Below are 72089 nucleotides of genomic sequence, written 5' to 3' on the forward strand. Positions count from 1 at the left end.
AAAAAATACCTTTTTGATTGTTTCATATAATGTCTCTCCTATCATAATTATGAAAATACCTCTCATATTATATTTAACTTAAATTACTATGATACCCTTTAACCATAATTACAAAAAATACCCTTTTAATTGTTTCATATAATGCCTCTCCTATTATAATTATGAAAATACCCCTATATTATAATTGGCCATTATTTTTTAAGCATAATTACTAAAATACCTTTTTGATTGCTTAATAATTATGCATTAAATTTTAACATTCGTAAAATAATATGAAATTAATCCCCATATAAATAATCATAATGCCTTTTTTAATTACTTGACAATTGAATTACATGAATTCAAATCCACTGTAATGCTCCTTTTTCTATGATTAACTAAAATTACTATAATACCCGTCTTAACATATTTATTAAAATACTTTTCTTACCATAATTGACCAAAGTTAATATAATGCCCCTACAACCATATGTAGACACCCAATTTTATTTAGGAGTTTTTCTCAATATTCAATGGGCTTCAATTTTATTTTGATAATCTGTTGCAAAATTGCTTAATCGAGCTTTTAATTTATGAAGTTAGATTTTAAACCCAAATTTAAAGGCCCCAAAGTGTTTTTTTATTCTTATTTAAATTTTTTTATTTGATAAAAAAATAAATAAATTTTGATTGTTTTTAAAGATTGTAGTTTTATTTAGATTTGAAATTTAAAGGTTGAGTTTGATTTTGATAATTCTTGGGAATCAAGTTTCCACAAGAAGAAAAAGAAATTTTGGCAAGATCTTGATAGATTCAATTGATTTTAAAATTTTTCAAATTGAAAAAGGATTCAATCCTTATACTAAAAGTTCAATTCCAAGCTCAAAATAACAAGAAGCAACATAATCAACAATCATTAAGCAACACAAAATTTTGAGTTTTGAGGAAGAAGTTTTCGGGTAAAGAGAAAAGGAAAATCAATAAGCAACTGAAAGGGAAGATTACAAGAGTAATCGACAATTTAGCAAGACAATAAGCAATTGAGCAATTAATAACAATAAAGAATAATCACAAAGAAAGAGAAAAAAACATGTAATATTAAAGCAAACAAAGTCAAGCTAAAAATTTTTGTGTAACTAGGCTTTATTTCGAGTTTGTCTAAAACTATTGATTCTTTTATTTTATTTATTATGATGTTAAATTTATTTGTCTAATGTGGTTTGGGGTAATATTTGTGATAATAATAATAATAATTCTTTTATGAAATTATTTTTTAATTTTTTAATTATTTTTATATTTATTTATTCATTATTTGTTTTTTTACCTATGTATTTATTTAATTAATGAAAATAATAATTGAATTAAATTTTTTAGAAAAGTGTAAATATATTATTTTATAATTAGAAAGTTATAAATATGATTGCATCATTATTTGTAAAATAATGTTTGTAACTAAATAAAGGGATGTAAATAAATTTATTTTTCATAAAATATTTAATAAATCTAATAATAGAGTCTCTTCAAGTAAACAATGAGTTTATCTTGAATACTCTTTAGGCAAGAAAAATTTTTTTTGATTAAAACCTAAAGACTTTTTTCCAACATTTAAATATATAAATTAATAAAAATAAATAATAAAGACCATTCTAATTAAGGCTTAGATAAAATAGCGTAAGATGCTAAAATCTTCTCTACATGTAATTGACTTTTGAACGTAGTTCTATTGATATAGATCATAACTTATTTTTTTTAGGGACACTTAGTCAAGTTTAGGTAACCTTAAAAATGATAAATTCGCATAGGTGGCCATCACATCTAGATAAAAAAAAATTAGTCTAATGGACAAGTTCTTAGACTTAAACGTTATGACATTATAATTATGAAAATACCTTCTAACCATCATTTGTCAAAAATTACTATAATATCCCTCCAACCATAATTATAAGAATGCCTCTCATATTATAATTTATCAAAACTACTATAATACGCTCTTGTCATAATTACGAAAATATATTTTTTATTGCTTCATAATTACGTATTAAAATTTAACATCTACATAATTATGTGAAAGTGATCCTTTGAAAATTATCATAATGCCTTTCTAATTGCTTGATAATTGAATGACATACATCCAAATCAACTATAATGCCCTCCTTCTATAACTAACTAAAATTACTATAATACCCTTTTTGACATAATTACTAAAATACCTCTTTTACCATGATTGGCCAAAATTACTATAATACTATCGCAACCATAATTATAAAAATACCCTTCTACTATCATTGATCAAAATTACTATAATGCCCTTCCTACCATATTAAAATTATTAGTTTTTTTTCTTAAAAAGTTAAGTTGAACAAGTGATGATATTAGTAGGTTTTGATTCCATAGATAAATGGGTTTGAATTTGATAATTGATTAATGTTTGTAATAGGTAAATATTGTATTGGTAAGTTGAATTGTCAAGCATTTATTTTTAAGTTTTGATTTAATTTATATAATTTTTTTTCAAAGTAGTCTCCTTTATTTAAAATAGAAGCCAATACTTGTCCAATTATGATTGAATAACACAATTCGAGTATCAATTCTTTTTTCAAAAGATTATAATTTCCAAAAAAAATAAAAATACAAAATACAAAAAAATATTTATGTTTTATTATTAACTAAAAAATTATATAATTTATATTTCATCAAAATAAAAAAAAATTTGTAACCTGAGCATAGCTAGGTAGTTCTTCTAGTTCACTATTATTTCCTTTCTTACAATTGTTGTCAAACTTTGAAGTACATTATTCTTTAAAATAAAACCAAAAACATTGAAGTATATTAATTAATTTGCTTAAGAGATTAAATGGTTAGTCATAAGAGCAGATATACCTTTGAGGAGGGGTGTCCATGACTAAAAACTAAAAAAATTTGAAGTAAATTTTGTCTAGACTCATCTAAAATTTTCTTATAAACATTTTTTTTATCGATAAAATTGATAAACTTGTTAATAATTTTTTTTAAATATATTATAAGTAGATAGTTTTGAAAAAAATTAGTAATTCCATCACTAGTCATTAGTCAAAAAAAATTTTTATAAAAGAAGAAGAGAATCAATAAATTCACCTAACCCATTTATATTATATTAAAAAGGATGAACATCAAAAGTACAAATAGTGAACGATATATATATATATAAAATATTGACAATTTATGAAATTAAATAATTATTATTAGATTAGAATAATGATTAATTTTCTTTGTTTTCCTATTAACAATTAAATCTTTATATTTATTTATTATATTATTTATGTGCAATATATGTGTAGTATAAACTAGTATAATGAAAATGATCTAATTAAGCTTTGACATCGGTCAAATGAGAAGGGAGATCTTTTTGATTCTTTCAACACTGTTATACAAAATTATTGATGTCGAGCTATCTTGACAAGGACAAGAGACTGAAATCACAAAGTGAAAGGTTGGCTAATAGTAAAGGTCGAAAGTTTTTTTTTACGTTTATGCTCTAACACTTAAGTTAGTATTTGATAAGAGAAAGAACAAAAGAAATTTTGGACGTAGATATAAAAGAATTAAATTTTTAGTACTTAAGGGAAATGGGCTATTTATTCCTGTAAAGTGAGAGTGTTGAAATTAGGTGGCCCAAGCTTTAGGTGGCAATGCTAAAGCTAAAGTTGCTGGCACAATCTGATATGGCAATCAACAACCTAATTGGGAGGTGACAAGTCAACATTCCATGTGCTTTCAGGTAACGAGTTGAGGTAGGTCTTAAAGCCTCAGCTTTGCCTACACGTTAGCTCTAATTGAAATGACCAAATTATGTCTATCTGGTTAATGACTCACATTTTAGGAAAAAATATCTATTTTGCCCCTTGGACCATAAAATGCCCCTGACAAACTTATTACCAAATATTGAAAATTCAACATATAATCTTAATAATTATGCATTTTAACATTCGTACAATAATATGAAATTAATTCCCTTAGAAATAATCATAATGCCCTTTTTAATTACTTGACAATTGAATTACATGCATCCAAATTGATTGTAATGCTTCTTTTTTTATGATTAACTAAAATTACTATAATACCTCTTTTAACATATTTATTAAAATACCTCTTTTAACATAATTGGCCAAAGTTAATATAATGCCCCTACAACCATATGTAGACACCCAATTTTATTCATGAGTTTTTCTCAATATTCAATGGGCTTCAAATTTTATTTTGACAATATGTTGTGAAATTGCTCAATCGAGTTTTTAATTTATGAAATTAGAATTTAAATCCAAATTTAAAAGCCTGAAATTATTTTTTATTCTTATTTAAATTTTGTTATTTGGTAAAAAGAAAAACATAAATTTTGATTGTTTTCAAAGATTGTAATTTTATTTAAATTTGAAATTTAAAGGTTGAGTTTGATTTTGATAATTCTTGGGAATCAAGTTTCTACAAGAAGGAAAAAAAATTTGGCAAGATTTTAATAGATTCAGTTGATTTTTAAACTTTTCGAATTGAAAAGGGATTCAATCTCCATATTAAAAGTTCAATTCCAAGCTCAAAATAACAAGAAGCAACATAATCAACAATCATTAAGCAACACAAAGTTTTGAGTTTTGAGGAAGAAGTTTTCGGGTAAAAAGAGAAGGAAAATCAATAAGCAGCTAAAAAGGAAGATTACAAGAGTAATCGACAATTGAGCAAGGCAATAAGCAATTGAGCAATTAATAACAATCAGGAAGAATCACAAAGAAAGAGACATACATGTAATATTAAAGCAAACAAAGTCAAGCAAAACTTTTTTGGCAAGTAGGCTTTAATTTGAGTTCATCTAAAAGTATTGATTAAGTATACTTTCTTTTATTTTTATTTATTATGCTGTTATATTTATTTGTCTAATGTGGTTTGGGATAATATTTGTGATAATAATTTTTTTATAAAATTATTTTTTAATTTTTTTATATTTATTTATTCATTATTTGTTTTTTTACCTATTGATTTATTTAATTGATTAAAATAAAAATTAAATTAAATTTTTTAGAAAAGTGTAAATATATTATTTTATAATTAGAAAGTTATAAATATGATTGCATCATTATTTGTAAATAATGTTTGTAAATAAATAAAGGGATGTAAATAAATTTATTTTTCATAAAATATTTAATAAATTTGATAGCAGAGCTTCTTCAAGTAAACAACGAATTTATCTTGAATACTTTTTAGATGAGAAAATTTTTTTTTGATGAAAACCTAAAGACTTTTTTCCAATATTTAAATATCTAAATTAATAAAAATAAATAATAAAGACCATTTTAATTAAGGCTTCGATAAAATAACATAAGATTAATTTGGTACAAATTTTGAGTATTATAAGGATGCTAAAACCTTTTCTGCACATAACCGACTTTTCAAATTTAATTCTATTGATATAGATCATAACTTATTCATTTTGAGGACATTTAATCGAGTTAGGATAACCTTAAAAATGATAAATTTGCATAGGTGATCAATCACATCTAGATAAAAAAAATTAGTCTAATGAACAAGTTCTCAAACTTAAATATTATGACTATAATTATGAAAATACCTTTTAACCATCATTTGTAAAAAATTACTATAATATCCTTCAAACCATAATTATGGAAATGCCTCTCATATTATAATTTGTCAAAACTACTATAATACCCTCTTGTCATAATTATGAAAATATATTTTTTATTGCTTCATAATTACGTATTAAATTTTAACATCCATATTATTATATGAAAGTGATCCCTTGAAAATTATCATAATGTCCTTCTAATTGCTTGATAATTAAATGACATACATCCAAATCAATTATAATGCCTTCATTCTATAATTAACTAAAATTACTATAATGTCTTTTTAGACATAATTACTAAAATACCTCTTTTACCATGATTGGCCAAAGTTATTAGAATACTCTCACAACCATAATTATAGAAATGCCCTTCTACCATCATTGACCAAAATTACTATAATGCCCTTCCTACATATTAAAATTATTTTTTTCTTAAAAAATTAAGTTGAACGAGTGATAAATAGGTTTTAAATTTGATAATTGATCGATGTTGGTAATAGGTAAATATTGTATCGGTTTGTTGAATTGGCAAGTATTTATTTTTGAGGTTTAATTTAATTTATATAATTTTTTCAAAATAGTCTCCCTTATTTAAATTAGAAGCCAATACTTGTCTAATTATAATTGAGTAACACAATTTGAGTATCATTTTTTTTTCAAAAGATTATATTTTCCAAAAAAATAAAAATAGAACAAAATACCAAAAAAATTTATTTTTTATTATTAACTAAAAAAATTATATAATTTATATTTCATCAAAATAAAAAAAATTTGTAACTCGAGCATAGCTAGGTCATTCTTCTAGTTCACTATTATTTCCTCTCCCATAATTGTTGTCTAACTTTGAAGTACATTATTCTTCAAAAAAAAAAAAAAAACCAAAAACACTGAAGTATATTAATTAATTTGCTTAAGAGATTAAGTAGTTAGTCATAGGAGTAGATATACCTTTGAAGAGGGGTGTCCATGACTAAAAACTAGGAAAATTTAAAGGAAAATTTTGTCTAAACTCATCTAAAATTTTCTTATGAACACTTTTTTATCGATAAAATTGATAAACTTGTTAATAATTTTTTAAAAATATATTATAATTAGATACTTTCGAAAAAAAAATAGTGAATCCATCACTAGTCATTAGTCAAAATTTTTTTTTTTTTTATAAAAGAAGAAAAAACTCTTGGATAATAAATTCACCTAACAATCTATTTTATATTAAAAAGGATGAACATCAAAAGTACAAATAATGAACGATATATATAATATTGACAATTTATGAAATTAATTAATTTTTATTAGATTAGAATAATGATTCATTTTCTTTATTTTCCTATTAACACTTAAATCTTTATATTTATTTATTACATTATTTATGTGCAATACATGTGTATAATGAAAATGATCTAATTAAGATTTGACATCGGTCAAACTAAAAGGGAGAGCCTGTTGATTCTTTCAACATTGTTATACAAACATTATTGATGTCGAGCTATCTTGACAAGGGCAAGAAACTGAAATCACAAAGTGAAAGGTTAGCTAATAGTAAAGGTCAGAAGTTTTTTTAATGTTTGTGTTCCAATGCTTAAGTTAGTATTAGGGAAGAGAAAGAACAAAAGAAAATTTAGAAGTAGATAAAAAGAATTGAATTTTTAGTACTTGAGGGAAAAATGGCTATTTATTCTTGTAGAGTGAAAGTGTCGAAATTGGGTGGCCTAAGCTATAGGTGGCAAGGCTAGGGCTAAACCTGCTATCACAATTTGATTTGACAGTCAACAACCCAATTGAAAGGTGACAAGTCAACAATTCAATGTGCTTTCAAGTAACGAGTTAAGGTGGCTGAATTGAGGTAGGTCCTAAGGCCTCAAGTAAGTCAAACATGTTAGCCCTAATTGAAATGACCAAATTACACTCATCTGGTTAATGACTCACACTTTGGGGTAAAATGTCTAGTTTGCCCCTTAGACCATAAAATGCCCCTAACAAACTTATTACCAAATATTGAAAATTCAACATGTAATCTTAAAACACAGTATGACTACCAAGTCCCATGGTATTTTTTTTCTAAGCCAAATAAACTTTATTAAGCAATCAAATATTTACAAAGCTATAACTAGCTAGCAGCAATATCAACAAAAGACAAATCTTTCTATTAAGGTATTTTATGGATATTAAGGCATTATGGATTTTTTTTTTAAAGATGACTCATCAACAAAGGAAAGGAAATTTAGTTATTCTGACCCAAGCTAAGTGGTGGGCCAACTTGAAATCTAAGGATCAACGTCGACTTGGCCAGCTCAACCTTTCACCTAAAGGCACATAAGAATCCTGACTTGTTATCTTTCAATTGGATCTTCACCTACCAGGTTAGGTTGGGTCAGCGTTGTTAGTCTTAAGCTCGATTTTTAGAGCTCGGGCCTTAAGTTTGGGAGGACTTGGACAAGAATTTTGAGCTTGTTAAATGGGCTTAGGTTTAAAAAATCTTATTTAAAAAATGGGCTAGGCCTTGTACATAAAATTTAAGGCTCGGGTCTGGTTCAAATAACTATTATATATTTTATTTATATTTATATTATATGAAATTAAATAGATAATTAAATAATATATATACAATAATATTTGATGTCTATATATATAATAATCACATTTAAACATCGAATTAAATTAATAAAATATTTTATGCTTTACTTTATCAATTATTTACTTTAGTATAGATAATATTTATTATAAAAATTATTTTTATTTTAATTTAAAAAATTAAAAAATGGGCGGGCTTGGATTGGCGTAATAGAGTGTTTTAAAAATGGATAAGATTTGAGCAATAAAATAAACCCCATATTTCGAATCAGGCTTGAGCAAGCTTGAAGATTATTAATATTGTATTTAGGCCAAACCTATGGATAGGTATACTTTACCTCTTTCCTCTCTCTCCCGAACTTATTTTTTTTTCTCTTTTCTTTTCAATTTTAATTTGTTTTTAATTTAAAAATTAAATATTTGTTGATATTTTTAAAAATAAAATTTTAACATAAAATAGATTTTTTTTTTAATTTTAAATTTTTATCAAAAATAAAAAAATTTAAAAAGAATTAACGTAACACTTTTACTCATTAGAATTTCACAATATTTTAAAATCACATCAACTTAATTTGATATTTGACAAATTTTTTATGATTTATGCTGTGTGTACATGATGATGTGTACACATGACATCTAACTGTACAAGATAATGTCATTTAATGGCTGTTAATTCATTTTGAACTTTCTTTTTATTTTTGATATATTAAGGTTATAATCACACAAAAATAAATTTTTCTGAATTAATTTATATGAAATAAAAAAGTTAAGGGCTTAAAGCCATTTTATACTAAAGTTGATATACATATTTGATAAGTATTGAGCCAATTTCCACCTTTACGAATTCCTCCAAACTCAATTAATACTTCCTATGCATTAAAGACTATATATAAGTTTTATTAAAAAAAAAAAAAGACTATGTATAAGTTGGTTGCACATAATAAATCTAACACTTGTAGTCAATAATTGGATGATTGTTTTTTTTTTTTAATATTTGAGAATATAAAGTATAAAAAAATTGGTCAAATCTAAATTAACTACATTTAGGGGGAATCTATATATTCAAATAGAAACAAAATACAAACATCTCTCGCTTTTAAAATTAAAAGTTACTTTATAAACATTAATCAACTGTATGTATATGATACGTTGCGTCAACATTTTTAATTAGTCGTGCCATTTTTTTTTTATTATCACGTCAAGGAGGATCAACTTGTTAAGTCAAAGGTCAATTTTGCTTATCAAATAAAACCAATTCTAGCTGATAAGAATATAACTTTATTAAAATGAAATTTAACTCAATCAATTTGTTTGATTATTTTTTAAAAAATATTTATTAAATTTAAAAAATTTCAACATTTAAAAACAATCCAAAAAGTATATGACTAATTCAATTCAAAGCTAATCTTCTTTTTTGTCTTCTTCTTACGGATTTTTTTTTATTTTATCAATTATGGATTTTAATTTACAAACATTAAGAATAGACTTTTCTTCAACTACTTGCATATTCTGGGCTTTTACAATTAAAATAAAGAACCATGAACTAGTTTTCTCTGTAACATCAATTTCATCTTCCTAATTTATAAAAAAATTAGAGGATTGTTTGAATATTTGGGTTATTTTAATTGGAAAATCTGAAAAAAATAAATATAATTTTAAAAAAATTCTACCATTTTATTAATAATTATCAAAATCACAATTATTCATAATTTAAATTGATAATTTATATATTTATATTTTTTTGTATTAAATATATATAAATATAAAATTATCATATAATAATTTATATTGACATATCAAATACGAAATATATATTTTTTATTTTAATCAAATTTAGATATAATTTTTTGTTAAAATGTAGTGTCTAAAATTTTTAAGATCTAACATAATTTTAAAAGTTATGAAAATTTTTCAACTGAAGAAATATTCTTAAACTTTTTGTTTGATTTGATAATATAAATCGCTTTCCCTTGTATATGAATTTTCTAAAAGTAACATCAATAAGTCAGCCGATGCAGACTTTTTTCCAGTTTTCATACGGTACGTACTAAGATACAAAACAATACTAGTATTAATTATATTATTCAAAAGAATTCTAGAATTGTAAGTCATCTAAACACGTGACTTAGAATTTTAAAAGCCTACTTTGCTTTCCGTTGGTGTTTGAACAAAATTCAAAGTCCTCAGTCAAGGCTTATGGAATGCATATTTCTATAGTTTTGAAATGGAATCCATATTTTTATAGTTTCGAACCTTCTCTATTTCTTTATTTAGAGAGGCCTTAACATTATTTTTTTTTTAAAGTAGAAAAAATTTTAAAATATAATCTTTCAATTTTAATTTATAATTTGTATAAAAACTTAAAACTGCTGTTTGTATAAATAAAAAAATTAAAAAATTTTAAAACCAAATAATTAAATTTTTATATAAATAAAATTATAATTTAGAGATAAAAAAATTGTAGGTTAAAATATAAATTTTAAATTTATCGAATATTACTTTTAAAAAGTGATTATAAAATTAATTGAATTAAGTTTTGAATTCAAATAATTAATTTTTGATTTTATAATAAATAATTTTTTTTAATAAACTGAATCCAACACTTATAATAGTTAAAATAATATATTTAGTTTTTATTTTTAAATTTATATCCTTCTTTAAATGAATTGTCATTAACTTTTATCTCTCTTTTCAGAATTTCCAATAATTTAACCCCACCATTGCAAAATGGTGAGAAAATCCCATTAAATAGAAAGAAAAAAAAATTGAAATAGCAATTGGACCGCCTATTTTCTAGCCATTCAATAAGTTCAGCTTTTATATTCTATCAATTGGAGGTCGTTTTCGAGATTACAACCCGCTCATTACTTTCACTTTTACGGTGTCCTGTAAGGTTTGACGAATATGGTCCCTAGAAAATCAATAATTACCATCCTTTTGGAGTTAAGGATTTGAATGATTTTTATATTATAATAAACTATTTAATATGATATTTAAATTTTAAAATTTTTAGACTAAATTATATAATTAATTTCTGTACCATATATAAAACTTGAATCTAATTCCTATATAATAATTTTAATATTAAAAATATTTCTACATTTTATAATTCGAAAATTTTGTCTCATTTGTCATGGTTTATTTATTCCATTAAATTGATGATATGGCTTGTTGATTAAGTGATGTGTCGTTGATTCGATGACATAGATTAGAAGATTGGATGAGTATGCATGTTATTGCAGACATGAACTTTCCATGTAGTCATAAAAATTAAGAAAACCCAAATTTTCTTTAATCATTTTTTCTTTTTATTCCCTTTTCTCATACATCCTTCAAATTTTGAAATCATTTTCATTGAAAAAAATTCTTTCACCTTAAACCTATATTACTTAAACCATAATCATTGAATTCAAAGACAAACAAGGTTTAGGATTTTCAAGATCAAGAGAAAGAAGCAAAAAGGCTACAATGATTTCAAGATCAAGTTCAACTAGTTTTAGGCAATTAGGGTCATACAGTTACAAAAGTTGTAATAAGTCACCATCGCATAGAAAAATCTCATAACTTTTAATCTTTTTGATAACTTCTTGGTTTTTTTATATAATATATAAACATTTTGATGAATGTCCATTTGATTGTTGATCACATTTGGGTTTAGGATTTGGGTTTGTTAAATACATTTCAACAATATACTATTGATATTTATATGTATATATTTGTTGATAAATTATTTTAGATAAAATGTTGAAACTTTTTAGAAAGTAAATGCAAAAAATGAAATGAACTTTGTTTCATCTAGAAAATATGTGTATAGGTTACGCATTGTTCATCTATGTTTATAAAGGTGATCCAATATACTGTTATTGTGGAGTGAAAGTTCATTTAGTTGCATCAACAAGTGATGATGATCTTGAAAGAAGATTTTTTGGATGAAGTACCTATAAGGTATGAAATTATATAATGGCTTAAGGAATTTATATGCAAATTTAGAGTTTTATGAAGAAATTGATTATTGTTGTTTTTGTTGTTTATGATAAAATTTACAAGTTAAGAGATGTAGGTTTTTATTTGGCATGATTCGCCAATAGATGATAACTATATAAAAAAAAGTGATTATTAACTTAAGGGATGCTAATAAAAATTTGGAAAAAAAAAATTGATCTTGAAAGAGGAAAATAGAGCATTGACAAGAATCATAACTAAGTTTAAAAAAGAAAGATGTCTTCTAAAATCATCAATAATGTTTTATATGATGAAGTGGCTTTATTGAAGGCCAAGATTGAGGTGCTAAAGATAAAATTTAAGACTTCTATTATAAACTCAGGAAGACAATCAAGAGAGAAAAATATACACAAATTGGTTTTCATAGTTACTTGGTTAATTTTATTGTATTTCATAATAGGACATGGTAATGATGATGTAGGGGGTGATTTTCTAACTTTTTTATAATGCTTGGCTAAGTTGATAAAATAAGTATGATAATTATGTTTTTTGCTGTAGTTGAACATATTTTAGTCACTCTGTTTATACGTGGTTTATGAGTTATGAGTAATGTCAAAACTTTGTTCCTTATGATTAATTTTGTTTGTCATTTATAGTTTAATTTGACAAAGCTGCCATATACATAAAATTTAAAATTGACAAAATATACATGAAATAGTAAGGTTTTTTTCATTTCAAGCATAAAATGTAACAAAATTCTATCCATGAATAAAGAACAATTTCTAAATTCAATAATATGTTTTGCTATATAGCAACAATCTATCATATTCAACCTAATGGTATGGTTTTGCTTGCTATCATATAAACCCCAATGGTATGATAGGATTAGGTTATACAAAAAAATAACTCTTTGAATCATAAAAGTATTTTAAACTTTACAAAAATATCATAGATTATATAGTTCATTTGCAAAAGTCTAACGTAACCATTAAAAGCAAACAAAAAGACAAAAAGTTACAAAAAACATCTTTTTTTTAGGTGTCAAGCTTTTTTCTTTCCACTTTTTAATATACTTTGTTGAGTTAGGATTGGTGTGGAATCCTCAATTATTACCTTTGGTTTCCTCGCAAGGATGTTGTTCATTTGTGCCTATTGTAAAAAACAAAAAAAGAATTACATGTGAAATAAGGATTTTGACCTTTTTGCTTAATTCGAATATGTCGATATAGTTTGAAAAAAATTAGGTGTAAGAGTTACTGGTAATTGATTTCTAGTAATATAAAATTCAAGCATTATACCTCCCATGTTTATGATCGTGTCACCAAATCTCCCAAGGTTTTTTATTTCAATATAAAAAGGTAATGTCGAAAATAATTTGTCACAAAACATGTTTTATTTATAGAATGTGCAACATAAATATTTATATTTAATGTTGAGAATTCACTATCAAGGTCTTGATATGAACCTCTCCCTTCTTTACATGGCCATAGTTTCTTTTTCTTCCTTCTTTATGTTGAGGTGTCACAATTTTTGTTTATTGCCAAAGTATAATATCTCAACAATCATATAGATAAAACATAGATTCAACTGAAATTAAACATATAAGTTTTCTAATTACCTTATGCATAATAGATTAGAGGATCTTTGAGCATTACAAGTTTTCTTAATAGGTCTTGTGCTTAATTCTTGAAAATTATCCTACATGAAATATCAAACATATAAGCTTATGAATAAATGTTTGACTTTTTATATTTTATAGTTTACAAATATTTATACACCTTTCAATGAAATCGATTGGTTGCATCAATGGACATGTCTTTTGGCATATTTTTCTTTATTTCTTTTTTTGTTCACTTTAAGGTTTTGATATTTCAACTCATTTTGCCTACATATTTAAAATAACATGTCTTAATTAGTTCAAAACATCTTTAAAATAAATAATTATGTGACAGGTTAAAATACTTAAGAAAAAAAAATCAAGAGTACAACCTTTACAAATTCAGATCTCTTTAGACAGCTTTGCTTGTCGTGACCCTTTTCATGATAGAAATCACATGTCATAGGCTTTCCAACTCTCGAAAGTTTACTTCTATTGTTTCTTGCAAGTGCTTTCCTTCCTTCTTTTCATGGTCAGTCTGTTAAATATTTTTCTAACCAAAGATGGCAAGACTAGGCTATTTGTACTTTTTAGCTAAAATAATTAACCTTTGAAAGGATTCAACATAAAATGATAGACATCGAAATAGGTTTCCTTATTGAACCATGAAGATAAATAATGAATAGGATCTAACCCTTAATACGTAATGGCAAATATTGCATGTTGATAAGAAACCTCACTAATGTCCCTTTTTTTACAACTACATGAATATTGCTACAACGTCACAATGTAACTCTCTTTTATCTATTTTTTTACATCATCTTAAAAAACTTCATGTCTAGTATCTCCATTCCATTCTATTTCCCACTTACCATAAATTCTCCTAGACTTGTAGATTTTCAAGTTTTTCAAGTATCTTAAGTCCATAATTAGTCTTCCACTTATTCATGTATTCTTTTTTTTTTAACCATCCTCTTCATCACATACATTCTAATGTCCTCAAGTATGATAATTATAAACTTGCACCTAGCTTTTAAGATGATCCTATTAAATGTTTCACACATGTTATTATCAATAAAATTAGTTGTAATTATTTCAGAAAAAAAAGCTTGACATAAATCCTGGGCAGGTCATTTTTCTAATAAATCATCTTTTGCATTTATCCCTTCCTCAATGCTTGCCATGATATTTAATTATTTTTTCAACTTTGGTTAGTTTAGAGATCTAGCACAAATCTAAAACTATAGTTGTAAGTCTTTACCTCTATTCTGCTTTTCCTATTTGACATAAATATGTTTAGCATACATTCTTTGACCAACTAATGAAAACAATTCTCTAATAGATTTTACAAGACCCTAACACATAAATAAATAAATATAGATTAATTTGAATCCTAAACAAGTATTTTCTAAATTCCATGGAACATAAAAACTATTAAAATATTTAAATAATAATAAATAAAAAAAAAACCTTTCGCATGTCACTAATGATTGACCATCCAAACCCATCACCAATATTCCAATTTTGACATTCTTGGTCTACAAATCAAGATCAAGTTTCAAAAATCTCCTTTTCCACTATAGCCCATGCAATTTGGGACATTTGATTGTTCATATCCTTCTCAATAGCCACAATCAATTGTATTTTGACCAACCCTTTAAAAAAGCATTCATTTAGTCCAATAATGCATCTACACCCTTCTAGAAAACCTTGTTGCAAGTTTTTAAAATAGATATACATATTTTTAAAGATAGGGTCTAGTTCAGGTGTTGCCCTATGGGTTTTTACATATACAGTGCTTTCAGGATTAGTTGTTTTCAGTTCCTCACCATAGTTATTCAAGGCTTCAAATTCTTTTTTATACTTTTCTTTCATTTTTTGAATTACCTCACCTTTAGTTCCATACACAAAGTAGATGGTACAATGACACCTAAATCTTTTTTCACTAACACTTTTAGGTATTTAAGTTTAATAAAGGACATAATAGTAATCTCTTCACCATTTTTTTTCACCTTTTTATTTTTTGTGGTAAGTAGGCATGGGTGCTCTCTCTAATATATTTTCACCACAAATGTCTTGCAAATGCTACACTATGAGCAAAGAACAATCCACTTGCAATCATTGGCAGTACATACAACTTTAACCTTGATTTAATCATTCTTCATTTACTTAAATTCAAATATTTCCTTTGTTGAAAAGTTTGTAAGTACATTTTTTAAAAATTTAGATCATCAAACCTAAGTCCAAGCACAAATTCAATGAAGGGCAATTATATATTATAGTGCCTATTGCTAAACTGTACTCTTTATACACATCATTTAAAGATCCATTTGTGTTTTTAAAACTACTAGGGTCTAGTGAATCGAAATACTCATTTTTATACCCTTCAACGTTGTCAAAATCCAGATTAAGCCTAAAACATTGACCACTACATCTTGTATTCTGAATTGAGACACTAACAAGATCATCATCATCATTTTTCTCACCATCAGAATTTTTAAGACATCTATTTTTTTTCTTTTCAATGTACTCCTTTAACTTCTGCCTTGTAACTTCAAACTCATCACTACATTTGAATCAATAGTCACATCGACCAGCCACTCTTCTTTAACACTTAAATCACTTTTATTCTCATCCATATGCCCCTTAGTGTCATCACCTATATCTTTCCCCTTATCCTTTGCCTACTCCTTTAGAGCTTCAATAGCATTAACCCTTTGATCTGTTAAATGTTCCTTTTGATCTCTAGTTAGATTAAACATTTTATCCCCTATATATACCTTCTTATCCCCCACATGTCCTTTATATCTCCACTAACAATTAGTCTTTCATCTTCTATATGTTCCCTTTCAATCCTTGTATGTTCCATTATATCTCCACTAACAATCAGCCTTTTATTCCTTATATGTTCCCTTTCAACCTTTTCATGTTCCTCTGCATCTCCAATAAAAATCAGTTTGATCCATTGTATTCACCCTTTAATGTTCAATCATAATACACTTTTAATCCCTTGCATTATTTATTTTTATGTCATTATAAAAATCCTTTAACCTAGGTGTAGGAGGTCTAGAAAGTAAATGACATGTGCCATCATTAATTGCATCACCAATCATAACCACAACTTTGTTACTTGATTCACTAACCTCAACAACTTCAATTGGTTCAATTAATGCACCTAGCACCACTTTATCCTTAATGTTTTTGTTTAACTGTTCATATATATCCATAATTTGATTCTTCCTTAATCAGTCAGCCATTTTTATTACACTCCTATCATCACATAGCAACTTTAACCCATTATCAAATGTCTTTCTCGCCTCAACATAATAAGCTTTCATCAAATTTGATAAATTATAACTTAAGAACTTGATTGTACTTAATATAGTTGAATAACAAATATGGTCAGAATCTTCATTATATTTTACTACTGACCCATTTAAATATCGAACTCTTCTTTGGGTTCTTAAAAATTTTCCTCTGTGGTGATATTTTTCTCTACCCTGTCAAATCTCATACTATAAAATAAAAAGAATAAAAAATATCAAACCCATTAAACATATCAATTTTACTAAGATAATCATGCAACATAAGGTGTAAATATTTAAAACATTTTAGAATTGATTTACATATGCGTAAACTTTTCTAACTATAATAAACCATCTAAACCATGCAAGCATAGATACTAGTATGTCTTGTTCTCTGCTTAATGTTATTTTTTCCCAAATTTCTACAAAAGTGGCAAACAAAACAAAATAACACATAAGACCACATGTTTTTCAAAAATAAAACCGATATAATTAATCTAAAAAAACCCTAAATCTTCAAATATTTGCTTTTCTTGAAATGCACTTACTTTTTTTTTTTTGTACGTTTCTTCACTTTATCTAACTTTTTTATTGTCTAAACAATTTTTTCTTTTGTCTCTTCTTCTTCGATATAATGGTTTAGGGTTTAAACATTCCCTTTCTCTTACTTCATGATAAGATTTTTTCCTGTAATTCTTCAATCAAAACTTGTTTCAAATCTTCTTATAAATCTTTCACAAACTCTTTTTTAATTAAATCTTAAGAAAATTTTTAGGTTTTTCAAATCGATCTAAGTTTTAGCAAATTTTATGAGTTTCGATGTTTGAGTTGGAGAGATTTTGATTTTTAGAGGAAATTTTAAAGTTTGGTTTCTCAAAAAACTTAGGTTAGTTGATTGATTTAGAGTTTCAAAAAAGGTAGGAAGGGATTTAAAATGTTTTTATGAGTAAAAAACAGGTTTTTTCAATTTTTATGCTTACATGAAAAGTCCATGTTAGTAAAAACATGCCCAATCACCCAAACTTTTAATCCATGTCATTAGGTCAACAACACCTCACTTGGTCAACGAGTCACATCATTGATTTAACGGAATAAATAAACCACTATTATAGATTGGACGAAAATTTCAAATTACGAAAAGTACAAATACTTCCAATATTAAAAGTATTGTCTGGGGACTAAATTCAAATTTTATGTACAGTACAACGAGTAATAGCAAATTTGACTAATTTTTAATGTAATACTTAAATTATGAATTTATTAATTAATGTGATATTTATTTTTAACGTAACTAATTTTAAATAATGATCTATGATAGATAAATAGTTTTTTTAATATCACATTAGTTAACAGATTTAATAATTCAATTATTATATTAAAGACTTTTAATATTAAAGTAACACATTAAACATTTCATTTTATTATAATTTAAAAATCATTAATAATATTAACTCTTCTTTTTATTATAATTGTGTGGGATTTTAGTTTATGTAATTAAGTCACTTTAATTATTTTGTTTTGGACGTGAAATTTTGGAAGCATTATAGAACTTGTTATTGTATTTCTGTTTTCTTTCAAAGAATTTATGAACAAATCTTAGTACTTAACGGTGCACTAATTAAATTGTTTCTTTGATTTTTTTTTATAGATTATAATATTAAAAAACCTTTTAATTTTGTTTTTTTTTTATTTTTTTACTTTAATTTGTATCAAAATAAATTTTTATTTTTTAATTTATACTCAAATAAACTCTTATTTTAAATGGATTGAGGGATAGGATAGCGACTGAAATGGAACTGAGTTGAAGGATAGGAAGTGAGAATAGAGAGAAGAGGACAGAGAAAGGAAAATTAATTTAAAAAAGCTTTTAATTTTTAATTTTAAAATTTTTTCTTTTAACTGCGTCCTCAAATCAAGTCAGCTTTCATGTGGGAGAAAATTAATTGAGGTTGATTGTATAACTTTTCATTTAAAATAAATATATAAATTAAAGAATAAAAATTTATTTGAACATAATAGAAAATATAAATTTTAATTAAAAAAGTAAAATAATTCAAAGTTTTTTTAATATTTTAATCTTTTAAAAATATAAATACTATGACTGGAATTTAAAATTTTCTCAATGCTCTCATTTCACCTTTATCATTTGAGATTGGATGAAGTGGCATGCACGTCAACTTTGTATGATACTGCCCATTGTATCTTTGCACGTCAACTCTGTGTATTTTTTTTTAATTTTTTATTTTGAACAAATGAAAATTCTCTTTTAAGTCATTTAAACTACACAGCAGTTAATAAAATGAACACTTTTTTTTTTGTTATTTTTTGGTACAATGATGAATACTAATTCAGATGTAATTATTATATTTAGAACGATAGTTTTTTTAAAGAATAAATTGAAATCATAAAAGCTATTGTAATTATTATTTATTAATTTTCACTTTTTAATTTTAAAATTATAATTTAATTTAAAATTTTAAATATTTTGACATGAGTACTGGGTAATTACAAAATAATTAAGTTTACAATATCTAAAAGTTAGTAAATTTTGAAACATTTTCTTCCTAAATAACCAATCATTTTCTAATATTATTCAATTACACAAAATTTCTCTCTCTCTCTCTCTCTCTCTATATATATATATATATATATATATATACTTAAAAAAATTCTAGTTCCTTCATAATATTAAAATACTTAAATGTATGCGTGTATATGTATAACTGCATGTATGTATATACTATTAGGAATAGTGACTCAAATTTCATAATAGATTTTATTTGAGATTGGTTAGATATTGTTTGATAGACAAAGAGACTTAAAAAAAGAATTTTAAGAGAAAAATGATTTTTAATAGGCAAGTTTATATATTTATAAATAGGTAAAGTTTTTATAAGGTTAGATATAAGAAAAAAATATAAGAGAGTTGTAAGATTTTATGAGATAGACTACTAAAGATTTATGTCTTATGGGTGTATATATTTGAATGTTTATGAGTAAATTAAAGGAGACTGAGAATGTCTATATAGGAATAATGCATGGGTGTATATGGGTATATGTTTGTTTGGTTGAGAATACTTCATAGAACTAGAGGAGATTGAGAAGACTTATTAGTATTAATTATTGAGTGAGATTAATTTTATATATGTTTGTAATTCTCTACAATTAATATATTTTTTTTCTCATTTGTGGATATATATCGATTATATCTAATTATATTAAAATATTGTCTCTTATGTGATTGATCGATTATTTAATTTTGCTTTCGCTGATTTGATTTGGAAGTTTGTTACCTAACATATACTTCATATGAGCTTTAAAAAAATTCTTCTGAAAATAACAATGAAGGTGAAGAAGAAGCAGAAGAAGACAATAAGCCACTTTTCTGCTGATTCCTTGGGTTCAACACTTCAACTAAAAACACACCAAAATGGAAAAAGAAAGAAAAGTTTGGTGCCTGATGGTCATGGAGAAGAGAGAAAGTGAATAAAAAACGATTAAGTTGCCTAACTGTAGGGCTGGGTCCTCAAACTGCTTGGTCTCATGATCTGCTCAAATATCCCTAACTTTACTTATTTTTATTATTATTATTTTCCTTTGAAAAATTGGCATGGGATAGATATAAGCTCAGTCAACTAATAAACAATTTAACATTTGACATTAATGCAATAAATACCCTAAAACTCCTACGAAATCTTAACGGAACATTTAAGAAAAGAAATACTTAATGAAATTTGAACTTAATTCAACTAATTCATGTAGATACCTTTAAAATGTGACATCCAATGAATCTAAGATTTAAATTCTAATTCTTATAAATTTTTTTATTCTCAAATTATAATTTTTTTGTAAAAAAAAATCATGAACGTAAAATCACAAAAAACCTTTGTCACAATTATTTACAGACACTATCATTATTCTACGCTCTTAATCTACCTTCTTAATGTGCAGTTCAGACTATTATATCAAGTACATAACCCTTGCCTAATAGCCTTAATTTTTAAAAAATTATCACTTAATTAATCCTCAAACTCTAAGCTAAAATAGTAATTATGTTAGCATGACATTTAAGAAAAGAAATATTTAATTGAATTCGAAACTTAATTTATCTGGTCACTTTTAAAATATAATATCCAATTAATTGAAAATTTGACTCTTAATTTTTACAATATTTTCTTTTATTTTTAAATTATAATTTTTTATATAAAAAAACTAACTCATGTGCGTAAAATCACAAAAAACCTTTGTCACAATTATTTACGGATATTATCATTATTTTTACCTTCTTAAAGTGCATTTCTGATCATTAAATCAAGTACACAACCCTTGCCTAATAGCCTTAATTTAAAAGAAAAAAAAAAACCATCACTTAATTAGTCTAAGCTAAAATAGTGATCATAGACATTTAACCCCCAACAGAGTAAAATATGGAGGATGGCCGGCAAGCCAAGTCTCTCGACAAATATTTTATAGGCGCCGCATCTTACTTCGTCAGCGGTACTTGGACAATTCTTTCCCTTATATCTGGGAACTTGGTTTATGTTTTTTTAATTTATTTTATTCCTCTGATAAAAGGTCAAATATGGTGCACTATTCTTCTAGAAGAAGCTTTTCACTTTCATTTGGTAAGCACTCTATTCATGTATAAATTAATTACAAGGGTTAATATTCTTTTCAAACGCAGATTTATCAAACAATGACTATCATGGAAGAAATTTTTAAAAAATAAATAAATAATGGATAAATTTCATTTAGGATCTTTAACATTTTATTTTGATTTCACTTTAATCACCAATTTCTTAATCGTTTTTAACTTTTTAATTAGCAATTGTAAAAAGATATCCGCGTTGTATATCATGAGAATGCCCGTGCATGTGTTGCGCCATGTAATATGCAAAGTGGATGTTACGTTTGTGTTAATGGAATTTTTTTACTCAAGGACCAAAATAAAATCATTTAAAAAGATTATACACCTAACGGAGCAATTTAAAAGTTAGAGATTAAAGTAAAATTCGAATAAAATTGTTAGGGACTTCAAATAAAATTTACCTAAAAATAATAGACGAAATAAGACATGCTACCATTTTTGTTCCATGGCACTTTCATGATCACAAGTGAGAATATTTACTTCGTTTAGTAATTCTTTATTTGACAACACAGTGAATTTTGTTTTCATGCTTTAGACATTCTGCTAATGGTTGGCATCCCTTAAAAACAAAATGAAAATCACAATGATAGTTATGGCCAACCCTGGAATTCAAGATCGTGCAAAGTGCATATTCATGTTCATTTGATGTTACCATATTGCTTTGATTTAGGGATGATAAAGTCAATAATTAATGAATCCAAAATTTGATTTAATCGGTTCATTCAATCACCCTGAGAGGTAGCATTCATATGGGGTCCAAATTTTAATATTTACAATTTTCTTCCTTATTCCCGGACAATCTTTTATATAAAAAAAAAAAGTCAATAATTAATTTCCTAAAAAAATCTAACATTGTTTTTCAAAACCAAGCCTACATAATTGAAGATTGCAGAAAGATTTGCTCCAATTTCTTTTCAAAATGTCAAAATGGCCCCTTAAATGCGAAAACAACGACACAATGACCTTTAAAAGGTCCCTTAAGCCATTTTTGAACATAACATGTACTTTTTCATGTCCCATACTTATGACTTAATTTTCTTCTTTAATTCTTTTTCTATGCGTGGAGCCTCCTCATTTCACTGCATTTTGAATGGTCAAAAACAGATCTTTTGTTTGACATTCGATTACCCAAAATTACTAACCTTATCACCACCAAGTTGTAACACTTACGTATGGTTTTCAGACAGCTTTACTAATTTTACAATTAAGTTACATTCCACATTACCAAGGAATATATAAAATATTTCCTTCCTGAGTTTGAAAGATAACTTGAAGAATTATGTTGTTGTTGGTTAGATTAATTTCCCAGTTTTAAATTCATTGTCAAAGTTTGGGTTTGGTTCTACTATCACAATTTTCAAAAATATTAGTTCTTCTATCCCACTTTCAATAAATTTAGTCCATCTACTTTTATTAAAAGTTGATTTAAGAACAATAAATAACAATATTAAAATTTTGCCTTTAATTTGGATCACTGAGATTTAGTGACTTGAAATGTTGAGAAGGATTATTGTTTGGCCGCGTGGCACATATCAATCTACAAAATATCATATTTTATTTTAATTAAATAATAATTAATGTTTCTTTAAAATTCTAGAGAACAATCTAATATTTTTATTAAAAATAAAGTTTTTTTATACTAATATATTGCAAAATTCTAATGTTGTTATCAATTATCCTTTAATATATTTTTAATAAAAATTTAAGGATTAAATTTATTAAAATTAAAGTAAAAAGATTAAAACAATAAAACTGAAATAATATAGGGACTAAATTTAAACTTTAACCTTACTCTTTTGTACATGTGATATGGATTACACAATTGGAAATAGTCCTTTTAATTTTATTTTCATATATTTTCTTCTCATAATAATTAATTCTTTAATGAGAAGTCCAATACATATTTCTATGTTGGAGTCTTAGGATTTAAACCTAGGGTGTCTTATCGTATATAAAATAAGAATTTATATTTGATATTAATTTTATTAATATGTAAATTTTATATAATGTTAATGAATAGTACAATGATATCTTTTAAAAAATTAATTTTAAAATTTTGAGGTCCTAAAAGGAAAATATATTTAATCCTGGAAATATATTTACAATTAATTTTTTATAAGTTGTTATTTTGTAGTTTATTGATAATGTATAAGATTTATTATAAAGTAATAATTCATTAAGTATAAATTCATAAAATAATTCTAATTAATAAATTACCTTTTCCTTTTTTTTTTTAATTTTTGGTAAAATGAAGTGATAAAGATATTTGAAACTAGAAAGAAAGACTCTTTCTAAGCTGATTGGGCTCTTTTGGCAAAGAGTCAATAATTTTGACTTGACCTGAACCACCAGCTATCGCATGACTCCAAAAACACATTATTTAAGTAAGGTCCGGTATTGTTCAGAGCATGCCGTGTATGATTGATGATTCATGCACTACGCACTGAAATTGAAAAATCAAAACCTTTGGTTCTTTTACTCCACATAGCCAGCTGCAGGGGATAAAGATTAAAGAAGATGAACGTAGTCCAAGGTAATAGTGATAACAAGGATGAAGATGGTCCACTTCCAGGATTTCGATTTCATCCAACTGATGAAGAGCTCGTGGGGTTTTATCTTCGACGAAAAGTTGACAAGAAACCCCTCAGAATCGAGCTCATCAAACAGATTGATATCTACAAACATGAGCCATGGGATCTCCCAAGTATGTTATACCTATATCTTTTTTGATTATTGGTTTGGCTTGAAAATATGTCCTAGCTTTTCAATAAGGGAAAAGGGTTCAGGTTTGCTTTGAAAGATTCAAAAGTTTTAACCAGGAGCTTAAATCAAGCATCTTTTGAGAAAATGAAACAGCTGTTTTTCTTACTTCACCACTGCGCCTTAAAAATGTTTGTTCCAGATTGCAGACCCTCACTTCCTTTTGGTTTTGAATATATTTGAAGTATTTCGTTTTAATAGGCAACATAAGTATTGTAAAAACATTATACAGTTGAAAATAATAAGCTTTATCGATTTATGCAATCATTTTTAAAGATTTTCATCCAACGGTTTTAGTATTCAAATCTCAACATCTGTAATTTTTCCTACCTCCTTTATACCAAAAAATAATAACAAGCCTTTTGTTTTGTAACAAATTAAAGGTCATGACAAAAATTTTTGTTTTTGTAGTAGGGAGAAAACACCCTACCTGATAATTGAAACGCAACTTTATTAATTCAGCATTTTATCATACCCAAATTTCTGCATAATATATGGAAATTAAGCTTTTTTAAATAAAAATAAAGGTGGTAGGGGGTGATCTCTGACTAATAGTAATGGATTTCGTGATCAATGAAGCAGAAACTAGCGTTGTGGGAGATAGTGAATCATATTTCTTCTGCAGACGAGGAAGAAAGTACAGAAACAGCGTTAGACCCAACAGAGTGACAGGGTCTGGATTTTGGAAAGCTACCGGCATTGACAAGCCTGTTTATTCACATGGAGGAGAAGGCCATGCCTGCATTGGTCTAAAGAAAACGTTAGTATACTATCGTGGAAGTGCAGGCAAAGGAACCAAAACGGATTGGATGATGCATGAGTTTCGCCTTCCCAGCAGTGACAGTAACACTAACACCTGCCTTTCCAATCCCAAATCTATCGCACAAGAAGCTGTAAGTAAACGCGTTAAGCTTCCGTTTGATTGATGTTTTTGTTATCTGCTTTTTCACTTTCAAAAGCAAGAAAAAATGCAACAAATGTGTTTGGATACAAAAGCAAAATTTTCTTTTTGAAGGATCATATACAAATTATATTTATTTTTGTTGATAAAAAAGTACGTGATTCTATTATTATATAGATTAATTTTGTTATTACTGATGTTACATTTTAATTACTTGTCCATTTCAAATAAATTATGATGGTAATTTTTTTTTAATGATAATTTTTGGAAAAACACAAAGCATATTGTCTAAAAGCAAGTAGCAAAAGCATCAATCAAACCAAGCATTTTTCATGGGAATAAGTTATCAATGTTTAGTACTTTTTGGGGATTGCAGGAAGTATGGACTATATGTCGAATTTTCAAGCGGAACGTATCGCACAGAAAATACTCAGCAGATTGGAGAGAAGTCCCAGCTAAACGTCTTTCAACTGCCACACCTAGCTCTCAAACATGCAGTGTGGAATCCAATAATCATGAAAATTACATTACATTCGGTTCTCCAAATGTTCAAAATTATGATCAGAAGCCATTTGTGAATCCCATCAATGGAAGAAGTCAATGGCATGGAGAGCAATTAAGTAGCATAGCTCAACCTTCATCAATGGCATCATCTTCAAGCTTTTCAAATTGTCCAGATAATGATTTCTTCACACATGCAAATTGGGATGAGCTCAAATCGGTTGTAGATTTTGCTTATCTTGATCCCTTTTTTATGTAAATGCTTAATGAATTTATAGGTTTCAGTTGAATTAATTTTAATGAGACTGTATTAGTTGATAATTTTGAAAACTATAGAACATCGATACACATCCACACTTGGCTTAGGCCAGTTTGTTGTTCCTCCTTAGGAGTATTAACGTCCAAGGTCTCGTTCCCTTCTTGCTCTTGGATTTCTTTGTATGTGCAAAAAAACATAATCAAACTTCGCTTTTCCTTTTTTTTTTTTTTTCCCTTTTGGCTTTTCTTGGATGAATACAATAAAAAAATTCATTTTTATATACACATAAATAGTAATTCAAATTCATAAAAGATTTATTTGAAATTGACTAGATATTATTTAATGAATAAAAAAAATTTTTAAAAAAAATTTTTAGAAAGAAAAAGATTCTTCGTAGACATATTACTATGCTTATAATAGGTGAAGTGCTTAAGTATGAAAAAAAAAAGATGTAACAAAGATATAAGATTTTATTGGGATAAACATTACATAAGATTAGAGGAGATCGAGAAGATTTTTGTGGTTGTATATGTTTGAGTGAAAGTTTTTATGAATGTGTATATTTAAGTGGGTTAGAGGAAAACAAGAGGGTTTATATAAGTATGACACATGAATGTAGGCTAATAAATCTTTTTTCTCATTTGTAGGTGTAGGCTGATCAGATTGAATTATATTAAATTATTATTTTTTATATGATTGATTAATCATTTAATTTTGCTATTGTTGACTTGAATACTTAATTGATTGAAGGCTTTTGGTCTAACAATAAAAAGAATCATTAATTAAAGCAATAAGTCTCTTTCTATTTATACTTTTTTTTTTTGTTGAAATAAGTTTATACTAAATAAGAAACAAAAATGAAAAATTGCATGACTCTATACAAGAAATTATCATTCATAGTGCCATTAAATATCTTGTGCAAAGTTTTCAAGAACTGAATTTTTTTTTAATGAACACCAATATTTTATAATGAAATATCATGGTATATATATATAATATATATACTCACACGTACAGTATACTCACACGTACAGTTAAATTAACATGGTCATTTTAAGATAAAAGAGGATGCAAGTGATTAAAACTTAAAATTTCATCTTAAAAATCTAGGATTCGAGTCTTGAAATAAAGGAGATGGGATTTATGAGATGTGCGAAGGTTTTTTCTCATTTTATAGTCCAAGATAACATGAACACTTACTACTGAACCAAAAGTTCAATTATATATTTGATATATATATATATATATAATGTTATAATTTTGTATACCCATTAACAAAGATTTCAAGAATTTGTAATAAGGTAGTTTAATTTTGATAATTGAATATATTACTTGATATAAATTCATGATTACATTTTTTTTCTCATGTAAAGTAAATGAAAGCCCCTCCAATTCATCTTTGACACAACTCTATTCACTTGAAAATCTTGTTACTCAAAACCCAAAGAGTCAAAGTAAATCAAAGTTTGATTCCCATATTTGAGCCTTCGAGTTAAATGAAATCAAACTTTCTTTTTAGAAAGACTAATTACGATGTGGAAGTAGTGGCAATGGTAAAAAGGCAACCTAGTAAACATGACGACCAGATCCATATCTATGCTCTTTCGAAGTGGCTATACCCATAGATTGCGCCAGTTTGTCATTTTTTGGTGCAAGAATCAACCAACTAAAGACTACGAACCGAAGACTTTTAGTCAAAAAAATGGTTTTAATGAATTTTCTTGTACACCTTGTTTTGTTGACCAAAGATTCCACATTTTTAGTCAAAATTAATATATGACCACTTTAAGTTCGATGGAACATATTGGAATCTTGAAATAACAAATTGATCATATAATATTAATTAGTTTTTTTTTAATTTTTTAAATCATACATTTGCATGCATACACATATATACGTATAAATTATTCAAGTTATTTTAAATTTAAAATACTTAAATTAATTAAGACTGGGAGCCATAATGATTTTTTTTTCTTTGTATTCGAGATTATTGAGAATAGAACTTTAACTATTGAAATTAAAAATACAACAATCTATCAATAAATTACAAGACTATTGGCAGCCATAATTATTTGATAAAACGAAATATTGAAAGAGGAATCAGAAAACCAACATCTCTCACATTTTCTTAACAAATTAAACATCATTATATCTAGTTACTTACTTAGGCATATATGGTCATCACAAATAAAGTCAAATTTCAAAAAAGAAAAAAAAAGAGTCAAATATGAATTATGCAATAGCTAGCTAGTAATGAAACAAATCTCTGGGGGAAAAGATTGTGGCTGATTCAGTTCATATATAAATCTTCTTATTTATCCACTTTCTTTATGTTTTTTCTTATTTTTTTACCAAGTGCTCATGCTTGAGCCTTTTAAAAAATCAAACGACAAGCAAGACATCCCAACAATTGAAGATTCAAGTTTATGAAAGTTTTGAGTTGAAATCTAAATAATTGACAATATGAGATTTATTAAATGAACGAAAGTTACCTGCCTTATAACGACGGGATGAAATGAGAGTATGACAAGTAAAACTGTGAATGGATGGATCGTGTTGACCAAGTTTGATCGAGTATACGCATGATAGAGGGAGGAATTTGCGGTGCGGTACTTCAGTCTTTATTCAAATAAAAGAAACATCCCATTTAATACCAATGTGATACAAGAGGCGACTATGAGTCGAACGAATACTAGTCACTGGTTTTTATTTGTTATATTATTATATTAATATAAAGAATAAATATTTTATTATATATTAAATATATTAATATAATAATTATTAACTGGGGTTGGATTCAATTTATATTTAGCTCTTAATTATTAGAGTCGACGCTTGGTCCAACTTTTGATCAAGTCTTTTTTGTTTTTATCTAAATTCGTTCAATAACCTAAAAGATATGCTTAAACCCTCCCAAAAATTAAATGAGCTTTCGGATTTGAATGAATAATTTAATTTTTAAACAAATTTGTAATAGCATTACGGTAACCATAGCACTTGAGGAGTTTTGTCATTTTTTGTTGAAATAATGTTTCATTTAAATGGTCTGTAAGGATGAAAATTTTTATTGCGTTACCATGTTGTTTTATTATTGAATTTTTAGAGATTCAATTAATAAAACCATCCAAATGAAACTCAAAAAAATTAGAAGACTTTTATTTTTTGGAGTGAATTATTATGATCGTCGATATTAAATTCCATTGCATAGCAGCTAGCCAACCTTTATATGCACCAATGCATAAATTTGACGTTAAAATTTAAGACGTAAAAATGAAATTTAATTTAATTTTTTCTATCGAGAATAGTGATTTAAATCTTATAAAAGATTTGTTAAATATTATTTGATTGACAAAAAAACTTACAAGAGAAGAATTTTAATAGCAAATGGATTTTTGATATACAAGTTTATATATTTATAAATATATATAATCTCCATAAGGCTAGGTATAAGAAAAAATATAAGAGGGATGTAACATTTTATGAGATAAATATCCCATAAGACTATTATAGATTAATGTTTTTATAGATATGTATATTTGAATGTTTGTGAGTGGACTAAAAAAGATTGAGATGATTTATATAAGTATAATAGTTGTTTTGTTTGGGTGAATTAGATGAGATTGAAATAGTTCACATAAATATAAGTATAAAGGGGCATAGGTTTGATTAAGTTGAGAATATTTCATAAGATTATAATAAATTAAAATGGTTTGTATGTATTAATTGTAAGTGTTTGATTTGATGTAAATTTGTTTTTTTTTTACTATTGAATATAGGTCGATTGGATCGAATCATATTAAATTACTGTTTATTGTGTAGTTGATTGATTGTTTAGCTTTATTTATGTTGATTTGAATTGTTTAATTGATTAGTTCTTTTTTTTTTTTTAACAAATGTATTAGAGTTGTCACGTTCCTAACATTTAGCTATGTAAAAATCTTTTGTTTTTCTTTTCCAGGAAAAAAATCTTTTGTATACTAAGATATATATCCTAGATTGACTGCACGAAAGATTATTAGTACGTGTTTGTTCAACTATTAATCTTTTAAAACTACACGAAAAATTTTCAATATATTAGAAACCACGTGGCCATCAAAACTAACCAAAATTTAACAATTATTCCTCCTTGATTTGCACTGTCGATCTAATCCTTTACTTCTGATTAAGACAGCAAATAAAAATGAAAAAAAAAGAAAAGAAAATATGACAGCAACAAATCTTGGTTATATCATTTGTGATAATGTTTAATTTCTAAGTTATAATTTATCATCACATTAATATTTTACTGCTATTGTTTTTTTTAATTAGAGAAAAGGATTATATTTAATTATTCTTTTTTTAAATTACATTTATAATCAAACTCATTATCAAGTATTATATTCATATAATCAATTATTATATTATTAAATAATTAATTAATAAATTATAATTTAACTAAACAATCAAATCCGTACATTGTGAGACTTGAACTTAGAAAGTTCTAGGACCTCCCCTTGCATTAAGCTAAAACCTCATTGGCATTATATTTAATTATTCTAAATCACATATATATTTGCGAAAATTATAAGATTAATGTTGTAATCAAAGAAAAAATAAGAAAAAATTTAAAATTGTAAGTTGTCATCCAAACCCTAAATATTTGAGAAAATTATAAGATTGAAGTTTTAATCAAAGGGAATAAAAAAGAAGAAATCTAAAATTACAACTAGTCATCCAAACTCGTGCTTCAAAATTTGAATCTTGTAATTAGGGTTTGAAGAAGAAGAGATTTATTTAATTTAGTCATATTACAAAACAAAAAAATTTAGACTCTTTGTCTCTCAGACTTTTGAGGGTGATCTAAAATGGCAGCAAGAAAGGAAAAGAACAGGGAGGAAAAGGCAAAGTCAAAGTCTTCAGTCATGAACCACGCATCGGGATATAAATGTACTTGCAAATCCATAGCTAGAACATTCTTTTAGACCTTCAAACCTCTTTCTGTATATGAAATAAATTAATCCAAGGTGGCCTTGGTAATTCAACTTTTGCCTTTTTTTTTTTAATTGAAGTTTGACAATTCATAAGAGAAAATCTTTTTAAGCAAACAGTGATATGGTTTATTAATAAAATATTAAATTTTTATTTTTAATTATTATAATTCAATATCCTTAATAACTTCAAATTAAAAAAATAATGCAGTACATGATATGTCTTCATTTTTAATAAAAAGATAACAGTCGTTAAATCAAATAATAAAGAGAATGAGATATGAAAGTAACTTGCTATTAGTCTTAAAAAAATAAAAAGATAATTTTTCGAAAATGAGTTATCTATAAGTAAAATTATTTATCAATATGTTTTAATATAGTTTTATTTAAATCAGACCTTATACATAATTTTTTTAAACTCAAACTTAATTTGATCGAATTAAAAATATTATTATATTAATAAATAATATTTTTATTTAATTTTACTTAAAAAATTAAAAAATTAATATTAAAAATATTTTAATTTTTTTATTTCAAATATTTTTATAGTTTTACTCAAATAAAACTTTGAATATTTAAAATATTATTAAAAGGTAAACCCTGGTGCATAAGACTACCTACTTTTTGAGGGTTGGGTGAGACTTCATAGTGCGCAACCTTCCTTTTATATTTTTTAATCCATAACCTTTTGGTTATAAAAAAAACAACCTCACTGTTGCTCCAAGGCTCACCCCTTTTTATTATATTAATAAAAATATTTATTTAATTTTAATTAAAAAACAAAATACTAATATTAAAAGTCTTTTAATATTTCAATTTTAAATATTTTTATTATTTATATTATTAAACATAAATATTTTAATATTTCAATAATAAATACCATTTTATTATTATTTTAATAACAAATAATAACATATATGATAATATTTTATTATTTTAATAATTAATGTTAAATAATATAATAATGTTATTTCTTAATATGAAGATTTTTAATAATTTGCTATTATTTTTTAGTTTAAAATATATAATTTTATATATTTATTTATTAAGGTATTTATATTACTATTTTAATAATAAATATAAATAAAAAGATTTTTGTTATGATTTAATAATAGATACTTTCAATATAAAATATAAATATTTTAATAGTACAAATATTTTAATAATAAATAATATTATTCTAATATTAATAAAAATAATATTTTAAGAATAGCAATACTATTTTTAATATTTTAAAATATTAATATAAAAAATAATAAATAGTTTTATTTTAAGTATTTTATATTAATATAATATTTTAATATTAATATTATTTTTAAAATATAATTATTCTTGAATATTAATAATTTTAATAATAAATAATTTCAATATACTTTAATAATAAATAATTTTTAATATTTGAATAGTTATATTAATATTATTAAAAAATAAAAAAAAATTTCAAAAACCGATCAAACAACAAAAAATATTTTTTATTAGCTCATCTAAATAATAGAAAATATCTATTTTTTTAAAAAAATGTAAATATTTTTCAAAAACCATTTTTTGACAGTCAATTTCAGCAAAATAAAATGTGCCTTCTAATATAGCTAAATTTCAACTTAACCTGTTGAAACTTGAAGCTTGGAATTTGGATTATGAGAAAGATGCCACTTATATACATTTTCTTTTGCAAAAAAAATTATAATTTGAAGATAAAGGAAGAAATTATATATATTAAAATTTGAATTTTAAGTTTATTAGAAGTTATTTTTTTAAAAATAATTTTATAAATAATCTGAATTAAGTTTACAGTTCTAATATACATTTAATCATAGTTCTTTCTTAAGTTTCGTTAGATAAAATTTTTTTTATCTGTTTTTAATTTTTCATTTATTTTAATGAAAAAAACAATAAGTAAAAGCAAGAAAGCGAGCTATACTTACTTGAGTTAATGGTCAAGTGATCGTGACCCAGCTTAATTCTTATGCTCATTATAATAATGATAAAAGACAATATTCTTAATTCAATTACTATAATTTAATCTTTATAGTTTTAAATATACATATATATATATATATAATAGGAATTGCTGATGATGGACATAATTGAGACTATCCACCTACTAAAAGATTTTCTCTGAAATGGACCACCGGATTGATAAAAAAATTTGTGGTCGAAACTAAGTCAAACGGAATAAATGGAGCTGAAAGGGTCAATTTTGTCCTACAATCATGATTCTCATTCTCTTGATATCTAGGTTCTTTTCAAGCATTGAAATTGTAGCCACATCTAGAGTCATGACATTGAAAATTTCAGGGACTTGACTCTATCAAAAGATCTAATGGTTATGCAAGAGTTTATATTTAATGTATTATAAATTTATAAATATATAAAATTTATATATTATTAATAAAATAAATAATATTATTTTATCAATAAATAAATATAAATTTTATAGATTTTTAAAATAAATATTTATAAATTTGATTAAAAATAATTTGATTAATATTTTTTATTATTTGATTTGTTAATAATAAATAAAATTTATATATTCATAATGTATTAAATATATAAATTTACAATTAAATAATAATATAAATTATGCTTTTATTGAAGGAATCATTTTCCTCTCTTTTTGTCGGGACAATAGATAAAATTCACTCGACTCAGGTGATGTGTAGACCTAGTCATGGGCTTAGTCATCTATCAAGCTCACGAGTCAAGCCCAATTTTGGCTGAGTTTTGAACTAAAATTTTTAAGCTCGGCTTAATTCAGTCCAGCTTGAAAATATTATTTAATTAAATAAAAAGAATTTTACTTAATTCTAACTTTAAAATATATTTAAAATATTAAAATAATAATATAAAAGTTTTTAAAATAGTAGTGGATCTAAGCTTAGCATTTATAGGTGTTAATTGGGCTGGCCCCTACAAAAGATGTAATTGTCATTTTCGGCCGAAACTTGTGATTCATTAGTTTGACGTCCAGTGGTCCAACTAAAAACTAGAAACTAGAATTTGCACCCTTGGGCTACACTCAACCGGGTTGGATTGGCTTGAACATCAGCCTTTTAAGAATATATTTTTTTTAGTTTATATTTTTTAGATATGATAATTTAAAATATAATATAATGATATGATATAAAAATAATATAAATAAAATATATAAAAACAATATGATTTAAATTTTTTTAAAAAAATTAATAAAACTAATAAATTATATTTTATATTTTTATATTGACATGAACTTTGATATTTAATTTTTATGTAAAATATTATATAAATATAATATTTTACATAATATAATGATATAAATTTTCAAGTCTAATATTTTCCAAGCATAATTAATTGATCATAAAAAGTGCTATATTTTATTTACAAAGAAGTCCAAGGTTTAAGAGTAATTAGAGAAAAAGAATTTGAAAATATTAGGATCAAATCCCAACCTTACAAAATCACCTCAAAAAAAAAAAAAAAAATCGATGAATCATTTGATTTAAATCTCACATTTTTTTTTTATAATTTTTCAGCACAAATCCATCGAGTACGATAAAATTTAAGATTTTTTTATTTTTATAACAGATATTTTGTATTTCTTTTGGAAAGAGTACTTAAATTTAATTAGTCCAAGTTTATTCTATTGGTGTTACTCCTTAAAAGAATTGCATAAATTATCCCCAAAAAATAGAGGATTGTCTAAAACCCAAACATCCCAATAGTACTGTATTAGACCATAAGTCTCATATGTACCCAAAAAAAAGGGGGGAAAACATGTTTTAATCCAGTACATTATTCTTACCATCAAGTTGAACAGAAAGTAATCCGTGGAAAAGTGCCACTGAAATTTGCAGAATATTTCTTATGATCATTTCATAACCATTAATTGATAATTTTAGTGGGTTTCCTTCTGTATCAAGCAAAAGACAACATGCTTGGGTTCTAGTCTTCTAGATGGAAAAAAGATTAAAAATAATATATTTTCAAGTTTGGGTACGTATAGATAAACAATTCAGAAGGATGCGAGGCTTATTGTACGAAATGATGTGGATGAAATATTTATATTTTATAATAAATATATCAATAATCATTTAAATTTATTAAAGTTTCTGTTTTCATCATCCTTATTCTAAAAAAAAAAAAACTTTTTGGTCACCAAATATAAACAATTATCATGATCACCCACAGATAACGATCATGACAAACATGAGTCTTTGTTTACCAATTAAGCAATTTTTTTCTTACATGATAATTGATGTGGACAAAAAAAAAAGGGATGAAAATCATTTGACAATTAAAAAAAAAAAAACTTAAATTTGAGTTCTTTTTACAATAGAAAAAGGTGATTATCATTAACACCTTTATCTATGAGAAAATTGAGCTAATGCATAATTGCATATATTCTCGAGCTCAGCAACGACTTGGGTTAAAATCTCCCATTTCCTAAAAATAAAAAAGCTTTTTATTTTCTTATCTTTTATATGGAACTATAAAGTAGATATCTCCACTAGTCAAATCTTGAATATAAAATTTGGAATCTAAATCCGATTTGATTCAAAAATTTTATTTTATTAATACAACTGATTTTTATTTAATTTTAATTTTATATTCTTAATATTATTAAAATTTTAATAATTTTAAATTTTAAAAAATTTTAGATATTTATATTTGTAAGCTTCAAGCCTTTTGCCTCATAAATTGAGGAAAAGTAATGAAGCAAGCTGCCGAATCTCTTAGATATCTTTTCACTTGACCTTGAAGCTTCACGGGAAGCTTGTTTTTGTGCCCCCACAACTGCGAATATTACAATCTTGCAAGACTGGATATACTCATGCTTCTTTGTGAAACATTCCACAACTTTTATCAAGTCATTTTCAAACAATTTTCGCTTTCTCTCATATTCATTCTACAAGCTTTAATTAATTCAATTATGCCTCCAACAAGTTTCATCTTGTAAATACATATTGAATTTGATTTCTACATTATTTCACTTGGAACAAAATTTGAAATCTCTAAAATTTTAGGATTCAATTGTATAAAACACTTTCTAATGTGATGAAAGTAATGCAATGGGTGTTAGGGATATTTGATGGTAAAAAAGGTATAATGATATTTTTTCTTCTTAAAGCATTCAGTAGATAATCAGGGGTATCTTTATTATTTATGTCAACATGACATAGTCGGTGTCACCTTAACTTGGCTTTGTCCTAATTGTCTTTATATAGTCCCTCTCAGCTTACCTATAAATATGAAGACTCAGACATTATAAAGGCATGTTCATCCCATTCACTTCTCTTTTTTTCCTACTTTCTTGCCGACTTAATTTTTATTGACTTGCGCATTGGAGTACAAAAGTAGGAAACACCTTTTGACTTTACTTCTAACTGTCTTTCTCTTCTGCATTTACAAGAACATTCTCAGGTTAGAGCTCATCACCAATATTTAAAGCGTTAGGTAAGGGACATCTCATATTAGTTGAGCACAAAACAATGCCACCAAGAAAGAAAACCTAAGAGGAAAGAGAGGGAGTCGCCCCAGCTGGAATAGAAACTCACCTTAGCTAGCATTTTGTCCACCTAACTTAACCACAGGCAGGACTAACCATGAAACAATTTCAAGCCCTGACAGAACAAATATTAGCTCTTAACTAGATGCTACAAACTATAATCTCACCATAAGTTTCAAAAGTGCTAGACTTAATCACACCTAGCCAAGAAGTTCTTGTCAGACAACTGAGCTACGAAGAGGCAGAGGCTTCCTCGGCCTTCAAAAAAGAAAATACACAAACCCAAGTCATCACCTCCCCAGCCACAATTCAACACATGCCACAACCCAAAAATCCAAACAAACAGACCATGAATTTTAATTGAACAGAGATTTGGAAGCTTGAATGCAAGTCATGAAAAAAGAGCTAAAAATGAAAGTAGTGGCATTTAAGGATGAGCTCAAGTTTTTGGAGACCTTACCTTTCATTAAAGAAATTGATAGAGCCATGCCTTCCAAAGGATTTTAAAATGCCAACCTTGGAGACATACAATGGTGCTTCCGACCCCTTTGATAATTTGAAATTTTATAGAACTAACATGATGATGCATGAGGCAGATGAGGCTTTAATGTGCAAAGATCTAGCCACTACATTAAGAGGCACAACTCAATCTTAGTATAGTAGTCTGGAGCTGAGGTCAATCATTATATTCAAAGAGCTTAACCACTTATTCTTATTTAGATTTGTGAGTAGCCAGAGAGTAAAGAAAATGATCTTAAGGTTGATGTCAATTCACCAAGGGTGAAATGAAACTTTGAAAGGCTATGTCATACATTTTAATGTAAAAGCTCTACAGGTTAAAGACTTGGAACAGATGATCACTGTTGTCTCACTGACAAGTGGACTTAACAATAAGGAGTACCATTTAAAGCTGACATTGTCGCTAAACCACTTAAAACTCTGGCTGACGTCCTGCTAATAGTAGAGAAATACATTAATGTAGAAGCTACAATGAAAACTAACCAAAGTGAGAGAGACTCATCCCCTTTCCTCGATCATAAAAAAGGTAAGGATTTCTACAATCCTCTACCAAGAGGGAGACAACATAAGGCTAGAAGCCCTAGAGGAGAAAGAATCTAAACTGCACTAAATAATTTTCGTGAGAGGATTTTGATGTAACTTGAAAGAAATTTTGACCTTAAATGGCCTAAGCCATTGAGACAGAATGCAAAGAGAGATTCAACAAAAAAATTACCTTTCATAAGGACATCAACCATAATACTGAAGATTATGTCGACCTAAAAAATAATATTGAAGCTTTGATAAAACAAGGTCAGTTAAAGAGATTTATAGGACACAAAAGACAAGACCAACTTAGAATCAACTACAGATAAGACCATAAAAAGCCCACCCAAGGTAAAGAGGGAAGAGCAGAGCAAGAAATAAGAGATGCCTAAAGAGAAAGGCCAAGCTAACAATAGTAAGCCAATTGCTGGGGTGATTAACATGATCACAAGAGGTAGCTCTACCTCGACGAAAAAGAAGTTTGACCTAATCATGGTAATGATAGTAGACACATCGGCTAAAAAAGAAAAAGACTGGAGAAATAAGCCGATCTCATTTAGCTTAAAAGATCTTGAGGGAATCCAACACCCACACAACAATACCATAGTGATCACAGTCTTGGTGTATAATTATGTGGTCAAAAAAATCCTATTTGATAATGAAAGTTTAACCGATGTCATGTACTATGGCTATTTAAAGAAAATAGAGATTGGCAAAGATCAGCTAAAGTTGATCACCACCCATTAGTAGGGTTTGGGAATGAGCAGGTGCCTATAAGAGGAATTATCAAGCTCCTGATCTCCTTAGGGATTGAATCAAAGATAATTACCTCAGTCGTAGAATTTATAATAGTAAATGTTCCATCTACCTATAACATGATATTAGGTCGACCTAGCCAGTTTGTTATGCAGCTTATAGGCTCAGCTCTCTATTTTAAAGTGAAATTTCAAATACCTGAAAGGGTTAAAAAAGTTTAAAGAGACTAGTCTACGGTACGATAATGTTATGTTACAACAATTAAAGTTAGGATTGGGAAGCAAATAAGCAGCTCGGCCGATATTGAGGTTAAAAGCAAAAAAGAGCCAACATAGAGAACTGATAAGAAGTAAAAAATCACCAATAAAAACATAAAATGTAAGATCAACTTGGGAGAAGTGCGCTCTTAAGTCGCTCTGAGCTCTTAAGCTTTGAAAAACTTTAATTTTGTTCCATTTTTTGAATTTTTTTAGACAACATTAAAAACAACCAAGCTCCTAAGTCAATGCAAACAATTTGATGTTACTTGGATCGAGCTAACATGTTGGCCAAAATACAGCATGAAATAAAGAATACACTTCACTTTTACTAATACATTCAGCAAGTTCTTCAATATACTAGTCATCATGTTGGGATTTATTTTTATAGAAAATGATCCTGACTTGATTGAACAAAAAGAGATAATTGATTAAAGATTGGACTCAGACATAAACTGACCTGAGCCAACTGAGGACCTCATGATAATCCTGTTTTAGAACAACATTCCTTAAAAATATATACAGATCAAAGCCAAGCTCCAACATAAAGATAAACTTATTCAACTTATAAAAGATAATGCCAACCTATTTGCTTGGACATTGTCTAACATGCTCGAAATTGATACTAAAGTGATGGTCCACATACTGTACACTAATCTCAAGGTAAAATCAGTTTGGTAAAAAAAAAGAACTTTTATCCCTTAAAGATAATAGAATATTGAGAAAAAAGGTAACAAATTATTACGAGCTGACTTTATAAGGGAGGTCTACTACCTTGAGTAAATAGCCAATGTGGTCATGGTTAAAAAACACAATGAAAAACAAAGAATATATGTGAATTTTACTGACCTAAATAAAGCTTACTGTAGACATCAAATTTGTCTGACCTTGATCAAATTTGCTATTAAATAATAAATATTAATAAGATAATAATAATATTATTAAATATAATAATAATATAAAATTATTAAAAAAAAACAAAAGCTAAAAAACAAAAGAGCCAGTGGCAGTAGGTGCCGCGCACAACACCACTGCCACCTCCCTATCCACCCCTGTTCAGTTTTGTCACCCTTAAACCACCACTGTTAACACCCCATTCCATGCCAAAAGCCCCATGCCCTATCAATTCCACATGTCTACAAAACTAGACCTCTCCTACCACATAGAAAAAGGAGGGATTCCTTGGAGCTTTTTTGTTCTACCCCCAAACATCGATCTTCATTTTCCTCAACTCTTGCACAGAAACACCGACGACCCCCGCACTTGAGAACCAAAGCTTTTCACCCTTACACAAACACCTAAGCCAGAAAAAAAATAAAACAAGGCAAAAAAACAAAAACCAAACACGCAGTTTTCATTGAATCGACGAGGAACCTAGCACCAAATAGGTGTCTACAAAAGAAAAAAAATACATTGGTTTTAGTTTTTTTTAAAAAAAAAGGAAAAAGGAGGAGATTGAAAGCTTCAAACCCCGATATATGTCGATCGGGGCTATTTCTGACAAAACGAACATCGAATTTGAAAAGATCGCGTTGAGTAGAGCTTTTGAAAGTCTTTTTGTCATTTTTTGGTCATCAGTGACCATCAACGATAATCGAAGAAGGTGGCTGAAGCGTCGGTCGGTAACCGTCTGATAGGTTTAGAGAGAGAAGCTCTGAGAAAAGGGAAGAGCTAAAGAGAAAGATGAGAGAAAAATGGGACAAACAAAAAAATATTTGCTTTTATAGAAGGCTAAAACTCGAAACGATGTCGTTTAGAAAAACGCCTGAAACGATACTGTTTTAGCTAAGGAGATTCATGCGTGGACCCAGATCTGACCCGCGATCCGCACAACCTATTCCAACGACCCGCTTCTGCCTCAGACCAGATCGATTTAACTGAGCCACCATTGGATCGTTGGTCCGTCCGAACCGTCGAACCAAACCATTGCTAACTGACTGGCCCAACAGGCGTTGATTGGACCGTTGATCGGTTCGGTTCAGGTAAAAAAAATTTTTTTTGAATTTTTTATATATTATTTTTATAATATTTATGCATACTAAAATATTTAAATTTGTTAGAATAATTTTTTATGTAGTTAGAATTTTTTTAATTTTGTTAATTTTAAAATAAACTTTAAAAAATAATAATAAAACAAAAAATAATAAAAATGAACTTTCTAATAATAATACGTAATTAAAAAAATGTATGAAAAAGGAATTTTTATCCGATGATGAGATTCAAACGTAATCCGAGCTAGGTGAAAAGATTTTTTTAAATACTACCAGTATATTAGAGTATTTATAAAAAATTTTTCAATACAATAAAATTTTTTTGTTATAAAAGAGTAAATAAAAATTAATTAATAAATTAAGAATAAGTAATAAAAAATGAAGAAAAAAGAAATTTTATCTAATGATGGGATTCTAAAAGTATTTCGAGTAGTAATACTTTACGAAATTCCTAAGTAAGAAAATTTTTTAAAAAATTACCAGTGTATTAGAATATTTATAGAAAAACTTCAATATAATAAAAATTATTTTTTTCTTCAAAAAATTAAATTAAAAATAAAAATTCAAATAAAACAATTAGTAAAATTTCTAAATAAAAAAATACAATGTGTGCATTTGCATTGCATTGCATAGCATAATTTTTACGAAAAGTAAATTTGAGCCTCCAAGGATGAGATTCTAAGGTATTCCGAGAAGCCATGCTTAAGAAATCTCTAAGTGAGAAAAAGTTCTTCTAATATTACCAACGTATTGGAACATTTTAAGAATTATTTCAATAAAAAGGTCTTAATTTATTTTTTTCGAATAAAAATGAAACAATAATTAATAAATTAAAAAAAATAATTTCTAATAAATAAATCAAGAAAATTATTTTTCAAACACAAAAAATGGGACTGTTTTTATCAAAATCAAAGGATAACACAGTTAATTGGTACCGTTTTAAACGAGCGTTGTGAGAGTATTAATCCTTCCTCACAAGTAATCGATTCCCGAACCCAGACTGTTTCGTAGACCCTAAAATTATCCTTTTAATAAATTTTAATTAATTTTAAGATTTCATTAAAATGATATGTTTTAATAAGTAGCCAATCGCACTTAGCCAAAAAAGATTGGTGGTGATTCCGTTTTTCGTTCTTTTATTTTCGTTTTCAAATTCGTCGAGTGGACACAAAACCATTATGACACCTACCCGAAAGACAACTTCTCTTTCCCTAGTATAGATCGGTTAGTAGATAATAGTACCGAGCATGACCTCCTTAGCTTCATGGATGCCTATTCTGGCTATAATCATATTAAAATGTTAAAAGAAGATGGGGATAAAATGACTTTTATTGTTGCAAGATCATTCCTTTCGAATTACAGAATGTAAGGTTGACCTACCAAAGATTAGTGAACAAGGTGTTTAAAGACTAGATTGGATGCAATATGGAGGTCTATGTAGATGACATGATAGTCAAGAGCAAGAGTTTGATCGAATATCTAGAAGACTTCAGAGAAACCTTTAACACTTTGAGAAAGTATAATATGAGACTTAACTCGAGCAAATACACTTTTAAGGTTACATCAAGCAAGTTTCTTGATTACATGAACAGCCAAAGGGGAATAGAAGTGAACTCCAAAAAGGTTCAGGTGATCCTAGAAATAAAGGTGCCAACCTCAATAAAAGAAGTATAGAGGTTAACCAATAGAATAGCCGCACTTAGTCGATTCATGTCCTGATCGACAGAATGATGTCTACCATTCTTCAAAATTTTCAAAAATATTTTTGATTTCAAGTGAACTCCTTAATGCGAAAAAGCTTTCGATGAACTTAAAGAGTTTTTATCCTCCCCTCTTATCTTGTCTAAATTGAGGACTACTGAAACACTGTACTTATACTTAGCTAGCACAGATTAGACTGTTAGCTCAGTCTTAGCTTGAGAAAAAGAAAGGAAACAATGATCGATTTATTTTATAAGCAAAATATTGACAGGGCCTAAAGTTAACTATAGCGGCATAGAAAAATTAGGCTACACCATTGTCACCTTAGTCAAAAAACTCATATTGTACTTTCAAGCTCACACGATCAACGTCCTGACTAATTAGCCATTGAGATAAATTTTACAAAAGCCTAAAATGTTGGGAAGGCTAATCAAATGGGTAGTAGAGCTCAATGAATTTAACCTACACATCTTACCCAAATCGATATTAAAATCACAGATGTTGGTAGATTTCATCATAGAACGCACCTCGATACAATTGAAAAGACAATCTGAGAAAAATGAGGAAACCTTATATAAGAATGATTAGAAGCACTATGACAACAAATCAGCTACAAGCCAAAGTGGAGAAAACAGCTTTATTCTGATTAGCCAAAAAGTGCTACAGTCTCCATACGCTTTGAGATTCAAGTTTAGGGCATTTAACAATAAATTGAAATATGAGGCATTGATTATTGGCCTAAGGTTGGCAGCCAAGCTAAATGTTCAACACATAACTGCTTATAGTGACTCTCAACTGGTGGTTGATCAAATAAATGAAAATTTTGAAGCTTAAAAAGATGGAATTTGAAAGTATCTTGACAAAGCACTAACCTTAGTAGTTGGCTTCAAAAAAGCCAAAGTGAAAAAGATACCAAGGTTAAAAAATTCAATAGTAGACTCCTTATCTAAGTTGACTTTAGAAGCAGCAATGAGAAGTCTGGAACTAGTTTTAGTAGAAGAACTAGCATATAACAGCACCGAAGATAAGTTTATAAGACAGGTCACAGAAAAAAAAAAACCTAGACGATGTTAATAAAGCATACCTAACCATGAAAGTGTTATCCAACAAAAGAGTTTGGACTAAGGCATTGATAAGAAAAGCCTCTCGATATACAATGATTGAAAGAAAATTATACAAGAGATCCTTTAGCCTACCCTATTTAAAATGTGTTGACGAAGAAAAGGCAAAGTATATATTACGAGAAATCCATGAAAGAATATGTGAAAGTCATCTTAGACCTTAACCTTTGGCTCATAAAGTATGAAGGTAGGGCTATTACTGGCCTACCATCAGGAGGGATGCAATCAAATTGGTGAAGAGATGCGACAAGGGTCAAAGATTTGCCCATACATAACATTTTTCCTTAACTGAGATCGCTTTTATCATCAGTCTATGGCTATTCATGTAGTAAGGAATAGATGTTCTCAGACCATTCACCCTGACTACAGGTAAAAAAAGATTCATCTTAGTGGTAGTAGATTACTTTACAAAATGGTTAGAAGTCAAAGCCTTATCCACCACCATGAAAGCACAAGTCGAGAAATTCATGTGAAAAAATATAGTTTATAGATTCGGATTACCTCAGTCAATAATACAGACAATGGAAAACAATTCAAAAATCCAAAGTTTAGGGAATGGTATTCAAATCTTCACATCAACCTTAAGTTCACATTAGTTACTCACCCTCAGTCCAACGGGTAGGTCGAAGATGCAAATAAAATAATATTAGAAGCTTTAAAAAAAAGGCTTAACATGGCAAAAGAAAAGTAGGCCAATGAATTATCGGGAGTTTTGTGGGCATTGAGGATGACCATGAAGGTGCCTATTGGTGAAACTCCCTTTCTCTTAGCATTTGGAACAGAGATCATAATGCCGGTTAAAATTGGCCTACTTTGCTTAACAGTTGAATTAGATTGGAAGAAAAAAATGAAAAGGCATTTAGGGTTGACCTCAACCTCATCGAAGAACAAAGAGATATAGCCCTAACATGGATCATCACCTACTAGCAAACGGTAGCCAACTATTATAAGTAGAGGGTTCACTGTAAGCACATCAGGAATGGTGACCTAGTACTTAAAAAAGTTAAAGTTTCAAGGGTAAATAATCGAGGCGATAAATTGGCTTCGACATAGAAATGACCATATACTATTAAGGAGGTCATTCACAATGTTACCTACAAATTACAAGATCTAAATGATGACATCATCCCAAGGATTTGGAATGCAAACAATTTAAAGATTTATTATCAGTAGCTCGGTATAAATTGAGCTCATACTTGCATTATTTTATGAATGACACTACCATCTCAAGGATGTGAAATGCAAATCAAGTCTATTACTAGTAGATCGATTAAAACTCAACTCACACTTGTATTTTTTTTATGTGAATACATGAATTGAATTATTTTCGGTAAGCTTGTGTTTAAGTGATTTAAAGAATTTCAACCAAGAACTTGTACTTATGTTTACTTATTTAAGCAGCTATGTAAGTTTCCAATCAATTATCCATCTTTAGATCGGTTAACTATTCCCAAACTTGAGCAAATAAGAGAAAAATGACAACAAATTCGAGGTAAAACTTGAAAAAATTTTCCATTATATTTCATTGTAACAAAATACATCAATTAAAATATAGGATGTCATTACAAAAAATTGACCTCACACCAAAAAATTTTATAAAGTAAAAAATAATAAATTACAGAATTCATTTATCAGTAGTAGCAATGGTGAGAGAAGCACTCTCATCAATAAGAGCAAAAAAGATGACCTCACCTTTGATGACCTCCATATATTTTTCCTCGATCCTTATGATGGCCCTTAGCTTGCCTTCCAAGGTCTATTTTCATCCTTCTCTTCCTCTTTCTCATCCTCTTCCGGCTAATTTAAAAATGGCCTTGATTCGATATTGTTAATGTCAATGTCAAAGAGGTCAAAGTTGAGAAAGGATAATTTGAACTGTATCTCGTTCTTGGCCAACTGGAAGGTACCAAATACATTCTTTTTTTAAAACTCTACCTTTACCCAAAAATATTCATTGAAGGTCTTGTACTCTTCTACAGCCTGCACTTTCAGCTCCTCCTCTTTGTCCTGGGCCTTCAACTTAGACCTTAGCCTTACCATTTTGGCTTGAGCATCATTAAGCTTTAACTCGACCTATTCTTTTATAAATTTGACTGAGGCCTTGTCAACCAAGATAGCTTTCAGCTTCACTGTCAGTTTGTCCATCTTTTTCTTTAGCTCAACCTTTTTCTTATGAAGCCATGCTGAGACTCGATCTTACGTTGCCTAATGCCTTTGAGCTCTTTTTATGCTCTTCAACAAAAGTAGCCATATGTTTCTCAACCTTTAGCATATGCCCCATGGTAAGATAAGCATGATGGAAGGTCTGACTATTGTTCTCTATAAGTGGAGATGGAAACTTCTTTTGGATTGCATAGAAAGACCTTGGACTTAAAAAAATAAAAAAAAATAACAATAATAAGAAATTGAGTTGAGGTTAGGAGATACTTACCAAGAAAAGGAATTATGACCTTGTAAAACCTCTTGGCAATGTCGAGGTTGAAGATGAGGTCATCCGTTAGAGCATACTCTAAACCCACGAATATTTTCTCCAAGCTAGGCTTTAACACCCCGGCTTTGGGGTTCTCAGGAACAAAGAAAAAGGTCTCTACCCATGGTCTTTTGGTTAGAGAGCGCCGTGTTAGCGCCCATGTGAAAAATAGGTCCCGACCTACCATAGTCATCGACTTTTGACTTAAGTGAGGACGAGGCATAAAAGTGTTGACCACCTTGTCCCCCCATGGGATGAGGCCTTGAGCTAGATCTTTTTTTAGTCCCTTTTGATCTTCAAGGCATGTCGATACAGTGAGACGTCTAGGTTGTCGCTATCTGCCATCTCTATAAAATCGAGCTAACAATTAGATAAAAAAATTAACTTAAAATAAAACCCTACAAGATTATCTTAAACCTACCCCAATACTTCATCTTATTTATTACTTCTTGGGAGGTCAACCTGTGAGCATTGATAACGAGCTCCACTATACGTGTAAAATCTAAAATCTTATCCTGATTTGATAGATTAAGGATGAAGAGGGCCATCGATATGTCCATAAAAGAACTGGGTGTACTCTTTATTTTTCAAGCCTCAATTTCGGGCTCACAATCTTTATTTGCCTTTCACTTCTTAAGGCATAGGAAAAGTAGCTTTTAATTCTTTATTGAGCTCGGGCAATCGATGAGAAGTTTTTTATTTGGTCGAATTGTGATATAAAACCACCTATTATCATTATGATATTTTTTAAGAAAGAAGAACTCCTTGAATAGAATGAGAGAAGGAAGAATATTTAGTTGTTGACAAAGAATAATAAAAGTGACTATATACCAAATAGAATTTAGGGTGAATTGAGTGATAGTTAAATTGTAAGAATTAAAAATTAAAATGAATAAAATATGAAGTCAAAAACCTCATACTAGCCACAAACAAATCCTAATATACGTAGAGCCGATATGGCTCCAGTCTATTAGTGACTTGGTTTGAAGAGTTCAGTATTATTATACTGTACCATTTTTGAAAAAAAAGAAAAGTGGTGCCCAAAACATGAATGTGATGTGCCGAGCACATGTTAGGATAGTCTTATGAATTTACCTTGCATATTAGCTCGCTCATCATGTCTTTGAAGATCACGTTGAGGTCATACGGAATATATATAGGGACCTCAGTGAGTTTGTCTTTCACCACAAGACTCTCTCCATCGTCATCACTTTCTCTAACTGAGGTGCTCCCTTCCTTTTGTTCCTCCTTGAAACCCCCATCGTCAAAATAATCTAATTTGTAGGTGGGAGACGAATTCCAAGGAAAAATAGTGGATGAAAGTAGCTCGACCCCAAAGAAAGAAGATGAGGTGAAAACCCTTCAGGAGAGGACAAGATGTCTAGAAAAATTGATTGAGGGGGGGAAAATAAAAGTGGTAGAAGGTGGAAGAGATCGAACCCCAAAAGAGGGAACAACCGAAGAGGAAAGAAGGTTGGTCATAGAAGATGGACAAACCTGAAAGATGAAAAAAGCAGGTGGATGTTGAAATTTGAAGTCAATCTGAGTACACAACTCTTCCATGCTAAAAATTTGCTTGCCTTTTGCCTGAACATTCTCTTCATTGCGCTACTGCCCTTCTTCAAACGTTGGGTTGAACCAATAAGCCATCTTTGCTTAGTTACGGCCCCCAATAATAAGGGGGATCAGGTCATCATCCAGTTGCTATCGCTATCCTACCTTTGGCTTTACCTTATAACTTTCAGCGTCTCTAAAACTTATACTATAGGATATGTTTAGTAATATGTATCGAAGTAGGTGTAGAAAAAACTTTGAAGGCTAAAAAGTTGTTGTGGTAAAAAATTTTAGGTTAGATGGAAAGCAAAGAAAGCAAAAGGTAAAAAACTAAAGCCATACCAGCCTTTTATATAAACGCACTGCAGATTAGATGGATGACACGTTTTACGCCACATGTCAGAGCACGGATATGAAGATGTCTTTTCATCTTGTTGCTTTAAATTTTTCTGCTCAAACTACCTCTCTCTTCATTTAATGCTATTAGATCGGCCTAACTGGATGAACCACCAGGTTGGATAATCTAAACCAAACAACAATTAGGGGTAAACCGAAAGCCCGGTTCACTTTCAAGGTCTAAAATAAAGGCTCAAATCCAAATTTTTGAAAAAAAATACAAATCTTACCATGGCCAGATGAACTCCAGCACTAATTTAGAATTACCTCAAATAATTATCACATTGATGACCTTTAAGCCGATTATGCACTCAGTCCAAAACACAGGTGCGAGATCGAATAACTGCCAAGTTAGATTATGGCTTAAAGCCAGTCATCATTCAAAATCGATGTCCCATTACAATGTTGGCCTTCAACGAACCATGCAACCAATCTGTCCCACACCAAGGACATTAGTAATAAATTTGACGATCTGATAATTAAACTCCTTGATAAGGAAAAAGTGTTAAGGGCATTTGATGGTCAAAAGGGTATAGTGATCTTTTTTCCTCTTAAAGCCTTCAGTAGACAACCAAAGGTATCTTTGTTATTTGTACCGACTTGATATGTTAGGTCAACCTGACATAGTCAGTGTCACCTCAGCTTGGCCTTGTCCTAAATGTCCCCTTATGATCTCTCTCAGCTTACCTATAAATATGAAGACTAAGGCACTATGAAGGTAGGTTTATTCCATTCACTTCTCTTTCTCATTCCTACTTTCTTACCAACCTGATTTTTACTGATTTGCATGTCAAAGTGCAAATATAGATAACACCCCCTATATTTGGCTCTAACCGTCTTGTTTTTTTTTTTTTTGCATTTACAAAAACACATTCAGGTCGGATCTCGACACTAAAAATTGGATTTGTAAATGAAACCTAAATTATTGAAAATGTAACTTTAAAAAATTATACATGTATTTTATAGGGATTTGAAATGCTTTAAACACGTCGTTAATTTTTTTAATTATATTAACCTTTTGACTAAGGTGGGAAAGGAAAAGAAAACAAAATTATGAACCAGCATTCTATAAATAGTACATCATCCATGACACTTCGCTATAAACCAATTCTTTCTCTCTACATATGCTCAATTAATCCACTGAAAATAGCAAACACAAATACACAATTGAAGTGTAAGGAAATTAAATCCCCTTTCTACAAATCTCAAGTGAAAATTTCAACATGAAATTTGGGGATCAAACTTCTCGGAGGAAGAGAAACATCAAGTGCTGGGCATGTATAGTTGCCGGTGTCATAGCACAGACCATAATCATTTTGCTCTTCGTCCTGCTGGTAATGCGTATTCGAAATCCCAAGGTTCGTTTGGAAGGGGTCATTGTAGAAAATGTCGGACTCGATTCTTCACCTTCCAAACCCTCTTTCACCATGAAACTGAATGCTCAGGTTGCTGTCAAGAACACCAATTTCGGTCACTTCAAATTCAAGAACAGCACTTTCACAGTTTCTTACAAGGGCACTCCTGTTGGTGAGGCTACGATTGTTAAGGCTCGTGCCAGGGCTCGATCGACCAAGAAGTTTAATGTGACGGTATTAGTGAGTTCAAACAATAAGATATCAAGAGATTCAAACCAGATAAGTTCTGATATTGATTCTGGGATTATAAATTTGAGCAGCCATGCCAAGCTGGAAGGAAAGATACATTTGTTCAGGATATTCAAGAAAAAGAAATCAACCGAAATGAATTGCACCATGGACGTTAACACAACGTTGAAACAAATCCAGAATTTAACATGCAAATGATGAGATGCAATCAAATTGTTCGATTTAATTTGTCTAATTATTTTCCGTTTAATTTTCTGATCAAAATGACTTTGAACTTTTTACTGATTTGTTTTCTGTGTGGAGCTACATTGTAAGACAATGAACATTGCAGTGTATTTGCTATTTCTTTAGTTTGTAGTCTTGTATGTTCGAATTAATTAATTTTTGGGGTTTCAAATTGGTATCCTTTGGTCGCATTCTTTACTTCAAGACGAGTCTTCCTTTGATACTTCAAGAATCAAGATGAGTACATTTCAAACTTTGGATCGAACTTTTCCTGTTTTATGCTTTGCTTCCACTTTCAATTCTATGTATGATAGCCCTTTTCTTATGTTGTCCAGAATCACTTGCAGAGTATGTAAGCTAACTAGGAGGTAAAAACTACGCAATTTTTTAAAAATACTATATTTTCAAGTTTGGGTATCTATAGATAAACAATTCAGAAGGATGCGAGGTTTATTGTATGAAATGATGTGGATGAAATATTTATATTTTATAATAAATATATCAATAATCATTTAAATTTATTAAAGTTTCTGTTTTCATCATCCTTATTCTAAAAAAAAAAAAAAAAACATTTTGGTCACCAAATATAAACAATTATCATGATCACCCACAGATAACGATCATGACAAACATGAGTCTTTGTTTACCAATTAAGCAATTTTTTTTTTTTACATGATAATTGATGTGGACAAAGAAAAAAAGGGATGAAAATCATCTGCCAATTAAAAAGAAAAACTTAAATTTGAGTTCTTTTTACAATAGAAAAAGGTGATTATCATTAAGTAATACCTTTATCTATGAGAAAATTGAGCTAATGCATAATTGCATATATTCTTGGGTTAAAATCTCCCATTTCCTAAAAATAAAAAAACTTTTTATTTTCTTATTTTTTATATGGAACTATAAAGTAGATATCTCCACTAGTCAAATCTTGAATATAAAATTTGGAATCTAAATCCCATTTGATTCAAAATTTTATTTTATTAATACAACTGATTTTTATTTAATTTTAATTTTATATTCTTAATAATATTAAAATTTTAATAATTTTAAAATTTAAAAAATTTCATATCTTTATATTTGTAAGCTTCAAGCCTTTTGCCTCATAAATTGAGGAAAAGTAATGAAGCAAGTTGCCGAATCTCTTGATATCTTTTCACTTAATCTTGAAGCTTCACAGGAAGCTCGCTTTTGTGCCCCCACAACTGCGAATATTACAATCTTGCAAGACTGGATACACTCATGCTTCTTTGTGAAACATTCCACAACTTTTATCAAGTCATTTTCAAACAATTTTCGCTTTCTCTCATGTCCATTCTACAAGCTTTAATTAATTCAATTATGCCTCCAACAAGTTTCATTTTGTAAATACATATTGAATTTGATTTCTACATTATTTCACTTGGAACAAATTTTGAAGTCTATAAAATTTTAGGATTCAATTATATAAAACACTTTCTAATGTGATGAAAGTAATGCAATGAGTGTTAGGGACATTTGATGGTCAAAAAAGTATAATGATCTTTTTCCTTCTCAAAGCGTTCAGCATATAATCAGGGGTATCTTTATTATTTGTACCAACCTGACATAGTCAGTGCCACCTCAAATTGGCCTTGTCTTAATTGTCTTCATATAGTCCCCCTCAACTTACCTATAAATATAAAGACTCAGGCACTATAAAAACAGGTTCATCCAATTCACTTCTCTCTCTTTTTCCTACATTATTATCGACCTGATCTTTATTGACTTGCACATCAGAGTACAAATGTAGGAAAACACCCTTTGACCTTGCCTCTAACTATATTTATCTTCTGCATTTACAAGAACATTCTCAGGTTGGAGCTCATCACCAGTATTTAAAGCGCCAGGTAAGGGACATCTCATATTAGTTGAGCACAAAACAATGCCACCAAGAAAAAAAAAAACCCAAGAGGAAAGAAAGGAGTTGCCCTGGTGGAATAGAAACTTACCTTAGCTAGCATTTTGTCCACCCAGCTTAACCACAAGCAGGACTAACCATGGAATAATTTCAAGCCTTGACGAAACAAATATAAGCTCTTAAGCAGATGCTACAAACTAAAATCTCACCATAAGTTTCAAAAGTGCTAGATTTAATCACACCTAGTCAAGAAGCTATTATCAGACAACTGAGCTACGAAGAGGCAAAGGCCTCCTCGGCCTTCAAAGAAGAAAATACACAAACTCAACTCATCACCTCCCCAGCCACAATTCAACACATGCCACAATCCAAAAATCCAAACAAACAAACCATGAATTTCAATTGAACAGAGATTTGGAAGCTCGAATGCAAGTCATAGAAAATGAGCAAAAAATGTAGGTAATGGCATTTGAGGATGAGCTCAAGTTCTTAAAGACCTTACCTTTTATTAAGAAATTGATAGAGCCATGCCTTCCAAAGGATTTAAAATGCCAACCCTAAAGACATATGACGATACTTTCGACCCTTTTGATCATTTGAAACTTTATAGAACTAACATAATGATGCAAGGAGTAGACGAGGCTCTAATGTGCAAAGATCTAGCCACTACATTAAAAGGCACAACTCAATCTTGGTACAACAGTCTGGAGCTAAGGTCAATCACTATATTCAAAGAGCTCAACCACTTATTCTTATCCAAATTCGTGAGTAGCCAAAGAGTAAAGAAAATGACCCTAAGCTTGATGTCAATTCACCAAGGGCAAAATGAAACTTTGAAAAGCTATGTCATGCATTTTAATATGGAAGCTCTACAGGTTAAAAACTAAGAACAAATTATCACTATTGTCTCACTAACAGTGGACTTAACAATAAAGAGTACCATTTAAAGCTGACATTGTCACTAAAACCACTTAAAACTATAGTTGACGTCATGCAAATAATAGAGAAATACATTAATGCTAAAGTTATAATGAAAACTAACCGAAGTAATAGAGACTCATCCTTCTTTCTCGGTCGTTAAAAAGGTAAGGATTTCTACAATCCTCCCCCAAGAGTGAAATGACATAGGGCTAGAAGCCCTAGTGGATAAAGAAGCTAAATTGCACTAAATAAAGAGTGAAATGATCATTATTGTCTCACTGACAAGTGGACTTAACAATAAAGAGTACTATTTAAAGCTGACATTGTCACTAGAACCACTTAAAACTCTAGCTGACGTCATGTAAATAATAGAGAAATACATTAATGCTAAAGTTATAATAAAAACTAACCGAAGTAAGAGAGACTCATCCTTCTTTCTCAGTCGAAAAAAAGGTAAGGATTTCTACAATCCTCCCCCAATAGTGAAATGACATAGGGCTAGAAGCCCTAGTGGAGAAAGATGCTAAATTGCACTAAATAATTATCGTGAGAGGATTCTTATGCAAATTAAAAGAAATCCTGACCTCAAATGGCTTAAGCCATTGAGACAAAACACAAAGAGAGATTCGAAAAAAAAATTATGCCTTTCACAAGGACATCAACCATAATACTAAAGATTATGTTGACCTAAAAAATAATATTGAAGCTCTGATAAAATGAGGTCAGTTAAAGAGATTTGTAGGACACAAAAGACAAGACCAACTTAGAATCAACTACGGATAAGACCACAAAATGCTCACCCAGGGTAGAAAGGGAAGAACAAAGCAAGAAAGAAGGGATGCCCAAAAAGAAAGGCCAAGCTAACAATAGTAAGCCAATTGCTGGGGTGATTAACGTGATCATAAGAGGTAGCTTCACCTCGACAAAAAAGAAGTTTAACCCGAACATGGTAATGATAGTAGACATATCGGCCAAAAAAAAACTAAAGAAATGAGCCGATCTCATTTAGCTCAAAAGATCTAGAGGGAATCCAACACCCATACAACAATACCATAGTGATCATAGTCTTGGTATATAACTATGTGGTCAAAAGAATCCTATTTGATAATGAGAGTTCGACTGATGTCATATACTATAGCTATTTAAAGAAAATGGAGATTGGTAAAGATCAGCCAAAGCTGAGCACACCACATTAGTAGGGTTTAGGAATGAGCAGGTGCCCATAAAAAGAATTATCAAGCTCCTAATCTCCTTAGGGATTAAACTGAAGATAATTACCTCAGTCATAGAATTTATAATAGTAGATGTCCCATCTACCTATAACATGATATTAGGTCGACCTAGCTAGTTTGTTATACAGCTTATAAGCTCAACTCTCCATTTGAAATGAAATTTCAAATACTTGAAAGGGTCAAAAAAGTTTAAAGAGACCGGTCTACAGTACGGTAATATTATGTCACAACAATTAAGGTTAGGATTGGAAAGCAAAAGAAGCTCGATCGATACCGAGGTTAAAAGCAAAGAAGAGCCAACATAGAGAACTGACAAGAAGCAAAAAATCACTAACAAAAACATAAAATGTAAAATCGATTTGGGAGAAGCACGCTCTTAGTCACTTTAAGCTCCTAAACTTTGAAAAACTTTAATTTTATTCCATTTTTTGAATTTTTTTAGACAACATTAGAATTAACCAAGCTCCTAAGTCAATGCAAACAATTTGATGTTACTTGGATCGAGTTAACATGTTGGCCAAAATACAGCATGAAATGAAGAATACACTTCACTTTTACTAATACGTTCAACAAGTTCTTCAATATACTAATCATCATGTTGGGAGCTATTTTTGTAGAAAATGATCTCGGCTTGATTGAACAAAAAGAGATAATTGACTAAAGACCAAACTCAGACATAAACTAACCTAAGCCAACTGAGGACCTCACGACAATCCTGTTCTAGAACAACATTCCTAAAAAATATATACAAATCAAAGGTAAGCTCTAACATAAAGATCAATTTATTCAACTTATAAAAGATAATATCAACCTGTTTGCTTGGACATTGTCTGACATGCTAGGAATTGATACTAAAGTGATGGTCCATATACTGTACACTAATCTTAAGGTAAAATCAATTTGGTAAAAGAAAAGAACTTTTATCCCCTCAAGATAATAGAACATTGAGAAAAAAGTTAACAAATTATTACGAATTAACTTTATAAGGGAGGTCTACTACCCTGAGTGAATAGCCAACGTGGTCATGGTTAAAAAACACAATGAAAAATGAAAAATGTGTGTGAACTTTACCAACCTAAATAAAGCTTACCCAAAAGATAACTTATCTTTCCTTAGTATAGATCGGCTAGTAGATAATAGTACTAAGATGACCTCTTTAGCTTCATGAATGTCTATTCTGGCTATAATCAGATCAAAATGTTAAAAGAAGACGAGGATAAAATGACATTTATTATTGAGAAAAGGCTTTTACCGTTACAAGGTCATTCCTTTCAGATTGAAAAATGTAGGGTTGACCTACCAAAGATTAGTGAACAAAGTGTTTAAAAACTAGATTGGATGTAATATGGAGGTGTATGTAGATGCCATGATAGTCAAGAGCAAGAGTTTGATCGAACATCTAGAGGACCTCAAAAAAACCTTCAATATTTTGAGAAAGTATAATATGAGACTTAACTTGAGCAAATGCACTTTTAGGGTTACATTAGGCAAGTTTGTTGATTACATGAACAATTAAAGGGGAATAGAAGTGAACTCCAAAATGGTTCAGGTGATCCTAGAAATAAAAGTGCCAACTTCAGTAAAGAAAGTACAGAGGTTAACCGATAGAATAGTGGCACTTAATTGATTCATGTCCTGATTGATAGAATGATGTCTACCGTTCTTCAAAATTTTCAAAAACATTTTTGATTTTTGGTGGACTCCTTAATGCCAAAAAGCTTTTGATAAACTCAACGAGTTCTTATCCTCTTCTCTTATCCTATCTAAATCAAGGATTGCTGAAACATTGTACTTATACTTAACTAGCACAGATTAGACTATTAGCTCAATCTTAATTTGAAAAAAAAAAAAACAATGACTCTTTATTTTATAAGCAAAATATTGACTGGGCCTAAAGTTAACTATAACGGCATAAAAAAATTAGGCTACACCATTTTCACCTCAGTTAGAAAACTCAAATCGTATTTTCATGCCCACACGATCTAAGTCATGATTGATTAGCCACTGAGGCAAATTTTACAGAAGCCTAAAATGTTGAGAAGGCTAATCAAATGAGTAGTAAAGCTCAACGAATTTAATCTACACATCTTAGTAAGATCGATATTAAAATCACAAATGCTAGTAGATTTCATCATAGAACGCATCTTGGTACAACTAAAAAGATAGTCTGAGAAAAAAAAGAAACCTTAGATAAGAATGATCGAAAGCATTATGTCAACGGATCAGCTACAAGCCAAAGTGAAGGAGCCAACCTTATTCTGATCAATCAAGAAGAGTTACAATCTCCATACACTTTGAGATTCAAGTTTAGGGCATTTAATAATAAAATGAAATATGAAGCATTGATTGTTGGCCTAAGGTTGGTAGCCAAGCTAAATGTTCAACACATAACTGCTTATAGTGACTTTCAACTGGTGGTTGGTCAAATAAATGGAGAATTTAAAGCTTGAAAATATGGAATTTGAAAGTATCTCAACAAAGCGCTAACCTTAGTAGTTGGCTTCAAGAAAGCCAAGGTGAAAAAGATACCAAGGTTAAAAAATTCAATAGTAGACTCCCTATCTAAGTTAGCATCAGAAACAGCAATGAGAAGTTCGAACCTAGTTCTAGTAGAAGAATCAGCATATAAAAACACCGAAGATAAGTTCATAGGACAGGTAACAGAGAAGAAAACCTAGATAATGCTAATAAAGCATATCTAACCACAAAAGTGTTATCTAACAAAAAAGTCTAGGCTAAGGCATTGATAAGAAATGCCTCTTGATATACAATGATCGAAAGAAAATTATACAGAAGATCTTTTAGCCTACCTTATTTAAAATGTGTTGACAAAGAAAAGATAGAGTACATACTACAAGAAATCCATGAAGGAATATGTGGAAATCATCTTAGACATTGACCTTTGGCTTATAAAGTATTGAGGCAGGGCTATTACTGGCCCACCATCAGGAGGGATACAATCGAATTGGTGAAGAGATGCGACAAGTGTCAAAGATTTACCTATGCATAACATTTTTTCTCAACTGAGCCCACTCCTATTATCAGCCTGTGGTTATTCATGTAGTAAGGAATGGATGTTCTCAGACCATTCACCCTGACCACGGGTTAGAGGAGATTCATCTTAGTGGTAGTAGATTATTTCACAAAATAGTTGGAAGTCGAAGCCTTATCCACCACCACAAAAGTACAAGTCGAGAAATTCACATGGAAAAATATAGTTTATAGATTTGGATTACCTCAGTCTATAATAACAGACAATGGTAAACAATTCAAAAATCCAAAGTTCAGGGAATGGTATTCAAATCTTCACATCGACCTTAAGTTCACATCAGTTACTCACCCTTAGTCCAACGAGTAGGTCGAAGATGCAAATAAAATAATATTAGAAGCTCTAAAAAAAAAGGCTCAACGTGGTAAAAAAAAATGCCAATGAGTTATCGGGAGTTTTGTGGGCCTTGAGAATGAACATGAAGGTGCCCACTGGTGAAACCCCTTATCACTTAGCATTTGGAATAGAGATCATAATATCAGTTGAGATTAGCCTACTGAGCTTAACAGGTGAATTAGCATCAAAAGAAAAAAAATGAAAAGGCATTTAGGGTTGACCTCAACCTCATCTAAAAACAAAGAGATATAGCCCTAACATGGATCACCACATACCAGTAAAAGGTAGCCAACTATTACAATTAGAGGGTTCACTGCAAGCACATCAGGAAGGGTGACCTAGTACTTAAAGAAGTTAAAGTTTTAGGGGTAAATAATCGAGGCGACAAATTGGCTCCTACATAGAATGACCATATATAGTTAAAGAGGTCATTCACGATGCGACCTACAAATTACAAGATTTAAATGATGACATCATCCCAAGGATATGGAATGCAGATAACTTAAAGATTTATTATCAGTAACTCAGTATAAACTGAGCTCATACTTGCATTATTTTGTGAATGACACTGCCATCTCAAAAATGTGAAATGCAAATCAAGTCTATTACCAGTAGATTGATTCAAACTCAACTCAAACTTGTATTATTTTTTATGTGAATACATGAATTGAATTATCTTCGGTAAGCTTGCGTTTAAGTGATTTGAAGAATTTTAACCAAGAACTTGTAATTATGTTTATCTTATTTAAATAGCTATGTAAGTTTTCAATCAATTATCCACCTTTAGATCAGTTAACTATTCTCAAACTTGAGCAAATAAGAAAGAAATAATGGTAAATTCGAGGTAAAACTTGAAAAAATTTTCCTTTCTATTTCATTGTAACAAAATACATCAATTAAAATATGGGATGTCATTACAAAAAATTGAGCTCACACCAAAAAATTTTATAAAGTCAAAAATAAAAAATTACAGAATTCATTTATCAATAGTAGCAGTGGTAGGAGAAGCACGCTTATCAACAAGAGCAAAAGGGATGACCTTACCTTTGATGACCTCCATATCTTCTTTCTTGATCCCTATGATGGCCCTCAACTTGCCTTTAAATGCCTCATTTTCATCTTTCTCATCCTTTTTAGGCTGATTTAAAAATGACCTCGATTCGATATTGTTGATGTCAATGTCAAAAAGGTTAAAGTTGAGAAAGGATAATTTGAATTGTATTTCGTCTTTGGCCAACTGGAAGGTACCAAATACATTTTTTCTTGAAAACTCTACGTTTACCGAAAGACATTCATCGGAGGTCCTGTACTCCTTTACAGCCTTCACCTTTAACTCTTTCTTCTTATCCTAGGCTTTCAACTTAGACTTTAGCCTTGTGATTTTGGCTTAAGCATCATTAAGCTTTAACTCAGCCTATTCTTTCATAGATTCGATTGAGGCCTTGTCAATTGAGATAGCTTTCAGCTTCACTGTCAGTTTGTCCACCCTTTTCTTTAGCTCAACCTTTTTTTTGTGAGGGCATGCTGAGACTTAACTTAACATTGCCCAATGCCTCTAAGCTTTTTTTGTACTCCTTAACAAAGGCAGCCTTATGTTTCTCAACCTTCAGCATATACCTCAAGGTAAAATAACATGATGGAAAGCCTGACTACTGTTCTCCACAATTTGAGGTGAAAACTTCTTTTGGATTGCATGGAAAGACCTTAGACTTAAAAAAATAAAAACAATAACAATAACAAGAAATTAAGCTAAGGTTAGGAAATATTTACCAAAAAGAGGAATTGTGACCTTATAGAACCTCTTAGCAATGTCGAGGTTAAAGATGGGATCATCTGTTGGAACATACTCCAACCTCACGAATATTCTCTCTAAGCTAGGCCTTAGCACCCTAGCTTTGGTGTTCTCAAGAGCAAAGGAAAACGTCTCCACCCATGGTCTTTTGGTTGGAAGGAGTGGTGTTAGCACCCATGTGAAGGATAGGCCCTGACTTGCCTTAGTCTTTGACTTTTGACCTAGGTGAAGACGAGGCATAAAAGTGCTAACCACTTTGTCCCCCTCATGGGACAAGGCCTTGAGTTAGATCTTTTTTTAGTCCCTTTTGGTCCTCAAGGCATGTTGATACTATGAAACATCTAGGTTGTCGCTATCTATCATCTCTACAAAATTGACCTAACAATTAGATAAAAAAAATTAACTTAAAATAAAACCCTACAAAGGTTATTACAAACCTACTTCAATACTTCATCCTATTTATTACTTCCTGAGAGGTCAACCTGTGAGCATCGATAATGAGTTCCACTCTACGTGTAAAATCTAAAATCTTATCCTGATTTGATAGATCAAAGATAGAGAGGGCTATAGACACGTCCACAAAGGAACTGAGTGTACTCTTTATTTTTCAAGCCTTAACTTCGAGCTCATAATCTTTATTTGTTTTTCACTTTTTAAGGCATAGGAAGAGCAGCTTTCAATTCTTTATTGAGCTCGAGCAATCAGTGAGAAGTTTTTTATTTGGTTGAACTATGATATAAAGTAACCTACAATCATTATGATATTTTTTAAGAAATAAGAACTCCCTGAATAGAAGGAGAGAATGAAGAATATTTAGTTGTTGACAAAGAATAATAAAACTATATACCGAATAGAATTTGGGGTGAGCTGAGTGTGGTTAAATTGTATGAATTAAAAATTAAAATGAATAAAAGATGAAGTCAAAACCTTAGACTAGCCATGAACGAATCCCAATGTATTTAAAGTCGATGTGGCTCCAGTCTATCGATGACCCGATCTGAAGAGTTCGATATTATTATATTGTACCCTTTTTAAAAAAAATAGTGCCCAAAACATGAATGTAATGTGCCAAGCACATGTTAGGATAGTTTTCTGGATTTACCTTGTATATTAGCTCGCTCATCATGTCTTTGAAAATCACGTCAAGGTCATACGGAGTATATATAGGAACCTCAATGAGTTTGTCTTGCACATAAGACTTTATCCCTCGTCATCACTTTCTCTAACTGAGGTGCTCCCTTTCTTTTGTTCTTTCTTAAAACCTCTATCATCAAAAGAATCTAATTCTTGGGTGGGAGATGAATTTCAAGGAAAAATAGTGGATGAAAGTAGCACGATCTCGAAGAAAGAAAGATGAGGTGAAGACCTTTCAGGAAAGGACAAGATGTCCAAAAAAAATTGATTGAGAGGGGAAAGTAAAAGTGGTAAAAGGTGGAGGAGATCGAGCCCTAAAAGAAGGAATAACTAAAGAGGAAGGAAGGTTGGTTATAAAAGATAAAAAAACATGAAAGACGAAAAAAGCAGGTGGATGTTGAAGTTTAAAGTCAATCTAAGTACACAACTCTTCCATGCTTAAAATTCGCTTGCTTTTTGCTTGAGCATTCTCTTCATTGCGCTGCTGCCCTTTTTCAAACATTGGGTTAAAATAATAAGCCGTCTTTGTTTGGTTATAGCTCCCAATAATATGAGGGATCAGGTCATCATCTTACTGTTGTCACTATCCTACCCTTGGCTTTACCTTAGAACTCTCAGCCTCTCTAAAACTTGTACTAGAGGATATGGTTAGTAATACGTACAAAAGTAGGTGTAGAAAAAACTTTGAAAGCTAGAAAGTTGTGGTCGAAAATTTTAGGTTAGATGGAGAGCAAAGAAAACAAAAGGTAGAAAACTGAAGCCCTACTAGTCCTTTATATAAACGCACTACATACTAGATTGATGACACGTTTTGTGCCATGTGTTAGAGCATGGATGGGAAGATGTCTTTTTGTCTTTTTGCTTTAAATATTTCTGCTCAAACTACCTCTCTCTTCATTTAATGCTATTAGATTGGCCTAACTAGATGAACCACCAAGTTAGATCATCTAAACCAAACAACAATTAGGGGTAAATCGAAAGCCCGATTCACCTCTAAGGTCTAAAATAAAGCTCAAATCCAAATTTTTTTAAAAAAATACAAGTCTTACCATGGCCAGACGAACTCCAGCACTAATTTAGAATTACCCCAGATAATTATCGCATTGATGACCTTTAAACCAATTATGCACTCAATCCAGAAGGCACGCGCGAGATCGAATAACTGCCAAGTTGGATTGTGGCTCAAAGCCAATCATCGTTCAAAATCGATGTCCCCTTACAATGTCCACCTTCGACGAACTATGCAACAAATCTGTCCCACACTGGGGACATTGGTAATAAATTTGATGATCTGATACTTAAACCCCCTAATAAGGAAAAAGTGTTAAGGGCATTTGATGGTTAAAAGGGCATAATGGTCTTTTTCCCTCTCAAAGCCTTCAGTAGATAACAAATGGTATTTTTGTTATTTGTACCGACTTGATATATTAGGTCAGCCTAACATAGTCAGTATCACCTTAGCTTAGCCCTGTTCTAAATGTCCCCTTATAGTCTCCCTCAACTTACCTATAAATATGAAGACTAAGGCACTATGAAGGTAGGTTTATTCCATTCACTTCTCTTTTTCATTCCTATTATCTTATCAACCTGATTTTTATTGATTTACACGTCAAAGTGCAAATATAGATAACACCCCCTATCTTTGCCTTTAACCGTCTTTTTTTTTTTCCATATTTACAAGAACATCTTCAAGTCGGAGCTCGGCACAAAAAATTGGATTCGTAAATGAAACCTAAATTATTGAAAATGTGACTTTAAAAATTTATACATGTATTTTATAGGGATTTGAAATGCTTTAAATACATCATTAATTTTTTTTAATTATACTAACCTTCATCATTAATTTTTTTTTAATTATATTAACCTTTTGACTAAGGTGGGAAAGGAAAAGAAAACAAAATTATGAACCAGCACTCTATAAATAGTACATCATCCATGACACTTCGCTATAAACCAATTCTTTCTCTCTACATATGCTCAATTAATCCACTGAAAATAGCAAACACAGATACACAATTGAAGTGTAAGGAAATTAGATCCCCTTTCTACAAATCTCAAGTGAAAATTTCAACATGCAATTTGGGGATCAAACTTCTCGAAGGAAGAGAAACATCAAGTGCTGGGCATGTATAGTTGCCGGTGTCATAGCACAGACCATAATCATTTTGCTCTTCGTCCTGCTGGTAATGCGTATTCGAAATCCCAAGGTTCGTTTGGAAGGGGTCATTGTAGAAAATGTCAAACTCGATTCTTCACCTTCCAAACCCTCTTTCACCATGAAACTTAATGCTCAAGTTGCTGTCAAGAACACCAATTTCGGTCACTTCAAATTCAAGAACAGCACTTTCACAGTTTCTTACAAGGGCACTCCTGTTGGTGAGGCTACGATTGTTAAGGCTCGTGCCAGGGCTCGATCGACCAAGAAGTTTAATGTGACGGTATTAGTGAGTTCAAACAATAAGATATTGAGAGATTCAAACCAGATAAGTTCTGATATTGATTCTGGGATCATAAATTTGAGCAGCCATGCCAAGCTGGAAGGAAAGATACATTTGTTCAGGATATTCAAGAAAAAGAAATCAGCCGAAATGAATTGCACCATGGACGTTAACACCACGTTGAAACAAATCCAGAATTTGACATGCAAATGATGAGGTGCAATCAAATTGTTCAATTTAATTTTTCTAATTATTTTCCGTTTAATTTTCTGATCAAAATGGCTTTGAACTTTTTACTGATTTGTTTTCTGTGTGAAGCTACATTGTAAGACAATGAACATTGCACTGTATTTGCTATTTCTTTAGTTTGTAGTCTTGTATGTTCGAATTAATTAATTTTTGGGGTTTCAAATTGGTATCCTTTGGTCGCATTCTTTACTTCAAGACGAGTCTTCCTTTGATACTTCAAGAATCAAGATGAGTACATTTCAAACTTTGGATCGAACTTTTCCTGTTTTATGCTTTGCTTCCACTTTCAATTCTATGTTTGATAGCCCTTTTCTTATGTTGTCCAGAATCACTTGCAGAGTATGCAAGCTAATTAGGAGGTAAGAGGTAAAAACTACGCAATTTTTTAAAAAATTACATACCAACGTACATATATAACTCCAAACCGAACATTTAGTCAAGTGGTTGATGCATGATCTTCTGCTTAAGAGAACAGAGTTTAAATCTTCTTCCTCATAATAATAAAAAATATATATAATTTACAAATTGAGTCACCCCTGTACCCATTTATGAATTTATCCTGACATGTATTATATACCCTCAAGAAAATACTTTAGTTCTAACGTAATTTTTCATTAGAAAAGCCCGCTATTTCATCTGAAAAACATAAACGTTCGGTGAAAGTTGATATTAACGATAATGATCACCTGTGTCAGTAATTCGAAGGCTTTATGTGGATAGGCAATGAAAATACACCGAGCATCAAGACTACACTAGACCCTTGAGGATCCAATGAGAAAATGAGGCTTTGGTGCAGGGGTAAAGGAGTCTTTTGGTGCAGTGGGAAGGGATTCACACGGCTTTTCCAAATGATACGAAGCATAAAATTCTATCAGAAAAGCACTTAGATTTCTAATAAAACAAGCATCAGTCCAATATTTAGTTGGAATTTGACCAAATTTTATAATTATAATTTTTTGACAAATAATTTCTTTTTGAATAAAGGTAAACCGCAAATCACACTTCCTAATCTTGCTTGGAATAGTTGTTAGGATTTCAAAATACATGTTTCTCATGGATATTAACCTGTCTAATTACACAATATTTCTAGCAAACTTCATGTGCTTCATAATACTCTACCAAATAAGAAAGCAACAAATGATAAACTTACAGTAAACGGTCTTTCAGCATCAAAATCAGGATTGCGGCAAACTGTTCATCAAATCCGTGGCTTGCTACACATCTGAGTTAGAGCATTTGCAAATAACACAATAATTTTCAAACTGGGTGACCCTTGTTTAATGTTGTGAGCGATGTGGTATGTATCCTGCTGTTCAGGGGTATGTAATATTTCATATACACGTATCCTTCCATAACAAATAGGTCTTTTTTCTGTCTATCCCTTTCTATTCTGAATTTGGGTAAACTTCCTCTCCCACTTTAAGCCATGAATGAGCGTCCAACCCAGGCCCATTAACAGGATCATATCTCAGCAAAATTCCAAATAAAATCTTCCCCTGAATCAATAAAACTTAATATCACTCGCATTGCAGTTTGGAAACCAAGAAAACAACAGCTATCAATAGAGATTATTATAGCTAACCTTCACTCTCCTGTATGATGCTAGAGTTGCCAAAGGTTCATTTGTCTTCTTCACTTGCCCTGTTTGATGATAAAAATTGATCATCTGGCAGCGGTTGCAACCGCCTAATGACTGAGGAAGAAATAGTTATTCAGAAAGACATTTCATGTTTACAGCATATAAGTTTACATTTATTAGCTTTTTGTAAGTGATGCATATTTCCTCTAAACTAGTAAAATAAATTAAGGCTAGCAGCTTCTTCCTTCACATGATCAAATTTCCATGCCTTCCTTCTGGTCCCAAACACTGGTTATTAACCGATAGGTTAATTTTTCCCATGCCCATTTCTTGTTTGCTAGCTCCTGTTATTCTGCCTACCCTCAAATATACAAATCTACATCATACAGTTTGGAGGGTATAGGTTGAATAGAAATTGCAAGGTATTGCTGAAACTCTAAACGGCAAGCAGTAATGACTTAAAGGGTGTAAAAAACAACTGTGAACAGATAAATAAGCAATATCATCTGAGTTGGCCAAACTCTTTATCTGCCAGTCCAAATGATATAGGAAAGCAGGTGAAATACCATTAAAGGTGCAGAACTTACAGTAAAATATGTGTTCCCAATTTTAAGATTTCTCCATCCATCTTCAGCATATGGTTCACCTCCAGATATGACAAGATTGGGCCGAAATCTCATTGGCTTGACATACAGTGGGGCACCACCAGAGAGTTTTTGGGTATCTGTTATCGCAAAAAGAGTCGGTAGATGTAATATATCATTTAAAGAAGAGAGAAAATAATTTATCTAATAAAACTGACGTCGAATTCTGAGAATCCATTAGCATGAACACTGACACAAAAGCTGTGATTTAAACTGACAATTATCCATTTGCTAATATAGATATCAGTATAAGAATCTAAAATAGAAAGTTTGTCAAAGTTGTACAAGAGTATTACGAGAGGCATAATGCATCCACCATAAGTATTATTAAACAAAATGAGCTTGCATTAGTGTGCTACTTGTTGGGGCGGGGGGAGGGTTGAATTAATCTAACATGCTTAAAAAAGATATCCCAGAACTTTTTTACATGCAAAAGTCATTAGGAAGGAGAAATATCCATCAAATAATATGGCACAAGCTAACACAGTCATTGACATAGGAAATTCAAGAGTATAAAGAAGCTTTATGTGTCTTAAGCTCCTGTAGACTGTAGATTTCAAGGTGAACCAGCAGAAAAGTCGAGATAATTAAAGTAGTTGAATGATTCCATCATGCAGTAAAATACCACCGGATGCAAGGTGTAACCTTCGATTTTTTAGCAAACATGATTTCACAGAATGATAAAATTTGTCAAAAATTGAATTTTTTTATCACTGGGTTTTACACAACCAGGGAGAGGGATGTTCACTAAAATCATGATGAGCCTACATTGAATGCCAATTTCAACTTCTTTTATGATAGTAAAAGAGCTCACTGAAAATCATACTTGAGCATAGTCTGTCGTTGAGGTCAGATACACTCTCCTCAGAAATCAATAAGAACTGAGCTTCATTTGCAAAATTCATCCTGCTGTCCACATCTCTGCACATGCCCATACTTCTGTTCTTGTTCAAAGATAAGTAATACTGGGAATGGCAACATCGCACTAAAGTGCAAGGTTGACCAACAGCATTACTAAACCATTGATTGATTTCATTTTCATAACATTGGACTTCATATCTGATAATCAACAAATAACCAATATGTTACAATATAACAGTAATAGATATGGTCAGAACCTTAGATCTATGACATTTGGATACATATAAAAAAGTAAAAAAAAAAGTATTCGAACGTATCTATAGCAGATAAATAATTTTGCACTCCAACATTGGATATTTGCAATATCGACCTTTTCTTAAAAAGTGTCTCACATTTATGCATGTTACCATATTGTTGCTCATAGATGAAAATGAGTCCATACTTAATGGTCTTGTATTCTTTCCTGCAAATAGAATAAACCACAAACTCTCATTTTCACTTAATAGCAGTCTCTCAGTATTGTTAAGAGACAACAAAAAACCAACTAAAAACTATTTAAACTCTGAACCTCTAATGCATTTTAGCTCTTTCAATGGAGCTTGCAATTTGATTTTCCATATTGTTCCATAAGTTACCTTAAGATCTTTAAGCTATTTCTGCCTTCGACATGAGTAAAGTAAGAACTATAGCCTGTTTTCAATACTAAATGGCTTGGTTTGACCAAGCCTCTGTAATTTCAGAATCTCCCATATCAATGACTTACGTCAAACTCAAACAGTATCCACTTTTAGTCCTAGATTTCTTCAAACAGCATCTACTTGTTTACTTCTAGTCAAAACAATTGCTAGTTTCTCATATTCTTGCCACTTCTCAATATATAGGTCCAGAGAAATGTTTCTAGATGCAAAAACTAACTGAAATATCATGTAGACTAAGAATATTTGGAAAGAAATGCATCAAATTTAGAAGACAAGACAGACAATAAACATGCATCTTAAAATATTATCGACCTGTGTATTCACTTCATTTAGGAAATTTGATGCACACACAAATGGGATTTTTCAGCAGTTCTACCAACCCACCATTTTTTATAAATATGTATAACTAACAAGTACTTTAACAGAGAAATCTAACCGAAAAACCTTTTGGACTGTGAAAAATAATTGCATATCACATTCCAACCTATTAAATAACATAATAATAACTAACAAAAATCTAGATTCATTTGATCATATCACACCTTTGGCTATGCAAATAAAATTCTTCTTTCCCACAAAGATATGAATCAGAGTCTAGTTTGATCTGCAATTTCCCTTCACAACGGGGTGACTCTACAGACAACATCTTCTGATTGAGGTTAATAAAGGTATTAATGAGGGACATTTCAGGAACCTACAAAAGAAAATAGGATAAATTAAAACTTTATATTAAAAATCAATATCGAAAAACAAATTCGTCTCCAAAAATAGATACTACCGTACATTAAGTTTTTTTTTTTGAAAGAAAACTGCTAAACAATCTAATATTTATTCATTGACCATATAATATATATACTGTCAACTCAATTTTATAGAACAAATATTATATGGCATATGCTGTACACCAGCTAGACATAATTTTAATTGGTTCTAGTACAAGGCTCATTATCTTCATTTAGTCGTCCAGTCATAATATGTTCATTAAATGGAATTCTTTCATCAACACATTCCATGTCAACTAAGTGAAGCAATCAGAACACTCCATCTGTCCCAAATTGCTTGTTCCTCTTTAAATTTCACTGAGTTAAAAAAAAAAAAAAAGCTTTGACTTAGTGTAATTGATGTTAAAATTTAATTTTTTTTATATAAAATTAATGTTCTATAGTTTTTAATTGAAAATGTTAAAAAAAATTCATGAAAAATAATTTTAGAATATAAAAAAAGTAAGTTTTAATGTTCAAAAAAGGAAAAAAGACAGTTTTGAAGCATTCCAAAAAAGAAAAATGGACAACGAAAATGGGTTGGAGGTGAAAAAGAAAAGTGTGAGATATTTTAGTTATCTAGTATCCATTTGTCCTTAAAATGAAAGCATAAGATAGAGGGAAAAAAACAGGACCAAAGAGATTGTTAAATGAGCTTTTTTCCTCCATTTCAGTCAGTCAGTTTACTTGATGAGCAAATCCTTCCGAGTTCCTAAGTTTCCTCCCAACAAAACAATGGAAGCCTTCACCCCTTTTACTTTTAGACCCTTCAATTCTAACCTTTCCAGTTATATTTTGTTTTTACTAATGACATGCATATCTCTAAGGAATGACTTTAAGGAATGACTCAATTATGTTAAAATAGGTCCATGCAATAGCTGTTTTAGGACTGATTCTTTTAACAGCTCGTACCAAGCTGCTCAAGCACAACTTAGTCAATAGATTTTAGCAAGCTCATCAAAGAAATAGCACATCTAATTGTTTTAAAAACTAAGTATCTCTAGGAAGAATATTCTCTGCGCAGGGTGTTAGCCACCTTATTTTTCTTCACATAAAATGTACCTAAACTATTAACCAATAATTAGGAAAAAAAAACATAAAATTACAAAAGCAACAGCATGCAAAGGCACACAACTCTTCTAAGCAGAGAAATTATTCACCTTCTTTTGTGTAAGAATCTCACCAGTCAAGCTTTTAAGAAGCCATTCTCGATCATATTGCAGACCTGCATTGATGGGTAAATAATGAACAGACCTTTTAGCTCCATATGTCATAAGACAGAGAGAAATCAAAAAGCAAAGATCATCTATCCATGCATGCACAAAAAGGACCAATGAGGGATTCAACTACTAGATCTAAAAAAGAAAAGCATTATTTATTTTTCATTCAGAACATAAACAAGTTTGGCCAAGATGTAAGACCTCTTACTATGGCAAGCGTATGTAGATTGCAATGCTTCACCGTTAGTTTTTTTCCTTTTTGGCCAGTGCTTCACTGTTTGGTTGAGGTATCATATTTTTATTTATTTGCTTCAGCAATGTTTAGTTCCTACTTAATCCTATTGCAATTAGGAAATGAGTAGGCCTCAATTGAACCATAATGATAGCATGGTATACCATTATCAAAACAATGTAGAAATTTGTGTAAACAAATTAGGATGGTAAGTGATCATAAAGATACAGCGTTCTCACCATGGGAAAGAGAACAGTTTTTTTAAAAAGAGAAACTATGACATAAAAACATAAAAAATCATCAATTTAGTTGTAACCAATTCAGTTTGAGCTTTATTTTGAATGGAAGGAAAAGAAACAAACCATATTGGTTTAACCATATACCAATGTCCAAACCATAAAGATAAAAGGTTACCTGTAGTGCTCAGAGGCCAACTTTTCACACTGAAACCTGCGCATGATTTTATTGGATAGATGGTGATGGACTTAAGGTAGCAACCAGAACTTGATAGTCGGTTTTCAAAGCCTGCAATTCAGAAACAACAATATGTTATACCACTCAAGCAGAAAAGCCAATAGTAGAACATGTACATAAATTTTGTTATTTTGATTATCATGGGACTCCACGCCACACGATTAGAGTAGCATTTGATGCCATTAGTAACATTAGGTGCAAAATGATGATAGGAAAAGAAGCCCCTCTTAAAGAAAAAAAAAAGGATGTGAAGAACGATGCAAAATGGTCCCTGTAAAATGACAAATTAAAACAGTAAAAGCATCACAGTTCCAAATAAGAAGATTCAATGATGAATCCATGTAAAATATAGTGTAAATATGGAGGAGCACCATGTGACATTTTTGGGTGTATCTACCATGGGCAAAAGTTTAGAAAATAGAAGATTATTTCATTTCTTTTACTCAATATTCTATGGCCCACAAATGGTTCAGGAGAAGTCAGACAACTAGTTATTTGGAGACAGTCGCCAGTGCAGATTTTGTTTTTGATCATTGTCTTGACTTAAGATTTTCCCCACTCTCCCTCCTCATTGTAGCACTTCTCTAGCTATGTCTTCTTTCTCTCTTGTATCTTTCTTCTTTCTGTTAGCTCTTTTCTGTTTATAATAATAATAATATAGATATCTATGATATTTAAAATGAACTTATAGTTGTTAATAATATTATTTTAATAACATTAAATAACATTAGTTTACAGTAGAAATAATTTTCCAATAGAGAAAAGGAGAGCTTGCAAATCTAACAAATAAGCTTCATTTCATTGGAAAATATAGTACCAATAAAAAAATTAAAATAACCTTCTGTCGGATATGGAACTGAGTTTGCTCGGAGCAGATATCCTTTCTCAAACTCACTTGGCATTGATACAAAGGAACTTCTTATAAAATCAATAAATTTCTGCATAGTGACAAAAAAAAAGCAACAACTGTTATTAAATACTATCAAATGGAAAGAATGTCAGAAAGATCCAACAAATATATCCCAACATGTTATTATCTATGGCAACCACAAAACTAAAAATCAACAGTCCCCACAGAAGTTCTAACAGAGTATTGTTCCTTTAAAGTAGGAAATTCCATGTGATGTAACAGCTGATGCATGGACCAGTAAAAGAAAAAAGAAGAGATCTATCTTCTGGAATAGAAACACAAGGGTAGAGCTCACAAGATAGGAAAAGAACTACCTTGGCATCTTCATAAGTTGACATGTAACCAAAAGATACTCTAACAGCTCCAGTTGGCTTTCCATTTATTACATCTTTGTCATCCCAGCAAACATGCCCAGCCTGAAACCAAAGCAAGGCTTATTTTATTTCTTTCAACTTTCACTAAATCAACAAAGTCTATATATCTCAACCACTACAAAATGGCACAACAATTTTGAAGCAGCCAAAAGAAAGGCATACCTCTAGGTTAGAAAGAAGATCCGAGTGGGACAAGCCAAGATATTTAGCACAAGCACCAGGATTGCAAAAGCATCCTGTCTACAACAAAATAGCAAGGGAAAGACAAGAAATTTCGTCACTAAGCAATTAAGAGCAGTGCAGTCACTTATATCTTTAATCTTCCCTTAGATCAACAATCACCAGTTTCCTAGAACATTGTATAAGCAGGCATCAGATAAATTGATCCAGTAGCAGAAAGCTAGAAAGCTGCCTCATGTTATTACAAAGCATTTTGTGGATATGAAAGGTATTTGCATACTTTCTGTTAACCAACTACTTTGTCAGGTTTGGAATATTTAGGACAGAAACAAGAAAAGAAAAAAAGGAAGAAGAAGCACTTTAGCAAGCAATAAACCAGAGAACAAATCACTATTTGTTTATGCAGGCACGCTTGCTCTAGACATTTGTCAGAATTTACCCGTAGTTGAATTCCAGATAAGGATGCCAATTTTTCCACCTCCCGATATCCAAACCAAGAGCCATCAGGTCTTTTCACGTTAAATGATACGATAGAGCCAGAGTCACTACTAGAAACCTACAAGAAGAGTTGCAAAACATTACAGTTAATAATTCCAGGAAAAGAAAAAGGAAAAATACTAGCAAAGAATGAAAAGCATGAACAGAGCACCTTATACCCTCAAGCTTCATACATCCAAACAGACCAGGCTAAGCAATTTTAACAAAAAAATTTATACTGGAAACCCACACACAAAGTAATATGCATTACTCAACCTGAAATGGTAATTATAGAACTGTTTATATGGCATGTTTCCAGATGGAATATTGACATCCTTATTAACACAAATGTACTTGAAAACAAAAACCAAGAACCAAGGAACATGATCAGATTCCTATCTTTTTTCTTCTTTTTTTTCCTCATTTTGACTGTATCTAAGGAAGTGATAACATGCTAGAAGTCATGCTTATTTGGAAAAGTCAAGTTTATATACTGCTTTAAGTTATGTAGCTAACCTTGAGAGTATGATTGCCATAAAGTGTGCAGACACTTGCTCCATTTTCATGTCGCAAAGCTAAGAGCTTCTTCTTCAAAAACATGACAATTGACATGGTATGCCTAAAAGAGAAAGGAGGAATGGGAGGGGAGGGGGACAATATGTTAATAGGAGGCATTCATGTAAATTACTTTAACATGCTATGCAAAATGAAAAACAGTATTACCACTAATATCAATCAGAAAAGGAAACAATAAGATAATGTACAAAGGAAAGCATTAAATGGCAGAGACACATTTATATGTAACCCTCTCTAAAGGGAACATTGATCACGTTCATACTGATAAGAAAATAAAATCAGAAGCACATTGCGGCATGGTTAATGGACACAAAAAGCAAAGCACAATTATACTCATGCACATCCAACATGAACTGTAACACAAAATAAACGTGGAAAAGCATGATCCACAAATATTCAGTTATAGAAATGCCAACTTTGGCATTCTG

General features: G+C 29.8%; 4 protein-coding genes across 10 annotated transcripts in view; 3 read left to right on the forward strand and 1 right to left on the reverse strand.

Annotated features, from left to right (window-relative positions):
- Positions 1–24054: 24054 nt before the first annotated feature.
- On the forward strand, positions 24055–26297 carry LOC111276603 (transcription factor JUNGBRUNNEN 1-like). 2 transcript variants are annotated; one of them, XM_089754403.1, is made up of 3 exons: positions 24055–24357; positions 24993–25306; positions 25691–26297. In XM_089754403.1, the coding sequence occupies exons 1-3, from the start codon at positions 24171–24173 to the stop codon at positions 26072–26074; spliced, it is 885 nt and encodes a 294-aa protein (XP_089610529.1). In that variant the 5' UTR covers positions 24055–24170; the 3' UTR covers positions 26075–26297. The 2 variants fall into 2 exon arrangements, with proteins under 2 accessions (XP_089610529.1, XP_022718086.2); XM_022862351.2 differs by having other exon boundaries at positions 24056–24357; positions 24996–25306.
- A 22448-nt stretch (positions 26298–48745) lies between these two features.
- Positions 48746–49992, forward strand: LOC111276602 (late embryogenesis abundant protein At1g64065-like). Its single transcript, XM_089754658.1, has 2 exons — positions 48746–49405; positions 49492–49992. Exons 1-2 carry the CDS (start codon positions 49040–49042, stop codon positions 49576–49578), a joined length of 453 nt encoding a protein of 150 aa, XP_089610784.1. The 5' UTR covers positions 48746–49039; the 3' UTR covers positions 49579–49992.
- An 11964-nt stretch (positions 49993–61956) lies between these two features.
- On the forward strand, positions 61957–62844 carry LOC111276023 (late embryogenesis abundant protein At1g64065-like). The gene is made up of 2 exons (XM_089754854.1): positions 61957–62426; positions 62513–62844. Exons 1-2 carry the CDS (start codon positions 62061–62063, stop codon positions 62597–62599), a joined length of 453 nt encoding a protein of 150 aa, XP_089610980.1. The 5' UTR covers positions 61957–62060; the 3' UTR covers positions 62600–62844.
- An 842-nt stretch (positions 62845–63686) lies between these two features.
- The window catches only part of LOC111276021 (molybdenum cofactor sulfurase-like), a 19779-nt gene continuing 11376 nt past the window's right edge, over positions 63687–72089 (reverse strand). For 2 of the 6 annotated variants that reach the window (XM_022861725.2, XM_089754851.1), the window contains exons 11-23: positions 71602–71704; positions 71048–71164; positions 70591–70668; positions 70369–70470; positions 69983–70082; positions 69085–69195; positions 68379–68443; positions 67000–67151; positions 66130–66222; positions 65725–65957; positions 64842–64978; positions 64258–64368; positions 63687–64171 (exon numbers count right to left, since the gene is read on the reverse strand). In XM_022861725.2, the coding sequence (XP_022717460.2) occupies positions 64061–64171; positions 64258–64368; positions 64842–64978; positions 65725–65957; positions 66130–66222; positions 67000–67151; positions 68379–68443; positions 69085–69195; positions 69983–70082; positions 70369–70470; positions 70591–70668; positions 71048–71164; positions 71602–71704 (1513 nt within the window). In that variant the 3' untranslated portion in view covers positions 63687–64060. Of the gene's footprint in view, positions 64172–64257; positions 64369–64841; positions 64979–65724; positions 65958–66129; positions 66223–66999; positions 67152–68378; positions 68444–69084; positions 69196–69982; positions 70083–70368; positions 70471–70590; positions 70669–71047; positions 71165–71601; positions 71705–72089 lie in introns of those variants that run through there. The other 4 variants (XM_022861728.2, XM_089754852.1, XR_016333846.1 and 1 more) reach the window with 3 other exon arrangements.

The sequence above is a fragment of the Durio zibethinus genome, chromosome 25, assembly GCF_047325235.1.
Source record: "Durio zibethinus cultivar Kanyao isolate XHJ-2024 chromosome 25, ASM4732523v1, whole genome shotgun sequence".
NCBI classification, from domain to species: Eukaryota; Viridiplantae; Streptophyta; class Magnoliopsida; order Malvales; family Malvaceae; genus Durio; species Durio zibethinus.

Bases quoted from the DNA above. Each gene is read 5' to 3' on its own strand.
- LOC111276023 (XM_089754854.1), top strand. From the start codon at position 62,061: ATGCAATTTGGGGATCAAACTTCTCGAAGGAAGAGAAACATCAAGTGC. The intron at 62,427-62,512 runs GTATTAGTGAGT...AAATTTGAGCAG, and splicing joins CCAAGAAGTTTAATGTGACG to CCATGCCAAGCTGGAAGGAA.
- LOC111276602 (XM_089754658.1), top strand. From the start codon at position 49,040: ATGAAATTTGGGGATCAAACTTCTCGGAGGAAGAGAAACATCAAGTGC. The intron at 49,406-49,491 runs GTATTAGTGAGT...AAATTTGAGCAG, and splicing joins CCAAGAAGTTTAATGTGACG to CCATGCCAAGCTGGAAGGAA.
- LOC111276603 (XM_089754403.1), top strand. From the start codon at position 24,171: ATGAACGTAGTCCAAGGTAATAGTGATAACAAGGATGAAGATGGTCCA. The intron at 24,358-24,992 runs GTATGTTATACC...TGATCAATGAAG, and splicing joins TGAGCCATGGGATCTCCCAA to CAGAAACTAGCGTTGTGGGA. The intron at 25,307-25,690 runs GTAAGTAAACGC...TGGGGATTGCAG, and splicing joins AATCTATCGCACAAGAAGCT to GAAGTATGGACTATATGTCG.